We start from the raw sequence: 72,089 nt of genomic DNA, 5'->3' as shown, positions 1-72,089 counted from the left end.
TGTATCCATAAATCTCTAAATACAATCTAAACTTTATCTCATAGCCTACACTTAGGCATCTACATAGAAATAGACAAATTCGCTCCATTCACTTCTGACTTCATCATACTGAGATTGATTGTAATACTGTTTGTTTTTTGATACTGCAAACTGAATCATTAACAAAAATTTGAGGATCAATGAAAAATAACTTAATATTTTATAAAAAAAATATTTCATAAAGAAAATTCACATTTCTCTCCAATTGTGGATATTCATCTAAGACTATCTCTTTCATGTACCGCATCACACAATATCCACATTCAACACCACCATTTTGTTTAAGATTACCCTAATGAAATTGAAAATGTCATGCAAGAAGTCACAATCCAAATAATAAGAATTATTAATTGATGTCTAAATACATAGTCACAATACATACTGTCAATTGTTTAAAACCTGGTCCTTTTGAAATACCCCTTGATGCATTGTATATCTTGACCCCACTACATTGTAAAAATAGAAAATTAGTTTTTCAACTTATAATGAATTGAATGCATTCAAAATTAGCATAAGTTACGACTTACTTGGTCACAATAGTTTGTCAAGCATGATCTCGGTTCCTGTTACTCAAAGTCTTTTTTACATCATACATTGAGAACGGTAAATTGTGATTATTTGGCAACATATCCCCAAAATCCAATAGTAAATCTGAAAACAGAGCATCACTCATTCCATGCCTTGCTTTGGTATTGTACAGTTTCACGAGTGCACTCAATTTTGTGTAACGTTGACATCCCTTGTACAGCGGCTTCTCTGATTCCTCTAAAAATTTCATAAATTCTTCAGGGTTTTCTGTATAGTTATCATACGCTGCCTCACACATATGAGCGGTTTCAAAGTTGTCATAATCATTATTAATTGGCTCCTGGTTGACACTCCATTTTACTTTATCATCTTTGGCGGGCTCACCATGCCAAATCCAATTCACATAATTTTGACTAAAACCATGGAAATAAAGATGCTCTGAAATGGACTTCACCGATCCTTTTTTAAGATTGATACATTTGCAACAAGGACAATGAATATCATTGGGGTCAATATTGGGATTCTGTAAACAATATCTAATGAACTGTTCCACACCCTCCTCATACTGTTTGGACCTTCTATCCAAGTATATCCAAGATTTATCCATTTAAATCAAGCAAAATCTACAAACAAATAGGTCAACATTAAAAGATATTAAAGTGAATAAACAAAAGTTAAAACTACATGTAGTTCAAAATGTAAATCCCATGGAACTTTAATTTATAAATCCTAATGCAAGAATTAAGAAGAGACCATTCAAAAAGGTAGGTGTGTGGTATGAAGAAAATTTTATTAGCATTAATAAACTAACTTCTAATGGTATTGAGTTGTTTATAATATGGGTTGGTTAACAAAAGAGTCAATCAGTAGTTTCATAATTATGTTAAACAAATGGTGCGCATGACTCATGCTATGTGGATGACTAGATACGTTGGCTTAATTTCATTTTCCCAACTTTTTATTTATAGTTTAACGTTATTTTGTAGAAATTTGGGCTTGAACTTGATGTTAAGCTGATAAGATTGTTTTTTTTTGTTGTCATATACTAGATTGTCAAGGAGCATTCCTTTGCTTCTTGATTCCTTTGCTTCTCATTCAGATTCAGATGAATCTGGAGACAAAAAGATCAAGAGGAGAGACTTAAGGAAGAGAAGATAAGAATCATCGGATGATTATTCATCATCGTCTGAAGAGAATGAGAGGAAAGGCAAGCTAAAGCGAAAACAAAGAAAGAGAAGTGAAAAATAAGCGAAAGGAAAAAAGATCTGGTAACCATTTCTAGAACTTTGTCCTTTTTTCTTAAACTTATTATTATTATTATTATTTTGCACAATCGGTTTATATAGTTTTTGGGATGTAGAGTTATGGACTTAATTGATTTATTGTTTTTTTTATTGCTTTATTGCTGCTCAGCAGTGGCCGTTTCTGACAATGATAGTGAAAGAGACCTATTTCATCAAAACAATGAAGAGATTGTAAGGAAGGAATTAGGGTTGGATTGGATGCTAAGATCCACAGATAAGATGATAGAGAATAGCCATGAACATGATGTAAAGGAAGAAACTCAAAAGCATGAAACTGTTGAGGTGATTTCAGGACTTAGTCTAATGCCCTCCTTTTGCAAAGGTTTTAGAATTATTATTTTATCAACTCAACTGGTTTAAACTTTAATTGTATATCATACTTATGAAATTACTATTATTAACATATTATTGATACAATAATTACTAAATGTCAAGGTCTTTAGTAACGGAAGGTACGACATGGAAGCTAAGGCAGATGTCAAGAAAAGACCGAATTAATATAACATCAGATTCTACAAATGAGATTTCGAAGGGCATGATCTACGGGGGAAATGTTATGGGAAAAATATCCACTAAGTCAATGGATGGAATGCTTGTGAAGCAGCAAAGCACACCAGAGTAAACAAATGCTTTCTTAAGATATCAATAGAGAGTCAATCCTATTGTGACACATGTTAAACAAAATTAAAGCAATATAACATAGTTGAATCTGTGAACGGACAAGCAACATCTAATATCACAGCATTAATCAAGCCATTTACCCTAAGCACCACAATCCACCTTAATCCTTCATCTTATGCAAACTGTCATCTCTGAGACACTCTGTTTGAACCATGATGAACTCAGGAAAATTAATAAACAGTCCTACATCCATATTCATTGACTTGGACCTAACTAGTACCAACTCAATTGAACCCCATCTCATCTAAATTTCATTCTACTTGACTTTCTGTAGCCATATCCTTTTATGCAATTCAATATAAAAATTAGTTTTCATATAATTATGGGCAATGTGAAGAATTGTTTCTGATTCATGCAATAAACTTGGGATCCCAGGATTTAACCATCAAGATAAGACTATCTTTTAAGTCCTAACACCTCTAGAGAAAAACATCACAATAGAATAACAAGCTTTCAATTATTTTTTTTTGCCACGAATATAGGGAAAAGCACGAGATCAGAAAAATCGGGAAGATTGACAAGAGGATCTCGCCAACAAATTGCTAAGATCTTGAAGATTAACAAAAGAAGAGTTTCAATCTAGAAGAAAATAGATACAACACTAGTAAGAAATAGGATCTTACAGTGGAATCGAGCGGCGAGCACAACCCTAGCACTGTCGCGTCGCTGAAGAACACAACCCTAGCCGATGGTTGATGAAGAAGAAGGAAACCTAGCAGGTCGTGTTGATGAAGAAGGAAATCGTCGAACCTTGATGAAGAAGAGGAAATCGCCGCGTTAAACCCTAAACTTGTATGTCGCGTCGGGAAGAAAAAAGTCGGGAAGGAAAAAGTCGGGAAGAACGGGAAGCAATGAAGTGAGAAACATAATAAAACTAATTAAGGGTTTAGTACCGTGGAGATTAATTGGGTTGAAAAAATTAACCGATTTAACTCATGTTTCAATTGGTTCAAACTTATTACTTCATCACTTAAAATTATAAATTTTATTTTGACACTTATTACTTCATCGAATATATATTACGAAGTAAATCCTCGCTTAAAATTATATGTGAAACCCACTTTTTTTAATTTATGAAGTCTAAAATAATATTTACTATCCTAATTTTATTAACGAAGTATATTAGCATATATTACTTCATAATTAACAATTGCAGAAGTAACCAGTGGCGAAGTATATCATCAAAATTCACATAGTGATCCCTCTAAAATGAACCAACTCTATTTCCAATTATTTTTGACTAAGCTTGGATGATCTACCTGAGACGTTCGATGAGTGATGTGGGAGGTATGAGAAGTTTTCACGTGTACTAGGAAGTCAATAGATTCACTGAGATTGAGGTCTAAGTCAAGATTGATCTATAAGATCATCTTTGCTTGGCCTTGCTAAGAGTCGTCGCTCTTCTTGGGTGAGCCAAGCCGCCACTCTTCTCGGTCGAGCTGATTCATCGCTCTTCCCAATTGAGGTGATCCGTCACTCATCCCGGCCAGGTCGTCACTCATTCAACCCCTCTCCAGTCGGTCCTATACTAACAACTAGTCAACTCAACTGACTAACAACACGTGGGCTCCATGTGGGTTGTCAGAACACACCATCGTCAGAGCAAATGGAATAATATGATTGACATAGCATAATCCCACACGATATGCTATTATACACAATCAGAATGTGAGGCGATATGACTATTTGACATGATGATGTGACATCTTTTTTACTCAGTCTAATAGACATCTTATCTTCATTAATATTGGAAGACAAAGACAGCTCATGACATAATATAAAAGGAGCATAATATAAAAGGAGTCTGCTACTGCAGGCCAAGCTATGCTCTATGCTTGTTCGGAGACTTCGGCGCTTCTACTTCAAAACCCAAGTCCCACGGATCTATTGATAGATAATCCACTAAATAACCTCTTCCGGAACCACCAGAAGAGGGATTTAATACAAAAAAGTTGGAAGAGTGTAACAAACTACACTTTTTGTTTATAAAAATTAAATGCAGAACTTTAATTTTTGTTACCAAATACTTTTGTAGACAGTCGGCTCGAGCTCAGTGTTTGGATGACTTCTCGGTGCTAATCAGGCATAGTAAAGTCGTAGCAGGGCAGCAGCAGGAAACCAGAGTAATCGGAAAGCCAATCATACATGTAGAAGCTCATATAGAAGTTGATGATGAATGCTTGGTCGAGACACCCTTATAGAGAGCGTGGAAGGCGCCTTCCCTAGCCTTGAAGGCGCCTTCCATAAGCAAAAATCTATCCCAAATTCATTACTCCTTATCGCCAACGAGTTCTAAATTTTATCCATTGGGAAGCACCTTCCATAGCACCGAAGGTGTCTTCCATGAACAGTACTGAAGCCGCCTTCCAATGCTTAAAGGCGCCTTGGGTAGTGTTCACCTGAGGCCTTTTTACTCCTTTTGTCTTGCAAGTTAGGTTAGTCCAATACGACAATATCTAACATGCAAAACAAGGCTAGCACAATAATAATATGATTAATTCATAACTTAGGCCCTGTCCTCTATATCAGGATCTAGTCAGGATCTAAATTTAGGTTTCTAAAATAGGCCTAAATTGGAATGATGTCTACTGTTCCATCAATTGGGATGCGTCCTCACTTAGTCAGTCTCCTTTAGTAACTTACCTTTACTTACTATGTGTCAAGTTATCTCCTTGACGTCAATCTAATCCACCAGGTCGTCTTACCGAAATCACACATCCGAACTTTCTCCTACCAAAATCCCACACCTGGACTTCGCCACTCGGGAATAGCACATCTTGATTGAACTTCCTACCTTGTGTCAGGTCTTCTTTACCCATCAAGTTAGTCAACCCCACACACTCGGTAACAAGGTTAGATCATGATAACACCTAACTTAACTCACTTGTTATTCATCAAACTCTGAGTTAAATCGTTAGTGCAAATTGCACTAATTAAAATAAGATTTTTAATCAACAACTCTTACAAGATCGTAGAAAGAGGAGAGGGAAATATAGCTTAGAAGGAAGGTAGGGGTGTCTGACTTAATTACTCCGACGCTCAAGTCAATCTCCATTGAGGGAGAAAATGAAAAAGATGAACAATGTAGAGGAGTAGAGTGCATGCATCTGTATAATTATACTACCTCATATGCCCTGACAATCCATATAATGTACCATTTGTGATGGTAGCCCATGAAATATGGAACCCACCTTAGGGATCTAGTCCACTAAGAGGGGTCGAGTCTGGTTGGTGACAGAGCAAAGGAAAATATAATTCATTTTATGCTTGTGTCTATAATTTGTTAATACAAGAGGAAAATATAGATAAGTGATTTGACACTCACAAACTCTTATTCTAAAAAGGTAGATCCGCTACCTTAGCGGCCCCTCTAGTGCCGACCCCACGGATATGGAGGGAGGTTTATGCAAGTACACAGGCCATAGGCGCATGGCGGGGTAAACCCCAGGTCGTCAGTTCCTGAGAATCGACCCCTGGCCATTACGCCAGAGATACCATGCGCCCACCGTCTGCGCTACGCCCTGGGGGCCTCACAAACTCTTATTCTAGATTATATGATTCGTTATTAGATCTCTCCTATAATGTCGTTACACTTTCTTTTTTGAATACTTTTAGGGGTGAAGAAGTTTTTTACAAATTTAAGCTTACAATATCAACAAGGTTATATAATATTAGATAAAATAAAATATAATATTGCTTTCAATCTCAATTGTATTTACGTAAGTGGCCAGCAGTTGATATCAACATCTCGAATCAATCCCCTCTTTATAGATCTCTTATTCACAAGCGAGCCCCAGGGTATAGCTGAGTTGATTATCATATGACAGGTTTACAGAATTCAGCAAGAGTTGAATTCTAATAAAGATCGAAGAATTACCCTCCCATGTGATGACTAACTTCAATTTCTTGATTTACTCGCTACCAATGGTATGGGATAGTAGTAGGAGGGGGGCGCTAGGATGACAGATTCCATTTTTTACATAATTGTTCACAAGCGGAGCTAACATGGGCCCGTGTGAGTAGTTGCCACACTGGTAACAACATAATAAAACATGATTACATATGTTTTTACCCTAAGGCCTAAATTATCCATCTCCTTTCCCTCTCCGCAACAAGCCACCCAACTTCATCTCCTTCCGACCTTCCTCTCCGCAGTAAGCCAACAAGAAATGCCCTCCGTTTGGACCATCTCCTTCCCTCTTTGTAGCCAGCAAACAATCCTCCATCTCCTTCTCTCTTTGTAGAAAGCTAGTAAGCAACATTCTCCATCTAGACTATCTCCTTCCCTCTCCGCAACAAGCTAGCAAGCAATGCCCTCTGTCTCCTTCCCTCTCCGAAGCAAGCAATGCCCTCCGCACAGCAAGCCTTCGCACAACAAGCAAGGAATTCTACTCAAAAGTAACCCAATTTTTTTTTCCTATTCAGCAAAAAAAGATGCAAGGCTGCCATGCGACTGCTTGCATTGCCCGGTGAGGCAACCTCTCGAGCTACCGTTGCCCCACTAAGTAGCAACGTGACCATTACTTCGCTAGACAGTGATTTAGCTTCTAGATAGCGCTTAGATAGTGACGTGGCTGCTTGTAATGAGAATTATAAAAGATAAATTGATAATGAAGTTATTAAATAAAAATTTTAAAATATGAAAACTCAAAAACGAACAATTTTAAAATAATTATTTTGTGATGTTTTAATTATAAAATTTTATATTTTATTAATTATATTATATTATTACTTATACTGAAACAATCTAGTAGCTCCGCCCTTTCCTTATACTTGCCCTTGATTATAATAATGAAAATAATTGTGCTCTTTTGATTTTTCACCCATCTGGTGGCCCGGCCCATGTAAGACCATTTTAACAATGACCAAACCGATCGCCTCCGCCTCTGCCTATTTCGATTCTCATCGTTCGAAGAGAGCAGCGGAGTAGCTGAGCATGGATTTGGAAGGGATTGCCTCGATTGCTCTGCTTCCGTGCGGTTCCATCTCCGGTCACTTCATCACCTTGCCTCATTCTGTCTGCTACGGCCTTCAAGGGACGGGTGAGCCACACTAGCCATTTACATTAGAGCCTGCTTCCTTTCTCCATCTTTTTCTTTTTCACCCGGATTTAGGTTTTACAGAAGTTCTCTTTCTTTTAAATTAGTCAACTTTCATCATGTAATCTGAAAAGTAGCTACTTGTGTTGTTGTTTCTTCAATTAAAGAATTGTCCTGCGAGAGGGAGTGTAGCAGAGGTGAAGACTATCGCCTGATTAAGCTCTCAATAATTGACTTCGCCGTAAGCCCACCCATTTGACTGTTTGATTGTCGTGTGTGCCTTTCCTAATATTATTCTTCATACTACATGTAGCAGAACAAAAGAGAGAAGGTGGTTGTGGTGGAGTGCAGGGGACATGATGCTGCTCGCTTTAAAAATGTTGATCATGCCCATGGGTAACCTTTTTTCTTTGAAATGCTGATCTCCAAATTATCTGTCTATCAATAGAAACTAACTAGACCCTGCAAGATACCTTCTTCTATACTAGGCTAGATATGGGTATGTGAATAGACAAAGAACTTTATTCGTCTCTTAAATTAGATTGGAGGTCAAGTTGTGCTTACTTACTTCCTTTTAATAAATCTTGTCTAATAAAGCCAGACCTCAAACTAAATTATAATCTTATGGATTAGTAAAAATTATGTATTGTTGGTGCCTGTGAGTACTCTTAATCAACCTCTCATACATTCTTGATAGACACTGACATATTGCCCCAGAGCATAGCGTAGACGGTGGACGCATAACATTTCTGACGTAATGGCCAGGGGTTGATTCTCAAGAATTAACGACCTGGGGTTTACTCCACTATGTGTCTAATGCCTGTGTACCTCCCTCTATATCCATGGGGTTGGCGCTAGGAGGACCGTTAAGGCAACGGATCCACTTTTTTTTTTTTTTTGTTTTAGATAGACACACTCTTGAGTCAGACATGGAATTCTCTTAGATCGCTTATAGAAATTTTTAGAACTAGCCCTTTGGACACCTAGGACCATACTTGCAATACAACACTGTGAATGTTGGTTCTAAGTGTTGTGATTTTAAGTGCCTTTAATACCACTTATAGAGTTGAAGACACTCAAGCGCCTTGTTAGAAACCATATACTTATAGCTCCAGATCCCAAATTAGGTGCTTTTTGAATGCACAATTATATTCACCACCAGACTATGTTGTGGAATCTTCATCTCCTGTCGTCGAATAATATAAACACACAAGAAGAAGAATAGTAACTTAATGTGGTTAGCATAAGCTTACTTATTTGAGTCTATATTATATGAAAACAAAGGTACAATGAAAATTAGATGAGGAAGTGCCACTCCCTAAAATAGAGATCTCAATATCAATTCTACACTCCTTTTTTAATATTGATGGAGAAATATGAAAAATCTCACCTTCTTTGCTCATTACCGGTTAGACACTTAGTTCTATTTAACAACAAAGCTCTTCTATATAAGCAAGATGAGCGTCCACAATTTCCAAATGCACCTAAGCCATCTTCTAAGCTCCAAAATGCTCCATCACTAAGGGAACTATATGTAATAAATAAGGCAAAAACCCCATTAAACTCGTTGGAAAGTAACCGTAACATAGGGTACTATGCTCTCAAGCTTTAACTAGGCATGCTGGTCTCTGAAGCCTGAGCATTGTGAACTCTAGCATTGGTTGTGCAAGATGGCCAAATTGGCCCTACGTATTCATCGACCTTAATAATCTCCACCTTAGTGAGATGTCGATCCATTGCTCCATTTGATACTCTAAACTGATCAGCTAAGGCTACTTCTCTTGGTCTAATCCATCAGCTCATGCGCCAAAGCCATCATGTACATTTGTTACTTCACCTTTATTGAGCCAATGTGCAGCCATCTAGTTAATGGCATTACCCAACCATGGAAAGAGATCCTTAGCTGATCATTTTAGAGCCACCTGACTTCTTTGCATCTGGTCACCATCTCATATGTTTCGGGGAGATCTTTGAACAATAGAGATTACTTTGCATGGTTCCTGTCAAATGGATTTGTCTACCATAGGCATCTTAGAAACTCCACTAGTTGCCTGTAGTGGTACATCTTTGAATCTTTTTTCTATTGATTCAGTTAACTTATATTCTTCCTCATCTTTGGGATAAAGTCTACTTGCCTTAAAATATGTTGTGATTCTATTGGTAATTTGAGTTTGATTGTATTGATTGTTTGGATGTTCCCCTTTGACTCATCTCTTAAATATATGGTTTGCATTGAACGTGTCAATTTGTGTCCTCCTAGTGCAAACATACATTGCACAAGATGAGTCTAGGATAAAGAAGGAACATTCTTTTCTTTTGAAATTACAAGAATAAATATCTTCTTCCTAAAAAAAAAAAAAATGTGGAACCGCCACATCAGCGGCCCCCCTAGAGTCGGTCCCGCGGATATGGAGGGAGGTAAATGCAGGAACTCGATTGTATGCCTTGAGGCTTTGCCTTCTTTATAGACAATTCCTCTTATAGTGACTATATACCTTGCAATTGAAGGACTAAACATTTTCTAGAGATTTAGCTCTAATCTAGGTTTATGATGTGCTTACTCTTGTTATCCATTCCTAACTCTACTTTGTGTACTTGTGCACTTTCACTCCAATATGAAACATCCATTCTTTTCCTTCCTTAGAGTAACATATGCAACAGGTTCACTTGTCACCATGTCTCTCCTACTAATCAGGAGAGCCTTCACAAAACAATCAAACGATGGATTGCCTATGCTAAGTTCTGAATTTTAAGTTTTTTAAACAAGTTTAATCCCTTTTAAAAATTTTAATACTGATACAAATACTCACTCATGATCTTAGATGCATTGTTCTAAGATCTAACAACCTCATTTCTAGTATCACTTAGTGTGATAAAAAATGTCTATGGTGCTACTTGATGAGATTAGAGACTCTTTTAGTATGGTTTGCTAGATTTCTCTACCTTAAGCCATACATTTGTAGACCTAAATTCGGTTTTTCATAATGAGGAATCACCTCTACTGCAATGACTACATGGTAGAATCTTCATTTCTCACTACAAAATAACAAAAAAAAAAAAAAAAACAAAAGAAGAATACACTTAGTTTGATTGAAGTCTGCTCCATAAGGAAATTCTAAATTTATATAATATAAGAGAAGAAATATAATGAAAATTGGATATTCACATATTGTACAAGACATCTCTTATTCCTCAACTCCTTGCTCAATGCTATGGAGAAAATATAAACCTCACCTCTCAATTTCACAAACAACAAAAGCTCTATCTGAGAAGAAAACTATTTTTTCTACAACCAATATGTCTCATCCACCACTTCCAAATGCACCCAAGGCGCCCTCTAGGTCCTGAAATACTCCATTAATAAGGCAATTGTAGCTACTGAAAAAACTCACAAAAAATGCAACCTTGAAAATAAAAGTAGGTACTATGTATGTACCTTGGATACGATTGGGCATTCTTGACTCAGTAGCTCAGATGTTGTGTGCTTCAGTGTAAGCAAGAACACTAGGCCAAAGTGGCATAACATTCCCACCAAACTCCAACTTCCGAAACCATAGGAAAAAGGAGAGCTATGTTAAGCTCCAAAAGCAAGCATAATATTTTTTTTAGTAATCTCATGTAATGCTATTGAATTATAGTTGTAATGCTATTGAATTATAGTCGACCCCAATAGCCTATGCTTATGGCTTCTTGTTGTTGTATAAAGACACATGATAATGTTAGGATGTATACTAAAAGTCTAGCTTTTGGTATAAACATTTATCTAGAAATAAGAATCACATTGGTCAAATGTCTACATTTATGATAAATGTATTTGTTCAATTAATTTATATTGTAGATAACATGGTGTGTAGTGTCACACACAGAGGATCATGTTATCAACACCTTATAAATTATAAACAGTAGCTCACGACCAAGATGGAAAGGAACAAACCGTTGGAAGGTCGTAGTGTAATTAGGTATTAGTTTATCTTAACTATATAATTACACTAGTACAATTAGAGTGTATTGAGTAGGACCATTAGAGGTTGTTTCTTTTATACTGACTTTATAAAGGAACAAAGACCTCAGTTATTATGGAAGTGTGTGCTCTTAATCCTAATATAATAACAAGCACATATATTTGATATTTATTTTTTTAATTTATCAATGGGTGAGATTTAGTTCGATAAATCAATAAGCCCGATAAGTTGGGAAATGATATCACTTATAGTGTGTGTTGTTGATTATAGAAGGAACCTGTGCCTTAGAAATCTAGGTTGAGAATGTCCCTAAGAGGAGCTCATAAGGATTGTCATGTTAAACCCTGCAGGTGGACTTAGTCCGACATGATGTTAAGGTTGAGTGGTACTACTATTGGGCTAAGATATTAATTAAGTGAGTTGTCAGTAATTCATTTAATTAGTGGACATTCATTATCTTAAACACAGGGAGACTAACACACTCATAATAAGAAGGAGCCCAAAAATGTAATTTGGGATTGGTGCGGTAGTTCAATAATAGTTCTCTAGTGGAATGAATTATTATTGATAAAATTAAGTTGTGTGTTCGGGGCGAACACGGGATGCTTAATTTTATCGGGAGACCAAAATCAATTCCTCCTCTCGGTCCCTATCGTAGTCTCTTAATTATAGAGTACTACACCCACCTATACCCACCTTATATACCCACCTTCTTACCTATCCTATAGGGGCCGGCCAAGCTAGCTTGGAGACTAAGATAGGGTCAGCCATGGCTTGGTTCATGGGTGAATTCATGTGGCCGGCCCTATTAAAATAAAAAGGAATTTTAATTTTAAAAATTTTTCTTATGTGGATAACATGATTTAAAAGAGAGTTTAAAAATTTAAATCTTTCCTTTTATAAGATTCTACAAAAGATTAAGAGAAGAGCTAAATCTCTTTCCTTATTTGTAGATTAAAAGGTTGATTTTAATTTTGGTAAAAACTTTCCTTTTAATCATGTTCATGATTTAAAAGAAAGTTTAAAAATTAAAAATTCTCTTTTATTAGTTTCTATAAAAGATTAAGAAAAGATTTAATATCTTTCCTTATTTGTAGATTGAAAGGAGATTTTAATTTTTAGAGATAACTTTCCTTTTTGGAAATTATCCACATGTTTAAAAGAAAGATTTTAATTTATAAAATTTCCTTTTTATTAACCAATCATGAAGGGATAAAAATTATTGGAGAAATTTTTATAAATTTCTGGAAACAAATTAGGAAGTTTTAATTCTTGTTTTAATTAAAACTTTCCTTGTTTTGGGGAGAAAGTGGCCGGCTAAGAAAATTGGAAAAAGAAAATTGATTTTTAATTAATTAATTTTTCTTTTTCATGGCAAAAGAATTAAGGAAGTTTTTATTAAAATTTCCTTATTTGCCAAGACCAAGGATTATAAAAGAGGGGGTAGAGGTGCCTTAATGGCCAACGACTCTATTCTTTTTCTTCCTCTCTTTTCTTCCTAGGTGTGGCCGGCCCCTAGAGGTTCCCCTTCCCTTCTCTCTTCTCCTTCTTGTGGCCGAGACTTCATCCCTCTTGGAGACATAGAAGTGGCCGGATCTAGCTTGGAGAAAAGGAGAGAAAGGAGGTTTGTTTCTTGCATCCCTTGGAGCTTGGTTGGTGGAAAAAGTTCTTCATCCTTTGTAAGTTTTTGCTTGGCCGAAACTTGAAGGAAGGAAGAAGAAGGTACCTTGGTGGTTCTCATCTCGGAAGATCATTGCTCACACAATGTCCGAGGTTAGAAGAGGAATACGGTAGAAGATCAAGAGGTCATTGAAAGTTCACAAAGAAAGATATAACTAGTAATTATTTTCCGCATCATACTAGTTTTATTTCTTTGTAAAAATACCAAATACAAGAGGCATGTGATTCTAGGTTTCGAATTAGTTTTCGATGTTGTGTTCTTTTGTTTTCTTTTCGAACTTGTGCTTCGATTATTCTTTTTGGTTAACCTAGAGTTATTTAAGGAAATTAAATATTAACTTTCCTTAAAAGGCTTTGTCTAGGCGGTGGTGGTTGTTCCCATATCCAAGAAGGCCATGTGCCTCGCCATGCAGTCCTGGAAGCCAAATTGGAAATTAATATTTAATCAACTTTGTGACCTAGGTGATTTGGATCGAACGTGTTAAGTTCCGCAGGAGATCCAAATCTAAACCTAAAAGAACATATAAGTTAAACTTGGGATCAAACGTGTTAAGTCCCGCAGGCGATCCAAGTTTAATTTAAAAGAACACATGGTAGCTAGGAAAGGTTCAGATTTTGTACAAAAATCCAAGTTTAATTTAAAAGAACACATGGTAGCTAGGAAAGGTTCAGATTTTGTACAAAATTTTTGTACAGAGGAATCATTAGGTTTTCCGAATAGCAACCAACAGATAAGGACTTAGATTTTTAACTATAAAGTATTGAAGGATCATCTTTTAGGTTCCCTTGGTCGCATTTGGACCAATCTGGCTTGGTGATGCTATCACTGGTTGGCACTTGACATACAATTATCTTGTATAATCAGAACATCTTTATTTTTAACCTTCTGTTCATAATGATGACTTAATGATTGGAAAAGGATTGAATTGTATGTTCATTAATACTTTAAATTATCAAGCATTCTCATTGTTTTATGCTATGAATATGCTATCCTAATTAGCATTTTGTTTTCAATGCTTGCACTCTTTTATGAGGACAAAGAAGCAAGGTAAAGTTTCCTTCTTCAAAGTTACTTTCTTTCGTTTCCCATTCTTGATCTACATTAAGCTGCCGGTGAAGCTTGGTAGACAAATAATCATTGTGCAACTTTGTTCTATGTTGGTCAGAATGATATTTATCGCTTGACAATATTAACAGTATGGCAAGTTTATGCAAAAGATATTCATGAAATGGGCTGTTTGGCTACTAGCTGGTTAATGTTCCCCTTTGTCAATAATGGATTTATGATTTGTGAATGCTACAGGTGGGAAAATGATGTTGTTGATATGGTAGAGCAGAAGCACGGGAAACAAGAGATATTAGTATCATTTGAATGTGATACACTTAAGGCAGATAATGCTGCTGAAGAACACATCAAGACTTATATGCCTAATTTAGTTGGACTTGATGCTGTTGGTAGGCACTTGACTTGAATTTTGTATGGCATTCACTTTGGACCTTGAATATTGAATCCTAAGTGTTTCTAATTAGTAGAAAATATTGGATTGATGGTGAGACTAGAAGGTGGGGTGAATAACTAATCACTTTAAATCATTCGTTTGTCTCTACAATCACATTAGCATGCAACAAAATATCAACATATCAAAACATCAAAACATAAACACAAACAAGGAGCAATATTAACATTTAACCTTTATGTGGTTTGGAATCCCCGTTTCCTATGATTTATGACTCATCAATGAGTCACTCTTGAGATTCCTCTATAGTTCCTCCTCCTTGGATGCCTTTCAAAGGGTAGAAAAACCTCTTACAATCCGAGCTTATAATGGACAACACGATACAATAATAAGTAATAACAATTACAGCATAAAGAAGTAATTACAAGATGAAACTCTACCTTATGGCTTGCTTTTACTTGTTGCTATTTGCTTTCACTTGTATTGACACACTTGTAAGCTTTGTTGCCCTTCTTATAATCTTCTTGTTTGAACAGCCCACCTACTATTATGCCCAATTATTTGAATTCCAACTTACCCTAGTCTAACGACTACTTTGGCCCATGTTGATTGCACCATCTAGCTCAACGGATACTTCAATTGATTTTCCATCTAATGGACTTTTGATTAATCTACTATAGCTTGTAAACCATTTGATGGCAGATCAATGGTTTTGTTTTAGCTTTTTTGCTATGCCATCAACCTTAATCGATTGACCGATGATTAGTCAATTGATCTTGCCTTAGTCGATTGACCTATGATTAGAAATATTATGTTTGCCTAGTTGACTCAACCATTAGTTGACTGAATCCAACCTTTAGTCGACTTGATCATTAACTCTGATCAACTGTAAGGTCGAGTCCTCGTCTTAGTAAGAGACATTTGTTTCACTTTTTCCTCGCCAATACCAATTGGACTTTTTAACTACCAACATCTGTTGAAGTTTTCCACTATCAAAACTTGTTTATTAGACTTTACACTTACCAACACTTGCCAACACCTATTGAATTTCATCAATGCTAAGTGTCCAATCAACCTTAACTCACTTGATAAGATTCATTGATAAGTATCTAGTTAATTGTAGCTTATTTGACATATCAACCTAACATAAACACTTAATTCAATCACATTGCTTAAATATCAAACATCATAGTCTAATACGACCAAGATGGAGCATGATTGCATCAATAGAAAAAAGAAAGTTCAACAAACAAATAAGATCACCTAATTGCTAAATCTTTTCTATCAAGTTTCTTTATCCACAATTTCTTTTCCTCCATAAGCATTGCATCAGATCATTTTATATTTTTATGAAGTCAGTTTTTTTTTTTGAAGCAAAAAATTGGAAGAGAATACATGATTATTAACCCTACCCTATTATTAGTTTCTTTTGAAGTGTTGATTAAATATCCTATGCGGAGTTGCTAAAAATCTCACAGGCAGCCTTCTATACAAAAAATTATACTTTTGAATTTGAACATTTAATGTGATGATTACTTTTATTTCATTATTTTCCTTTCTGCAGTTAATGTTGGCCGGATGAGTATTTATGGCCTCGATTTTGAAGGGAGTGATGAATCAAGTAAGTAGGAGGAATGATGAATGTTTCCATGTTTCAGTGTATATATTTTCAAGACTTGCTGATGGAACACAAGTATCACAAATTTAAGAAACTACTATTTCTTCTCTTTGGAAACTAGTGTTGCATGTTAGGTCCTGAATCTTCTTCAAGCAACAGTTTGTGTTGAACAAAACATAAAATTCTTAGCTTTGGTATTTAGGCACTCACAATAGAAAGAGTGGATATCACTTATTTACCTTGACTTCCCTTTTTGGTATGTACAATCGAGGATTTGTGCATAAATCTGGGGCACTTCAAACTCTTTATGTGATGCGGGATTGCACCCCACTACACCTTTAACAAATTAAAACTTCAAATGTCATTTTATTTTATTGGTTTAGTTTTATAGATCTAATCTACTTTCAGATTTTTTTCCCCCAAAGTTTTCGTTTGGAATATTCAAATCAAAATAGTTTATTTTTGTTCTAAATTTCTTACCGAGACACATTATTGAGACACATTACTCGATCTTACAATTGGCTTACTTGAAATTATGCAATCACCGACCGCTAGGCAAGAATGTTGGTTCCCATAAGTAGGGGCCCTCCTACCTTACAATGTTATCATAATTATTGAGCGTTATGGTCCGATTAAGAGTTGAATAAATGCTCAGTTGTTTTTGAAAATGCATGGTCCGATTATCATGTGTGATCTACACATGGTATTCATTGATTTAGAAAAAACTTATGATAGAGTTTCAAGAGAAATTATATGGAGAATTTTAGAAAAGAGAGGTGTTAGCGTAACATTTATTGAATTAATTAAGGATATGTATGAGGATGTAATGACCAAAGTAAAGACTTCAGGCGGAGTAACTGAAGCATTTCCAATAAAGATAGGGTTACATCAGGGATCAGTCCTAAGTCCCTATCTTTTTACACTAATTATGGATGAACTCACTGCGCACATTCAAGACACAGTACCGTGGTACATGTTGTTTGCAGATGATATTATTTTGATAGATGAGACACGTGAAGGAGTAAATGCTAAGCTAGAATCTTGGAGGAAAACATTAGAAGGGAAAGGTTTTAAGCTTAGTAGATTAAAGGTTTTAAGCTTAGTAGATTAAAGACAGAATATATGGAATTTAAATTTAGCAATATTAGAAGTAATGAAATAATTGTTAAGATAGAAAAGGACGAGTTGCCCGGAACCGAGAGATTTAAATATTTAGGATCATTTTTATAAAATAATGGAGGGATTGAGAGAGACGTCTTACATATAATACAAGCAAGATGGGTGAAATGGAGGGGAGCGTCGGGTGTTTTATGTGACCGTAAAGTACCTCTTAAACTTAAAGGTAAGTTCTATAAAACCGCTGTTAGACCTGCTATGTTATATGGAGCTGAATGTTGGGCTATGACTCGAGCACATGAGCATAAGATGAGAGTTGCAGAGATGACGATGTTAAGGTGGATGTGTGGACATGCGAAGATGGACAAAATAAGGAATGAGAGCATTAGAGAGAAAGTCGGAGTTGCATCTATTGAGGACAAACTCCGAGAGACACGTTTAAGATGGTACGGACATGTACTTAGACGACCAATAGATGCTCCAGTTAGACAATGTGAAATTATGATAAACATGCATATCAAACAAGGAAGAGGAAGACCAAAAAAGACTTGGTTAGCAATAATAAAACAAGATAAAATTTATTTAAATATAGATGATGATATAATAGGAGATAGAGCTCAATGGCGTAAAAGGATTCATACAGCCGACCCCATCTAGTGGGAAAAGGCTTGGTTGTTGTTGTATGTGTGATCGACAAAAGCAATAACTTTAGGTGAGAAAAATATTACCAAAAGAGCATCTCTTAGTGTTCATCTTTGACACTTGACTATGATAAATGATCAAATGAGATGTTCTTTCATGAGTTCTTATGCCAAATATTCTACAAAGGACCTTTACACAAGGCCTCAATTATTATTCCTTATGTTGACATATTTTGAACTTGTGTCAACTAACTTATATGACAGTTGAAGACCTTGATGCTAAATTTGGATTAATTTGGTCTGCACAAATTTAACTTGGTTGACATACTATTGAAAATAAGATGTTTGTGTTGACCAACATCATAACTTGGTCAACACAAATGCCTATGTTGACCAAAGAAATATCTTAGGTCAACCTAAGTTTCTTTCATATATTCTAAGGGTGATTTAATGCTCATCTTAATATGTTTGGCCTTTCAATCACTAAAGATTAACTTAAAACTAAAAAGATAGCCTATCAAATATCCTCTAGGGCTTAGGATAAAACTCTCTTGGAAAAATTTTACTTACAATTTAAATCCTATCAATTTGATAATCTACTAAAAAATAAACCCAAAATTACATCAATCAATGTGACATGGAGTAAATTTTCAAGCTTGATGGCTAACATGAGTTCCAAGCTTCTCACAACCCCCATTGCAATCCATGAAGTTCATCATCCAACTTTAATCACTTTAAACTTTAATTTGCATGATATCTTGCACACTTCATGTTGAGATCATCACAATGGAAAGCAACATAATAGCACAATGGCACAACTTTTTTTTTTTTTTTTGCAAGATTTCCATGTGATATTAGATCAAACCATATCAATATAAAACTTTTAACAAAAAATTTCATGTTGAGATCACGATTGAAAGCAACATAGTGGCACCATGAGCAACATTTTTGTGAGATTTCCATGTGATATTAGATCAAACCATATCAATATAAAACTTGTAATGAAAAACTATCACACCTTTATTGGAGATGGACAAAGCTACATGCCCCCTCACCAATCATGCAACAGGAGCTCTCATTAGAGCATGAAAGTGCTATTGTTTGTTGGCGAGGGAGGGAGGAGATGGGTTGTCAACTCATTAAGGTAGTTGGTGTGATCATGGTCTAAGTGGTCAGTCTCAACCATGAATGAATTTAGATCGTTGGGGTTTTAAGTTAGTTTTACCTATTTATCTCATATGTGTGTTAAGTTGTGCATGGACTTGATAGGATGCACATGAAGCTCGCGGAGCTGGTGGCTTGATGAGATTGAGTGTAGATGATAACTTGGTGTGGCCAAGATGGCATGTTTAGTAGCTAGAAGGTCCTATGGAGTTTGGAGAAGGCTGTATAAGGCATCCAAGGGGCCGCGAGATAAGAGGTATTTAGTAGTGTTGGAGAAGTTTATAGAGCTTAACTTGGCGTGGCCAAGTTGGTTGGCTCGATAACTTGAGATCCACCAAAAATAGAGAAAGAAAGGTGGAATGAGATATCAAAGGGACTATAGAACAAGGATCATCAAGGTGACAATGTTGATAATAGACGGAAGGAGACAAACTACTTAGGTAAAGAGTGAAAGAACTAGTAGATGGAAATCCAAATGGTCTTGACAGATGAGAAGTTCCAAAGGAGTCGCAGTCGATGTGATCTTGGCAAACAAGGAAGTTCAAGAGGAATGAACTCTGAACTCCTGGGTGGAAGTCTAAGTGAATCTTTGTAGACAAGAAGTCTCGAAGGTGGAAATTCTAGTGGATGAGAAGTTTTGTAAGTGTAACTTATGGCAGATGAGAAGTGTTGAAGATGAAACTTCTAGCAAACAAGAAGTCTCAAATGGAACTCCTAGCAAGTTTGACTGATGCCGATAGGCATGGCTCAAGTGACTTGGATCGAGCAAAATTGATCTATAGAAGCAACAGGGAAATGATCGAGTGTGATTTACCTCTCTTCACATAACCTGGGGGCAGGCTGTGAGTGGTGCCTGGGACGAGTATAATCACATTTTGTTACAATTGATCTACAAGCTTGAGCTTGATCCCACCCTCTAGACACTTGGTGGTCGGTTATAAGATAAACCTGTGATTTACCTATCTTCACATAATTTGGGGATGGAATGTGAGAGGCGCTTGGGGTAAGCATAATCACCTTTTTACTACAATTGATCTACAACCTTGAGACTTATGTCCTTTACTAGTTTGTCAATTGCACTAGCAACATAAGTTTTGAATTGTTTTAGATCTTCCACTTTAGATTAGAGTGTTGGTGCTAATTATATATAAAGTTAGCTTGTGATGTGATCTAACGAAGTTAACTCAAGTGTGCAGGTGTAGATAACTTGATAAATGAGAAAGTCTTAGTGGGACTAAGAAACTGAAGACATGGTTGGGAACCAAGTAGAGGCTAAGTCTTAGTGGACCAAGTAACTAAAGTCATGATTGGGAACCAAAAAAAAAATAAAGTCCTAGCAGGGCTAGGTGGTGTAAGACATGGTTGGGAACTAGGCAAGTAAACTCTAGTTGGGAACTAAGTGGATCAAGTTTAAGTGGAGTCAGTTAGGAACTGAAACCTTGATGAACAAGTTCAAGGGGAGTCTGGGAGCTGAGTCTTGGCCAACTCAGACTAGATTGGTCAACTGAGAGCTGAACATCCAGCCAAGGTAGATGCGAGTAATGCCAAATTTTAATATCGTACTCATTACATGTTAAAATTTGCAAAAAGTTAGATCCACTACCTTAACAGTCTCCAAAGTGTTGGTCCCACAGATATAGAGGGAGGTAAATACAGGTACACAAGTATTAGACGTATAGTGGGGCAAATCTTAAGTTGTTAATTCCTGAGAATCAACCCTTGACCATTACGTTAGAGATGTTATGCATCCACCGTCTGTGTTATGTCCTAGGGGCACGTGTTAAAACTTGCAAGGAAGCATTTTTGATGGACTAGAAGGGAGTCCAAGCGACTAGCTAGGAATAAACCTTGACTAACGGAGTCGGGAGGTTCCAAGCCACTAGAGCAAGGAGCGGGGCAATCGTAGCTTCTGGGCAATTAGAGACGACTTCCAGGCGACCGATAATAATGAGATCCAACAATTTAGAGAAGCGATTAAGATCAGAATTTAACCTTGCTCCAGACAACCGAAAGTAGTCCAGTCGATCGGAGACCGCAGACGACATTATCTATCGAATAAAAGTTGCAGTCATGTCAGCATCTTCCAAGATACCAGAAGGTTCTAATCAACCGGAAGCATGTCACGTCAGCATCAACAACAGCTCTACATAAGGAGCTTTGAGGCAGAGAGTTTTAAAAAAAAAACAACTCTCTCTTGCTACTACTCTATTTGTGCTCGCTGTGCCCTACGTGTTCTACTATGACGACGTGCTGCAACTTTGCACCTTAACTTCAATAGGCAACCCAAGTGTAACTTTTATCTTTTTGTTGCTGTAAATTCTTATTGTATACTTTGGGCTTAATCAATTTTAGATTTTTTAAAGGTTTCTCCACCTCCCAAGACTTTCTGAAAATGAGAGACTTGAAAAGAATCATCCATCTTCGCTTGTCCCTGTGCTTAATTCTTGCCTGCTTTGTTTAATCAAAATCTAAGTGCACGCCTGTATGTGATCAAAATTTGATTAAGTATTGCAAATTTTTAGTGCTCAACATAATTATTGCATCTTGCATGCTCGTCTGGTTAAGTTTTGCATTCTATCTTAATAGTTATTTGCAAGATCACTGCTTATATTTTACTTGATCAAATTTGGGTTCAAGTTAGCGTCTTTCTTCCGCTATATTTTCTGATTGTTTTAAGTGGTGGAGGATAAAGTTGAATTTTATCTTTTTTAAGATGAATTTGACCTGCACATAATACTCATGGAATACGATAATAATATTTTAATATACAAAAAATTTATCTTACGATAGCAGCATTACAAATCACAAGACCTTTGAATAAAATAAGTTTCTGGAACTCTTCAAATATAAATATTGAATGCAATGCTTGCTTACTTTGAATTGAATGAATAAAATGACAAAGTGGAGACTTATTTATGCTTTATGAAGGGTTAGAAGAATATCTTGGTTTCATTAGATCTCATCCGTTTAGTTTGAATTTGATGATCTAGATTGCATCCCTTCAGTAATTGAGTTTATCTGATTCATCTATTTTGAAACTAATATCTCAGATCAAGTCTCATTTGGAACAGTACTATGTCTCTTCATTTGAATGCATCTAAGTCTTCCATTTTAAATTCAATGATTGAGATTGAATCATCCGAAGAGGCACTTATGTCCTCTCATTTAGATGGACTTGATTTATCGAACTTAATTTGACGATCCGAGTGATTTCTCATTTACACATTTATTGGTTCAAAATTATTTTTTTCAATAAAATGCTATTCAGCCATTGAATTATATATGCACCAAGGGTCTTCAACTCATCTTCTACAAGGTCCTATAGAATTTCTCTCTCTAATAATAGGATTTTAAACTCATCTTCCATAAGTAAACTCATCTTCCACATGCCCATAAGTTTTAAACTGTTTCTTCCCTAGTTTATTATTATTTTTTATTTTTTTCATTTTGCTAGGGAAACTAATGGCGAAGCCCAGCATTGGCTTACCCGGGTCCAGCTGATGATCAACCCCGGCCCAGAGGTCGGGCCGTCCTGGGCGATTGCCCAGGGCCCCAAGTTTAGGAGGGGCCCACACTGTTATATATATATATATATATATATATATTAATTGTTTTAAGAATTAAGTTTTAAAAATCTTCACTTGCACTGCTCTTCCGCGGCCGCACAAGCTCCCGGCTCAAGTTCTTGAAGAGGTCCACAACTTTTAAATGATTATATATATATATATATATATATATATATATATATATATATATATATATATATATTTGATATCCTGCGTGCCCGCACAGTGTACGACTGTGCGTGCGCGCAGGATATCAGTGATTTTAGTTTTTTTTTTTTCATTTTTTTTTTAATTTTTGAATTAAAAAAAATTATTTTTAAAAAATTTTATTTTTAGGGTTCAGCTTTGGGTTATAGTATCAAAATTATTTTTTTTAGATTTTATCTTTGGGGTTCAGACTTCCCAATTAGATTATAGTGTTTAGTTTTAAAAAAAAATTAAAATAAAATTAATTTAAGTATTTATTGAGTATTGTAATATGGTAAGGGGATATATTAATGTATTAAGAATTTATATAAGGAAATGTTAATTGTTTTAATTTAAAATATTAAAAAAAACAAAAAAAATAAAAAAAAAATAAAAAAACAAAAGATCTCTTGCGCGACGCGCACAGTCATGCACTGTGCACATCGGGCAGGGATCAGTAGTCTATATATATATATATATTGTTTTAAGAATTAGGCTTGCACTCTGTTCTTTGTTGCACCTGTTCTTCCACCGCCGCGCAAAGCTCAAGCTCTTTCAATTTCTGCCGATGATCTCCTCTTTCGTATTCTCTCTACTTCTCAGTTCTCTCTTAGATTTTTTGTTTGCTCTCCTTTCTACTAGTGACTCCGCAAGACTGTAGCGGCGTCACAGCGAGGCTGTGCCTTTGCCACTTCTCTACACGGCTGCACCAGCACCTCCGGCACGTTGCACCTAAAGGTTTTGAGCTTACGGTGCGGAGGTTTGCGAGTTGCAACGGTTGCGGGTTGCCATCTACTCATCTTTTTCATCCCGGTGTAATTATTCCAATTGATTTAAATTATAATTTTATTACGTTTATTTAAATTATAGTATTGAAAAAGAGATTTTAGAAAATTTTGAAATTAATAATATTATAGATGATTTTACATCTAGAGAAGTTAGAAAAAGTCATTATAAATAATTTTTACTTTATACAAAAAAATTAAGGGTCTATTTTGATTGTGTCGCCCCGGGCCTCCTGATTGTTAGGACCGGGGCTGCTGATGATTAGGCTGATTTTACTTGTTCACCCCTTGTATTTTGGATTATCAAAGGAAGAAAAAGGACTTTTAGCCCGGATGACATTTTTAGCCCGGGTGAACTACCATTCCTGGCTCTACAGTTAGGGCAATTATATTTTTATGAGAAAATAATAATAACACTGTGGTAGAGACAAAAACTAGAAGTAAATTGTGAGAACCGGTTGGCCTGAGAGGGTAGGGATCTTGGATCTGATTCCCTGCTTATTCATTAGTTGGGTGGGCTGGATCCCACCTGTTAAATAGATGGGGTATAGTCCATCTAATTAATAAATGAACAGGGTCTCTTTTAATCTAGAAAATTTTGGATCAGAGGATCTAGTCTCGTTCAGAGAAGAAGATATATAACCGAACTAGGTTTATGCTCTAATACTTGTTTTTTGAACATAACAAGTAAACTAAAACCTATTCTTCACCCAAAAGAAATGAATTTTTTTAGGGCAAAATCTAAAAGGGTGTCCATTTAAAAAAAAAAAGAAAGACATCTATCATATGTTTTTATAGTAGCTGATACAATATGTAAAAATAAATTAATTCAACTCGGTAAAATATTTATTATCAAAAAATTATTTACTAACTTGGTCGCAATTACAAAAATTATCAAAATTACTTCAACACGATGAAATTCAAAATAAAACTATTATAATAATTATTAATTGGTTGTTACAATATTGTAACTTCCATTAATTAATTGAAACATTATTGTGGTAGTAATTAATGACTATTACATTATTTTTACATAAATTTGACCATATTTAAGTGATTTTATTCAAGTTAAAATAATTCTGATTAATTTTTTTTGGTATAAAAGTATTCTATTTTTTTTTAATCAAATTGAATCATTTGTTTTTTTACACATTATTGTTGTTACACGTAGTAGTTACCATAGTTTGCTACAATAATATTGAAATAAAGGTATCTTCTACATAAGGGGTGGATTTAAAATTTTAAATTTGGGAGATTACATATTAAGTGATAAAAATAATTATCGTAAAAAGAAATTATACATCCTCCAACAACTTCCGAATTCTCAATTTATAACTGAAATCGAGGTCAAAAATTTCCTAGAAATCATCATCCCAGGTTGTATGGTGGTCGACGAGACAATGACAGCGAACAAGTTCGAATGTAACTCCGACGTGAAACAAGAGCCAATGCCCCTTCTCACGTTGCGATATTACTTCAAGATTTTGGTATCAAACTACTAATAGAAAGTTTAGGTTGCGGATTTTCTAAATATGTAATCAATTCTGAATTTTGACGATCGACGATGACACAATCGACAATGAAAGCAATAATAATAGTTTTGGAGTGAATTGGAGAATATCAAGATGTCTAACACAACGACAATTGTTTTGGAGTGAATTAGAAAAAAATCAAGATTTTAACTATCGGAGAGAAAATGCCTATATAGTAAATTAGAAAAGATTACAGTATTATAATAAACCAATAATATTATTATTAATAATGTTTGTATGTAATTAATGAACATTTTCCTTTTGTTAAATAAAATATTATTTAATTTTTTTTATTGTAACTAACAATCTCCTAAAATAGTCTTACTAGACTAATTTACATTATTAGTCTGTTTTTTCCTAAAATTATATATATATATAAATAATAAACTTAGGTGCTCAGCATCCATGATTGCATATCTTATTTAAAAGAAAAATTTTACAAATGTGTAACAGTGGATAGGTTTTTTCTAAAATTATATAGCATATATAATAAGTATGTGATTCCATTATATTAAAATACATTAAAAAACAAGATTATAATACAGTATTTTTTTGATAATTCTAATAATTAAGGAAACCTTTTTTTAAAATTTTGCCCATTTTTTATACACTCAACTAGGTAATAACCAATAAAAATTACTACTTATTAAACAATAAAAATAATAAAAAAAACAAATCTTTAATTTATTGCAAATACGACTGATCTTAAACATTTCTTAAATCTACCTTCAATTTATTTCATTTAATCATCACTTTTAATGTGAATTTATTTCCTTCTCCCTTTTAATTACTACAAAAAGGTATATATAATATTTCGTCGGTAAATAATTTTCCGTCGGTAAATAATAATATTACTGACGAAATTGTATATTCCGTCGGTAAACTTCCGACATATTCCGTCGGTAATATTATTATTTACCGATGAAATTATTATTCCGTCGATAAATCTGAACATTATCGACGGATAATAATATCCGTCGATAATTTTATCAGTAAGGCTGTATTTTTTTAGTGTAAAAATATAATCATCGTTAAATAAACATGCACAATATATTTTTTAAATAAAAAAATTAATTATTCACCCTACTTTGTTAAGTTAACTATAAATTACCCCGCTGCTATTTGTTAAGTTAACAAAAATATAACTTTACTAGCCAAGCGTGGCATGATCTTACACTATTATTAAAAAATATAGCTGTATTTTTTTTTTAATGTTATACAAGTTAATTTCTCCAAATGAAGCAAGACAGCAAAACGGTTCGATTCAATGCACCAAGTGTAAATGTGATTACCATTTGACATGCGCGAAATTTAAATTTTCCTTGAATTATCTATGGACTGTATTATATATTTAGTAGATTCTATAACGGACGAATAATTATATTTTTAATGATATATATACATATATATTCCATATTAGCAGTGTACGGGTCTCTCTATATAGTACGGACAATCTGTATCGTGAGATATAGCAATTTAGATTCCAGACATGGAACTTGCACCATGGCTGCTCCTTCTTCTCCTTGCCTCCGTCGCCTCTCCTTCTTCCGCGACCCGTTACATAATTCAAGTGGAGGAGCCGGTCGAGCCGCTGCTGACGGAATCGAGCCTGAAGAGCTGGCATGAGTCTTTCTTGCCGCCGGCTGTCGAGGAGTCTGGCGCCGATCGGCGGCTGCTGCACTCCTACAGCGACGTCTTCAACGGGTTCGCCGCCGTGCTAACAGAGGAGGAGCTGCGGGCGGTGGAGAAGAAGAAAGGCTTCGTCCGCACGTTCCCTGACCGCGTGCTGCGCGTGATGACCACCCACACGCCGGATTTCCTCGGACTCAAGGTCGGGAGGGGGCTGTGGGACGACTCGAAGCTAGGGAGCGGAGTCATCGTCGGAGTCCTCGACACCGGAGTGACTCCCGGACACCCTTCCTACGACGACGAGGGAGTGCCGCCTCCGCCCTCAAAGTGGAAGGGCTCGTGCGAGCTGGAGACCGGTTGCAACAACAAGCTCATCGGCGCCAGGTCGATGCTCTCGGGTGGGGGCCCTCCCATCGACGAGGGCGGCCATGGGACCCACACGTCTACCACCGCCGCAGGTAACTTCGTCCGCAACGCGAGTTACTTCGGTTTGGCCAAAGGCACTGCCGCTGGGATGGCCCCTCGGGCCCACCTCGCCATCTACCAAGTCTGCCTCGGCGACGGCAGCTGCAGTACCTCCGACATCCTCGCCGGGTTGGACGCGGCTGTCAAGGACGGTGTTGACATCCTCTCTCTCTCGCTCGGCGGCGCTTCCACCCCTCTCGACCAAGATCCGATCGCCATCAGTGCGTTCGCGGCGGCCAGGAAGGGCATCTTCGTCAGCTGCGCCGGCGGCAACAGTGGACCTAGCTACTACACCCTCTCCAACGAGGCGCCGTGGATCCTCACCGTGGCAGCCAGCAGCGTCGATCGAAGCTTCAGGGCTTCCGTGAAGCTTCCCGACGGGAAGGTGATCGCCGGAGAGTCTATTGACCAGCCGCGCAACTTCACTAAAAGATCTCTTCCCTTGTACTACTCTACCGACTCGCCGGCATGCCTGGATGCTCCCGCTGATAGCCACAGGGGCAGCGTCTGGGTCTGCGAGGCTGGCCGCGAAAGTGCCTCAGATGTTGCGGCGTACGTCAAGTCCCTCGGCGCCAGAGCTTTGATCTTCATTTCCTCGGAGGGCCAGGGTGCCACCATCCCGATCAGGAGGATGAACTTCCCCGGAGTAGTGCTCACCGCCCAAGAAGGCTCTGACCTCATATCGTATTTGAACTCCTCCTCCGACCCCTCCGCGTCGATCGTCTTCAGTAAGACAGTTCTCGGCGTATCCCCCGCCCCCGTCGTGGCTTACTTCTCCTCTCGTGGGCCGTCGCAGGCAACGCCGGGCATCATCAAGCCAGACATCTCCGGCCCGGGCCTTAACATCTTCGCGGCCTGGATTCCTTCTGAAGGCGGCAATAGTGACAGTCCGCACTACTTTATCAACTCCGGCACGTCCATGGCCACGCCTCACCTCAGCGGCATCGCGGCGATCTTAAAGGCCGCACACCCTACTTGGTCGCCGGCAGCTATCAAGTCGGCTATCGTCACCACGGCAAATGCCGACGTCTCTGACGAGTTACTCAAGCCGACTATCTATTTCACCAAGGGTGCAGGAAACGTCAACCCTAACAAAGCTACCGATCCTGGCCTTGTTTACGACATCACCGACGATGACTACATTTCCTACATTTGCGGCAAATTCGGAAAAGAAGGCGCTAGAAATATAGCGCGTGTACCCGTCGATTGCTCGAAGAGTGTGACGGAAGCGGAGCTCAACTACCCGTCGATTCTGCTATCCCCCAAAGGTAGGGCGGCGGTCAAAGTGAGCCGAACGGTAACAAATGTCGGACCGGCAAGATCGAGCTACAATGTGTCGCTGACAATATCGAAGTCTGCCGTGTCGGCTACTGTCACCCCCAAGACACTAACGTTCACCAAGCTGAACGAGAAGAAGTCGTTCAGCGTGAGCGCGAAATGGGCCACCGGCGCACCTCCCCGTACCGGCAATCCATTCGTTGAGGGGAAGTTGACTTGGACCTCCGATGATGGAAAGCATGTGGTGACGAGCCCATTGCTCGTCTCCGCCCTGGAGTGATGCAGCAACGCTAGCTCGAGCTTGTGATCTTCTTCCCTTTGTAGCAAACCTTAGAGGTTGTCTTCTTCCTTCTAAATATTGTTCCTGGTTATTAAGAAGCTGTGAATGAATAAGTTGGGTTGGAGACTTGAATAAATAGATACTTTTCCTTCCAAAAATTTTGTATTGATGGTGCCTTTGAGTACATTCTTGATAGACACTGACATGACCCCATAGGTCATCCGAGTTGGTATGTGGTGGGATGCTTGCCACATGAGGTTGTGGGGTTGACACTCGGGGTAGTCGGGGCGTAAATTCCCGGTCCCTGTGCAACTCACCCCACCTGTCACATGCTCGCTCAGGATGCTATGATTTACCTCCCTCGTGATGACCTTGGGTCGGATGCTGCGGGGGCGCTGGGGCGAACAATTTCACCTTTTGCCACTTGATAGACACTGACATATCACATCAACACTCTTGAGTAGGACATGGAATTCTCTTAGATCGCTTATAGGAATTTTTAGAACTAGCCCTTTGGACACCTAGCACCATACTTGCAATACAACACTGTGAATGTTGGTTCTAAGTGTTGTGATTTTAAGTGCCTTTAATACCAGTTATAGAGTCGAAGAAACTCAAGCGCCTTGTTAGAAGCCATATGCTTTTCCTTTAATACCACTATGTAGTGGAATCTTCATATAATATAAACACACAAGAAGAAGAATGCTAACTTGATGTGGTACGTTGTCATAAACTTACTTCACAGACTATTTGAGTCTATATTATACGAGAATGAAAATTAGATGAGGGAGAGTCACTCTAAAATAGAGATCTCAATATCAATTCTACACTACTCTTTTTAAAATTGATGGAGAAATATGAAAAATCTCACCTTCTTTGCTCATTACCGGTTAGACGCTTAGTTCTATTTAACAACAAAACTCTCCTGTATAAGCAAGATGAGCGTCCACACTCCACAATTTCCAAATGCACCTATGCCATCTTCTAAGCTCCAAAATGCTCCATCACTAAGAACTATGTGAAATAAGTAAGGCAAAACCCCCATTAAACTAGTCGGAAAGTAATCTTTAAAAGAGATAAAAGAGAATCATCAAAATTAATCAGATCAAATCAACAAATCAAATTAGCATTAGATTTATTTTAATAATTTTGTTATAATTATTAAAATAATTATGTTATTTATTAATTGGTAAATTAACCAAGTACTTTTTAAACATTATATATTGTATTGTCCTTAGGACAAATATCAATGAATAATAAGATTTATTATTATTCTCATATTCTATCTTTCCCTCCTCCTATTCTTCTTCTTATATGGTATCAGAGCCTTTGCTCTTCTTCTTCGTCGCGTTACCGCCACCATCTCTTATATCCTCGTATTATTGTCCTTTTCTCTTTTCTCAAGATAAAATTTTCTTTTGATTAATATCTCTCTCTCTCCACTTCCCCTTCTCTCTCTCTCTCTCTCTTTTTTTTAATTTTCTTGATCGCCCGTCGACCCCATCAAAGTAAGAACGCGGGGTTATCCGAGATGATAAGTAGTGGTTATGTTTACAGTTGAGAACACGGGGTCGAACCACAGGGATGTCAGGGCGTAAATCTCCGGATCCTGTATACCCCACCCCACCCTCCACTTGCCCTCTCGGTTACCATAATTTGCCTCCCTCGTGATGGCCTTGGGTTGGGTGCGACGGAAACGCTGGGGCGAGTGATTTCGCCTTTTGTAATTTTTTTTTTAATTTTCTCTCCTCTCTCACTATTTCATTTTTTGTTATTATTAAACTTTCTCTCCTCTCTCACAATTTCTCTCGTTGCACACGAAGAACAAAAGTTCTTTTTCTTCCGCTGCCTCCAAGATTTGTCGACGCCAGACCTCTAGCCACAACCTTTGGATAGCAAAGACAAAGGAAGAGTATCCTCCTTACACCGTCGCCTTTGGCCGTAGGTGCTGTCTCGCGGATGTTGCAACCTGGTCATCCCTGTTTCTTCGTTACCTTTGCTGCCGACCACAAGCTACAGGAGCATCTCCTTTGCAATCTCCAGAAGCCAACATCATCTACAGGACAAGTTATTTTACTTTAGATGTCAAATACTCAACAACGTCAAGGAGGCCGCGCCAAAAATAAAGTTCAGATCGATGTCAAATTTATCACATCATTTGTCATATTGAAAATCTATGTCCTAAAAAATTTGATTGGTCATATACTTGGGTAAAATACCAAATTTATCTCAGAAATGGACATTTTAGTATTCAATGTTCTAGTCGATTTGACTCAAATTTCATTGGTGGTCCTATAACTTCAAGACAATCATCTGTTTCACAAGTGTATCCTAAAGTCCTCTCATCCGTGCCTACTTGTGGTAAAACCCCAGAGTTTTAATCTACTGATTGGTATATTGATACTGGAGCAACTCATCATGTCATATTGGATTATAATATCCTTACAGAGCTAATGTCATATTATAGCTCAGATACGGTTCAAGTAGGGAATTGTTCAAGTTTTTAAATTGCTAATCTTAGAAACACATATGTTCATTTATCTAATCATACTTTTCATATGCGCAATGTCTTTCATGTTCCATCTATCACTAAAAATTTACTTTCTACACGTTAGTTTTGTCTTAATAATAATGTCTTTTTTGAGTTTCATCATAATCATTATCTTATAAAAGATAAAGGAACAAATACTATTGTGTTTTATGGAAGAATAAAAAATGACCTCTACTATCTTCAAAGTTCTTCAATCAAAGCTTTTGTTGGTGAACACACAAATAAATCAACTTGGCATGCTCAACTTGGTCATCCTTCCCTTCACATTGTTTAGTCAATCATCAATAGGTATGGTTTACCTATTTCCATTATCTCCTCTCTATCTCATTCATGAAGGGCCTACATAAAATCTAAAAGTCATAAACAACCTTTCTCTTCATCCTATAATATTTCTAATTTTTCTCTTGAAATAATTCATTCTGATGTTTGGGGCCCTGCACCGATTTTGTCTAGTCAAGATTTTCAATATTATGTTACCTTCATTGATCATTTTAGTAAATATACTTGGTTCTATTCTATGAGAAGGATATCTGATTTATTTGATATATTATGTAATTTTCAAATTCAAGTTAAACGATATTTTAATCGAAAAAATACTCTCTTTTCATTCTGATTGGGGAGGCGAATATCAAGTTCTCCATCGTCATCTTGTCTCTTGTGGAATTGTTCATCGAGTCTCTTGTCCTCACACTCCAGAACGAAATGACTCTGCTAAGAGAAAACATAGACATATAATGTATCGGTTCCGCATAAATTTTGGGATGAAGCTGTTAGCACTGTCGTATATCTCATAAATTGACTTCCTACTCCATTCCTCAATCATAAGTGTCATTTTGAAAAACTTTATAATCAAATTCCTAATTATACTTTCCTTCAAATTTTTGGTTACGCATGTTATCCATGGCTACACCCCTACTCTAAACACAAACTTGACTCTCGTTCACTACAATATGTTTTCCTTGGTTATAGTAATTTGTACTATGGTTATCGTTGCTTGCATATACCAATAGGACGAATTTATATTTCACGATATGTTACTTTTAATGAGTCTCTATTCCCTTTTTTAGTAGCTTCTTCAATCTCTCCTTCAAATACAAATGATATTTTCTTAATGCCACCTAATATTGTCAGAAGTGATGACATCTTAGGTCCCGCTCCGAAGCTCTCTAATAAGTCCCCTACACCATCCGAATCACCTTAGGTTGCTGCTCTAATCTTGGAAGCCTCGCCAATCGAAGATAATATACTCTCTAGTTCTGGATCCTTAGATAATGCAAGTCCATCATCTACATCACCGTGTCAGCCTACTTCCTCGTCGCCATCAACAAGTGATTCAGATGATAATTCTCCTCGTCGCATGCTTCCTATTAGTGGCATTTATGAACGTTGCCCACCAAATGTAACTCAATATCTCCTTCCGCGAGCTCTAATGGTCTCTTTAAAATCTATTGAACCAACTTGTTTTACACAAGCAAGCAAGAATCTAAATTGGCATAGTGCAATGACTACAGAATTTGATGCACTTATTTGCAATGGAACATAGAGTCTAGTTCTGTGCACTCCATCAATGAATGTTGTGGACTCTAAATGGGTATCCCGTCTTAAGCATCGAGCTGATGGTTCTCTTGAATGGCACAAAGCTCGACTTGTAGCCAAAGAATTTAGTCAACAACCATGTATTGACTTCAATGACACTTTTAGCCCAGTCATCAAAATTACATCTATCAGACTATTATTATCGATAGTTGTTAGTTCTAATTGGCATGTATGTCAATTGGGCATTTCAAATATATTTCTCCATGATCATCTTGAGGAAACTGTATTTATAGAGCAACCACCTGAGTTTATTCATCCACAATTTCCGTCTCATGTTTGTCAACTTAAGAAATCCTTATATGGTCTTCAACAAGCTCCTCGTGCATGATTTCATCGACTATCTAATTGGTTACAAGCTCAAGGATTTTCTGGATCAAAGACTGACTCATCTCTATTTCACAAATATAATGATGGATTTATGATATTTTTTCTTATTTATGTGGATGACATCCTGATAGCCAACAATGATCACAAGAGTATCAAAACTTTATTAAGTCTTCTTAATCAAGAATTTCCTACTCGAGATTTGGGTATCTCATTTTTTTTCTTGGTATTGAGTTTATTCCACATAACTGACATAAGGATGAATATCTTTTCTCTCAGAGCAAATATATTACTGGACTTCTCCAAAGAGCCAAAATGGATGGAGCACGTCTGGTCTCTACACCAATTGCTATAAACAACTCTCTAACTTCATCCTCTCCTGCTCTGTTTGATCTATAAATTTATCAAAGTATTGTTGGAGCCTTACAATATATCACTATCACAAGCCCTGATATTACTTTTGTAGTAAATTGTGTTTATCAATTCATGCATGCTCCAACTAAATAAAATTTGGATAATGTAAAAAGAATATTTTGGTATCTCAAAGGTACGATTCTATATGGTCTTCTTTTATATCGTCAATCGTCTCGAGATTTGCATGTCTATAGTGATGCGGATTAGGCAAGTTCTCCTGAATATAGACACTCTACTAGTGGATATGCAATATTTCTTAGACGAAATCTTATCTCATGGAATTCGAAAAAGCAACCTACGGTATCTCGCTCAAGCACTAAGACAGAATATAAAACTATAGCAAATACAACATCTGAAATTATTTGGCTTCAATCACTTCTCTCTGAACTTCATCTTATATCAAATATTGTACAAAAAATTTGGTATGACAATATTGGAGCAATATATTTCACAACAAATCCAATCTTTCACGCTCGTACAAAATATGTGAAAATTGATTTTCATTTTGTTCATGAACGTGTGACAATTGAACAGTTATTCGTCTCTTATATTTCTGTTGAAGATCAAATCACTGATATCTTTAATAAGTCATTATCCAAACCGCCTTTCAATAAGTTAACAAGCAAATTCAACATCAAAGATCTCCCGTTAAGTTTATCGCGGGGGGAAGGGGGGGGGGTAAAAGAGATAAAAGAGATAAAAGAGATAAAAGAGAATCACCAGAATTGACTAGATCAAATCACCAAATCAAATCAAATTAGTATTAGAATTATTCTAATAATTCTATTATAATTATTAGAATAATTTTGTTATTTATTAATTGGTCAATTGACCAATACTTCTTAATCATTATATATTGTACTGTCTTTAGAATAAATATCAATGAATAATAAGATGCCCTCCTAACTCCGCCCATGATGACCGGTCATGGCCGGTCCCAAACCCGGATAAAGGAGGAGGGTTGCGTTAGGCTACCAGCCAGCGTCAAACTATGGCAAATATTCAATGAATGAATCCATTAAACTATTGTGCTAATGCTAGGTTGTTCCCCAGAAGGAACGCGTTGCAGGGTCCGACTGTAACGTCTCGGCAAGGACCGCTACATCTCCAGAACTCGGGTGTAGTGATAAATATGCAAGAGTTCGCGTTACAGAGTCCGACTGTAACGTCTCAGCAAGGATCGCTACATCTCCATGAGAACTTGGGTGTAGTGTTAAATAGGCAAAAGTTCTCACACCATAGATTAGATAAGAACAAATATGATAAGAAAACTAATAATCTAATATTTGGAACATGGAATATAGGAACTCTCACTGGTAAATCAATGGAGATAGTAGATATGATGATTAGGAGAAAAATTAGTATTTTGTGTGTACAAGAGACAAAATGGATAGGCGAGAAGGCAAAGATGATAGAGAACTCGAGTTTTAAGTTGTGGTACACTGGAAAGAGTAAAGTAAGAAATGGAGTGGGTATCATTGTAGATAATTTGTTAAAGGATGAAGTTGTAGGAGTAGTTAGAAAAGGGGATAGAATTATAGCCCTTAAGATAATAGTGGCGAAAGAAACTATGAACATAATTAGCGTATATGCACCACAAGTGGGATTAGATGAAGCTACCAAATCAAGGTTTTGGGAGGACTTAGATGAAATATTACAAAATATTCCACCAAATGAAATGATTTTAATAGGAGGTGATCTAAATGGGCATGTTGGAGTGAAAAATAAGGAATATGAGAGAGTATATGGAAGTTATGGGTTTGGAACGAGGAATGAGGAAGGGAAAACTATATTAGATTTTGCGATAGGATATGACCTTATATTAGCTAATATGTTTTTTAAGAAAAGAGAAGAACACTTAGTCACATTCAAAAGTGAGAATAATAAATCGCAAATTGACTTTCTTATGATTAGGAAGAAGGATAGAAAGATTTGTAAAAATTGCAAAGTCATCCCAGGAGAAATCTTAACTACCCAACATAGGGTAGTAGTGTTGGATATACGCCTCAAACATAGTATCAATAGAAGAAAATATATACAATTCCTACAATTAAGTCGTGGAAGTTAAAGGATGGGAAACAAAATATATTTAAGGAGAAGGTAGAAGTACAAGCATTAGGTGAAATATACGATGACTCTAATACAACATGGGATAAGATGGTATCAAAGTTGAAAATAGTAGCTAAGAGTGTACTTGGTGAATCAAAGGGACATGCACCACTAAGTAAAGAATCTTGGTGGTGGAATGAGAAAGTACAAGAGAAAATGAAGGAAAAATGAATAGCTTATAAGGAATTATATATTTGTAAGAACGAGGAAAACTTAAAAAAATATACAATAGCCAAGAAAGAAGATAAGAAAGTAGTGAGTGAAGCAAAAAATGAAACTTTTAAACGGTTATATCAAAAATTGGATACAAAAGAAGGGGAAAGAGATATTTATAGAATAGCTAAAGTGAGAGAAAGGAAAACAAGAGATCTTAGCCAAATAAAATATATTAAAGATGAATGTAATAGGGTATTAGTAAATGATGGAGAAATAAAATAGTGGTTGAAGAGGTATTTTCATCAACTTTTTAATGAATGTTTAGGTGATCAACTTAACTTAGGTAATTTAATTAGGTCAAATGAGCATAGAAATTTTAATTTTTATCGTAGAATTCAAAGTTCAGAAGTAAACAAACTTTAAATGAGATGCACAATGGAAAAACTGTTGGACCAGATGATATTCCGATAGAGGTATGGAAGTGCTTAAGGAAACAAGGTATTGAATGGATTACAAAATTATTTAACATGATATTGAAAATAAAAAAAATGTCTGATCAATGGAGAATAAGTACTCTAGTTCCTTTATATAAGAACAAGGGAGACATACAAAATTGTACAAACTATAGGGGTATTAAACTAATGAGTCATACTATGAAACTTTGGGAAAAAGTAATAGAAAAAAGATTAAGGAAGGAGACCACAGTGACAGAAAATCAATTTGGGTTCATGCTTGGAAGGTCGACAATAGAAGCTATACATCTCCTTAGACAATTAATTGAAAAATATCGGGAGCAAAAACAAGATCTACACATGATATTCATTGACTTAGAAAAAGCTTATGATAGAGTCCCAAGAGAAATTATATGGAGAATTTTAGAAAAGAGAGGTGTTAGCGTAACATATATTGAACTAATTAAGGATATGTATGAGGATGTAACGACCAGAGTAAAGACTTCAGGCGGAGTAACTGAAGCATTTCCAATAAAGATAGGGTTACATCAGGGACCAACCCTAAGTTCCTATCTTTTTACACTAATTATGGACGAACTCACTGCGCACATTCAAGACACAGTACCGTGTTGCATGTTGTTTGCAGATGATATTATTTTGGTAGATGAGACACGTGAAGGAGTAAATGCTAAGCTAGAATCTTGGAGGGAAACACTAGAAGGGAAAGGTTTTAAGCTTAGTAGATTAAAGACAGAATATATGGAATTTAAATTTAGCAATATTAGAAGTAATGAAACAATTGTTAAGATAAGAGAGGACGAGTTGCCCGGAACCGAGAGATTTAAATATTTAGGATCATTTTTACAAAATGATGGAGGAATTGAGAGAGACGTCTTACATAGAATACAAGCAGGATGGGTGAAATGGAGGGAAGCGTCGGGTGTTTTATGTGACCGTAAAGTACCTCTTAAACTTAAAGGTAAGTTCTATAAAACCGTTGTTAGACCTGCTATGTTATATGGAGCTGAATGTTGGGCTATGACTCGAGCACATGAGCATAAGATGAGAGTTGTAGAGATGAGGATGTTAAGGTGGATGTGTGGACATACGAAGATGGACAAAATAAGGAATGAGAGCATTAGAGAGAAAGTCGGAGTTGCATCTATTGAGGACAAACTCCGAGAGACACGTTTAAGATGGTACGGACATGTACTTAGACGACCAATAAATGTTCCAGTTAGGCGATGTGAAACTATGATAAACATGCATATCAAACGAGGAAGAGGAAGACCAAAAAAGACTTGGTTAGCAACAATAAAACAAGATAAAATTTATTTAAATATAGATGATGATATAATAGGAGATAGAGCTCAATGGCGTAAAAGGATTCATACAGCCGACCCCACCTAGTGGGAAAAGGCTTGGAAAAAAGAAAAAGAAAGAATAAGATGCCCTCCTCCTATTCTTCTTCTAATAACCCTAACATAGGGTCCTATGCTCTCAAGCTTTAACTAGGCATGCTGGTCTTTGAAGCCTAAGCATTGTGAACTCTAGCATTGGTTGTGCAAGATGGCCAAATTGGCCCTACATATTCATCCACTTTAATAATCTCCACCTTAGTGAGATGTCGCTCCATTGCTCCATTTGATACTCTAAAACGATCAGCTAAAGCAAATTCTCTTGGTCTATCCATCAGCTCATTCACCAAAGTCATCTGATGTACATTTGTTACTTCACCTAATTTATTGAGCCAATGTGCAGCCATCTAGTTAATGACATTACCCAACCATGGAAAGAGATCCTTTTGATCTCTTCCGATTGACGAGATCGAGTGTAGATGATAACTTGGCGTGGCCAAGATGACATGCTTAGCAACTTGAAGGTCCTATGGAGTTTGGAGAAGGCTGTATAAGGCATCCAAAGGGTCGTGAGATAAGAGGTATTTAGTAGTGTTGGAGAAGTTTATGGAGCTTAACTTGGCGTGGCCAAGTTGATTGGCTCAATAACTTGAGATCCACCAAAAATTAGAGAAAGAAAGGTGGAATGAGCCCAGTCACCCCTCCTGCCCAGCTTAACCATGATTTACCTCCTCTGGATATCTGTGGGGCTGGACCCAGGGGGCCGCTAAGGTGGCGGTTCTACCTTTTTGCAACAAAAAAAGGTGGAATGAGATATCAAAGGGACTATAGAACAAGGATCATCAAGGTGACAATGTTGATGATAGACAAAAGGAGACGAACTATATAGGTAAAGTGAAAGAACTAGTAGGTGGAAATTCAAATGGTTTTGATAGATGAGAAGTTCCAGAGGAGTAAACTCCTGCCAGATCTAAGTCCATGTGATCTTGGCAAATAAGGAAGTTCAAGAGGAATGAACTCCCAACTCCTAGGTGGAAGTCTAAATGAATCTTTGTAGACGAGAAGTTACGAAGATGAAAATTCTAGCAGATGAAAATTCTAGCAGATGAGAAGTTACGACCCATTAGCCTTTGGTCGACTTAACCTATCATGACTTCCACTTTGTTTGGCATCTAAATGACTCATGAATCATGACCTATAGGGACTTCAACAATACCAAGCATTTAATTCTGAACTTTCTATCAACGGTCTAAATTAGTCTTCATTGACATGATAAAACTACCCTTACCTGTCTAACATTTAAACCTACCTGACTTGTTAGGACTTTCCTCATGCGCCTAACATCCAATCCTCTTTCATCTGTTAAGATTTCTCTCCTATGCCTAACCTCTAATACTTCATTACCTATTAGGACATTTTTTTTATCAATAATGATTGAACTTTTCCTAAATCAAATGGTCAATCATCCTTAGTAGGATTTTTTTTTAACTTGGTTCCCTTCTTATCAAATTTCCTTTGTTCAATCAACTTTGACTCACACAAACATCTAATCCAATTCATACCATGATCAACCTTGACTTGGGCCAATTGCCCTCACAAAAACCTCAGGTACACTAAGCCTTCCAAGCTTGTTCTTATATAGGTCATCTTTTGTCATTGAATGCAAATCCAATTCATTTAGACTGCATCAAGTCATGAGCTTTATGAGAGTTCACAACATTTGTTTTTTTTATAGTTCGGGTTTTCAACTTTTATTGAAAGTGAACAATTCGGCTCCACAACCACCCATTAGCTAAATGAGTCAAGAACAACCTTCAGAATTGAATTCCTTAAAAGTATTTTTAAAACAAGCTCAAATCTCTGGGAATGAACTGGATCAGATCTCCCATCAAATTAGGAACACAATTGTTTTGTTTCTTTGCTGATAAAAACAGATGGCATGTCTTTCTTTCTCTTTCACAAGAAAAATGCTCAAGCAATCGACTGTAGGAGTGCGAGAAGAGCGGCTGCGGTGGCGGCGATGGCGAGTAGAGGGAATGCCGGGGCGTGGCAGCTACGGGGAGCGGCGGAGAGGTCGTCGTTGTGGGAGGAGGGCGGCGGGGAGGGCGGCGGGAGCGGCTGGGAGACGATGGCGAGGCGCATGCCGCCGTAGCAGAATCCGCGGCTGCAGATGAAGTAGTAATCGCCGGTGTGGTTGAGCTGGAAGGCGTAGCTCCGGCCTTTGCTGTAGTTGGAGATGGAGCTGGAGGCGTCGCAGTTGTTGTACCCGGCCTCGTCCACCTGGACCACGTCCGCCATTCCCGGCTGGTAGTAGAACACTGCGAATTCCACCATCAATTCCTTCCTCTTCCACTTCAACCCCAGAAAAACAGAGAAGGAAAAGAAAAGGAAAAATGAATCGATTGTGGGACGGACCGAGCCAGTCTCCGACATGGAAGGGCTTGTGCTTGTCGACCCAGGCGGTGTAGTTGACGTTGGGGTTCCACGCCTGGCTGTCGCCGACGGTGAACCTGTCGGCCGACGCCAACCAGCTGCTGAGGGAGAGGAATAATAAGAACGGGAGGAGCAGCTTCCTGGCCATGATCTGATTCCTCTGATGATCTGAAGAAGAGTTCAGGTTTAATCGGAGTTTGGGGAGAGAGATGGATCGGTGGGGGCGGAATGGTAGGAAGAAGAAACAGAGCAGTGATGGGCACATGCTGCCGCGCCGCGCCCACTGAGTAATGAAGAACGCGGAGAGAGAGAAATCACGGCGAAGAACACGCGGAAGGAGAGCCGCTGGCTGGGCCCGCAAACAGCAAATGATACCTATATTTTGATATTTTGTCCTCCCCTAATTTTAACATTTTGATGAGCTGGATAAATGTTGGGAAAGTATAAGAGCATCTATAATAATATTATTATTATTTAAATATTTATTATCCTCATTTTAACGTTATCAATTAAATATCTCACTCCCCAATTATTTTAAATTTCATAATCAAATATCCAATAATCATTATACCTTATTAGATCCACTTGCATGTCATCTATCATGAAATCACCGAGTATATAAAATTATACCCGTTGATCTCTATTCATCTCTCAAAATATTTCTCACAATGAGACATATTTGAGAAAGGGGTTGGAGAAATATTTTTTCCAAATATCCTCCTCTGGAGATGCCCTAAGGACTCATCTCTTAATTAAAAACAAAAGTTAAAAAAAAAAATGCTTCTTTTTAGATTGATCATGAGCACTTTTTTTTATAATATATTTGTTTTTTTAATTAAAAGAACGTCTATTTCATCAACTCTTTTATAAAATAATAACTACCGATTGTTCGCTATTATTATCTTCTATCATATTTATTATATAAATATGATAAATTTGTATTATAATAATCATAATTTTATAGTTATAATATTATTAAATAAAATAAGTCTAGATTACAGTAATTATGAAATCATTATTATAATATAAATATTAAGTGAATATATTAAGTCAGTGTCGTAGCCGTTACAATTTTATAACTATCATAATGTAAATGTTAGTTTATGTTGTATTAAATATGATTTATAACTGTCACAATATGAATTATAGTAATTATGAAATCATAATTATATCTTGTGAATTTTATTAAATAGGTAAAGTCTACTTAATTAGATTAAGAGTTTACATTTAAATTGAGGGTAAAAAAATCAAAATTAACAGGCAAACACCTACTTTTATAGGTGATGAGATCTTCTATCTTGAAAATATCATGTCCCCGTGTCTTAGCATCGATCGGACGGCTATGACATTTTTATGATATATTCTATTTCCTTGAGATGTGATTTAATTTGTCCGATTAATATTGGGACACGGGGGCATGATATTTTCGGGATAAGGATGTCATCTCCTTTTTATAGGCGTTGATGGAGTGTGATGCTTTTTTTATTAAAAAAAAAAAACAGAAAGAAAAAGACAGGCGCCACCTTGACGTTTCTAAAAGTAAAAGTAGGTTTTTTTTTTTTTAATTTCTATCTAACAGCATTTAAATGAGATGATAGCCTAAAGCAATGTTTTAAAAAGCGCCAAGTGTGACGAAACGCCGAGTCCCACTTTCAAGTTTTATAAGTTTAAGCGAGTTTAGGACAATTTTAAATGTAAAAAAGTATTTTTTATTTTTAAATAAAATTTAATTATTTTAAACAAATAAATAGATCAAATAATACTTAAACATGATAAATTTAATGTTCATGTATAAATTTCTCACATATTTAGAAAAATAAAAATCACAAAGTTTATAATATCCGTTAATTTCAATTTTCATAATAAAAAAATATAAAAAACTAGATATTATCTAATTCTTTGTTTGATTCTAATTCGATCTCCTCAATTTTTTCTCGATAGCAGGCAGATAGAGGGTTTATAACAGATTATGATTTTTTTCTCAAGAGTTGAAAGACGTTGTGTCTCTTCGTTTTCTCTAAATTTTTTTTTCCTTATATTCTTTAAAAATTTACAAATCAATTAAAATTATAAATAAAAAATCATGCTTAAGTATTATTAAACGTCGAGCGCGTTTAATCATGCTTAATTTGGTCAAATATATTTTGACCATTTTTCTCCGTTTTCACCTAAAGCGAAGTTTTTTTTTCTCACTTCACTCTTAAACAGCGCTTAATGACACTTTTTAGAACACGGGTTTAAAGTGACTTGCATTTTTTGTTTTCGTTAGATGAATTAATTTTAGAATGGGTCACCATTGATAATGATGTCAATTAAAGATTAAATTTTTTGGAAAGGTGGATAAATCAATTAGACAGCTAACTAATAAAATTTTTATTTATTAGATAATCAATTAATACTTTTTAAGTTTGTATTTAACTTATTCTAATTAATTTAAAAAATGATCTATCTGATTTTATAAACTTTTTTTTATTAATTATTAGAATAAATTAAAAAGCATTCAGGGTGGACAGTAGTTTAATATTTTTTTAGATCTAACCAACTATTTTTTTTTTTTTTTTAAAAAAAAGACTTTGCATGAGAAATCAAGAAAGTACATGCTGCTGTACTATTATCCGGGCCAATCGATTGATATATTGAAAAAGTTACATGAAAATTATTATAGTCCACGATCTATAATAAATTAGTAGAAGATAACAGAAGCAGTCATTAAAACTTTTTTTTTGTCAGCCTTTATATTTTAATTTTGTAACGGTTACAGAGCAGACAACGCATGCGGTTGGATGGCAGATGCTGAAAGCATCTCCTGAAGAAAGACAAGGAGACCAAAAAAAAAACAGAGAATGGAAGAGGGCCTTTCTGTGGAATTCGATTGCATTCCATTCCATTTCTCCTTGGGCACCGAAATTCGATAGAGCGTTGTCTAAAGTAAATTGTATCTTTTAACTACGGTTAATTTAAAATTAAGATTAATGGGAAGTAGTGGGAGAGACAAAGGAAAGGAAAGAAAAGGAATTTAAAATTAAAATTAATTGGAAGTAGTGGGAGAGAAGGAAAAGAAAGGAAAGGACGTTTTCTCAAATACTTTCACTTCCTTTTCTTACTTTGTTTCGGAACAAGAGTGAAGAAACTCATTGGGCCTTGAGCGTATAAACTTTGACTCATCATGATGAATCGGAAATTCACTTCCGCATTAATATTGAAACACAAGGTTCAGTCAGGGAGATGAAAATGGCCTAACACAAAGTAACGCTTGTGAGAAGATGTCGAAGTTGTTTTGAGTCTGCGACGTGGCTCAGTAGGAAAAAAGAGATGAGCTTGCTGTGGGACTGATGACAGTCCTCTTGTTGCAGTCGCTCCACCTAGGGGTTCATAAAGACTGAACACGAACCCAATCGCTAAGAGGCACTTTGGTTAGAAGACTTGAGTTCAAGGGAAGGATAGAAGAGAAGTGAGTTCAAAACGAATGTACATAAGAATCATAATAAGAAGCGGATACCCAAAGAGCTGCCCGCTGCCCTTATGAGATATGTTGTTCATTCTCTCCTGCTACGGGAGTTCATGGTCCGAGTGAGGGTCACGAGTCCATTCATAATGGGGTGGCACGTATTAAGATTATGTTTATGTGCCGTAGCAAGAGTCAAATAAAAGAATGGGACGAAGCGCTCAACCAATGCATGTCAATCAATATAAATCAATCAACATGTTATGAAATTCTCAATATGGGACTAAGTCTAATTCATAATGGACTAAAGTCTCATTCATAATAGAACTTTTATTCTCTTCCACTTGTTCTCCATTCACATATATCTAACAATTGTTACATGTAATTCAATTGGTTAAAATTGAAAAGGAAAGACGAGATAACTTTGAAGGCTCCCGGGAACATAACAAGGTGGGGGAGGAGGGCGGCGGGGAGGGCGGCGGGGAGGGCGGCGGGAGCGGCTGGGAGACGATGGCGAGGCGCATGCCGCCGTAGCAGAATCCGCGGCTGCAGATGAAGTAGTAATCGCCGGTGTGGTTGAGCTGGAAGGCGTAGCTCCGGCCTTTGCTGTAGTTGGAGATGGAGCTGGAGGCGTCGCAGTTGTTGTACCCGGCCTCGTCCACCTGGACCACGTCCGCCATTCCCGGCTGGTAGTAGAACACTGCGAATTCCACCATCAATTCCTTCCTCTTCCACTTCAACCCCAGAAAAACAGAGAAGGAAAAGAAAAGGAAAAATGAATCGATTGTGGGACGGACCGAGCCAGTCTCCGACATGGAAGGGCTTGTGCTTGTCGACCCAGGCGGTGTAGTTGACGTTGGGGTTCCACGCCTGGCTGTCGCCGACGGTGAACCTGTCGGCCGACGCCAACCAGCTGCTGAGGGAGAGGAATAATAAGAACGGGAGGAGCAGCTTCCTGGCCATGATCTGATTCCTCTGATGATCTGAAGAAGAGTTCAGGTTTAATCGGAGTTTGGGGAGAGAGATGGATCGGTGGGGGCGGAATGGTAGGAAGAAGAAACAGAGCAGTGATGGGCACATGCTGCCGCGCCGCGCCCACTGAGTAATGAAGAACGCGGAGAGAGAGAAATCACGGCGAAGAACACGCGGAAGGAGAGCCGCTGGCTGGGCCCGCAAACAGCAAATGATACCTATATTTTGATATTTTGTCCTCCCCTAATTTTAACATTTTGATGAGCTGGATAAATGTTGGGAAAGTATAAGGATAAGCCTTTTTTTTTAATAATATATTTGTTTTTTTTTTTAAATTAAAAGAACGCCTACTTCATCAGCTCTTTTATAAAATAATAACTACCGTCAAGTATAAGGTTATAAGGTTGTTGGCTATTATTATCTCTTACCATATTTATTATATAAATATCGTAAACTTGTATTATAATAGTCATAGTTTTATAGTTATAATATTATTAAATAAAATAAGTCTCTATTATAATAACTATAAAATTATTATTATAATATGAATGTTAAGTAAATATATTAAGTGAATTATAATTGTCATAATTATGAAATCATAATTACTGCCATATGAATATTATTAAATAGGTAAAGATTAGATTAGAGCTTATATTTAAATTGATAGTAAAATAAAAATAAAAAATAGCAACCAAACCCCTACTTTTATGGGACCGGATCCTTTGGTCCCCTTGTCTTAGTCCGCTCCTAAACCATCTGTTAACAGGTAGGGGTTCATTGCCCCCATCAATATAAAGATTAGACCATAAATTAATCCAGTTTTTACGGACTAGAGGATCCGCCCCCTATTTCTATATAGGTGTGCTCCTGAACTATCTGTTAACAGGTGGAGGTTCATTGCCCCCATCAATATAAAGATTAGACCATAAATTAATCTAGTTTTTATGGACCAGAGGATCCGCCCCCTATTTCTATAGGTGTTGATGGAGTGCGATGCTTTAAAAAAAAAAAAAAAAAAAAAAAAAAAAAAAAAAAAAAAAACACTGACTTGCATTTTTTGTTTTGGTTAGATGAATTGATTTTAGAATGGGTCGCCATTGATAATGATGTCAATTAAAGATTAAATTTATTGGAACGGTGGATAAATCAATTAGATAGCTAACTAATAAAATTTTTATTTATTAGATAATCAATTAATATTTTTTAAGTTTGTATTTAGTTTATGCTAATTAATTTTAAAAATGATCTATTTTGATTTTATAAAAATTTTTTATTGATTATTAAGATAAATTAAAAAATATTCACAGTAGATAATAGTTCAGTATTTTTATCTAACCAACTATTTAAAAAAAAAAAAAAACTTTACATGAGAAATCAAGAAAGTACATGCTGCTGTACTATTGTCGGGAAATCGATTGATATTTTGAAAACGTTACATGAAAATTATTATGGTCCACGATCTAAAATAAATTAGTGAAAGATAATAAAGAGGATAGTTAATACAGTGGATCTTCATTTAATGAAAAGTAACAGAAGTAGCCAATAAACTTTTTTTTTTTTTGTTTTTGTCAGCCTTTATATTTTAATTTTGTAACGTTTACAGAGCAGACAACGCATGCGGTTGGATGGCAGAGGCTGACAGTGACAGCATCTCCTGAAGAAAGACAAAAAAAAACAGAGAATGGAAGAGGGCCTTTCTGTGGAATTCGATTGCATTCCATTCCATTTCTCCTTGGCACTGAAATTCGATAGAGCGTTGTCTAATGTAACTACGGTTAATTTAAAATTAAGATTAATGGGAAGTAGTGGGAGAGACAAAGGAAAGGAAAGAAAAAGAATTTAAAATTAAAATATGTTGGAAGTAGTGGGAGAGAAGGAAAAGAAAGGAAAGGACGTTTTCTCAAATACTCACTTCCTTTTCTTACTTTGTTTCGTCGGTACAAGAGTGAAGAAACTCATTGGACCTTGAGCGTATAAACTTTGACTCATCATGATGAATCGGAAATTCACTTCCGCATTAATATTGAAACACAAGGTTCAGTCAGGGAGATGAAAATGGCCTAACACAAAGTAACGCTTGTGAGAAGATGTCGAAGTTGTTTTGAGTCTGCGACGTGGCTCAGTAGGAAAAAAGAGATGAGCTTGCTGTGGGACTGATGACAGTCCTCTTGTTGCAGTCGCTCCACCTTGGGGTTCATAAAGACTGAACACGAACCCAATCGCTAAGAGGCACTTTGGTTAGAAGACTTGAGTTCAAGGGAAGGATAGAAGAGAAGTGAGTTCAAAACGAATGTATATAAGAATCATAATAAGAAGCGGATACCCGATGAGAAGCCCGCTGCCTTTATGAGAGATGTTGTTCATTCTCTACTAGCAAGAGTCGAATAAAAGAATGGGGCGAAAAGCGCTCAATCAATGCATGTCAATCAATATAAACCAATCAACATGTCATGAAACTCACAATATGAAATTAAAATCTCATTCATAATGGAGCTTCTATTCTCTTCCACCTCTTCTCCATTCACACATATCTAACAATTGTTACATGTAATTCAATTGGTTAAAATTGAAAAGGAAAGACATGATAACTTTGAACACTCTCGGGAACATAACAAGGTGGGGGAGGGTCGCCTTTGAATTGGGCTAGTATGGAGTCATGTAGCAATTTTGACAGAAATTGTTACATAGCCTCTTACACAAAACAAAAAAAAACTTAGAACATATAATAACTCTAGAGCCTCCCAAAAATACAACAGGGTTCATTTATGAAATTTTGGTAGTTTATTCTATGTGAAAGTGTAGGACAAAAATGCTACATGGCCTTTTATAACTTAAAACTAAACCTAATAGCAAATGAATCCAGTGACTCTTAGGGAACACAACAAAAGGTTTATTTCTAAGTTTGAGTAATTTGGGTTCATGGACCAAACTACTATATGACCTCTTGCAACTCAAACAATAGAATTAACACCATAGAAAGACTCCCGTGTTGGACCCATGTGACAGCTAGAGGGGGTGAATAGTTATAATATGAAATTAAACAATCTTAAATTCAAGAGTAATTTTGGTTAGTTGTTAGTTGTACAACCTAAACATAATATGCACAATAAGAATAAGCATATAACATGACTATTTTACATTGTTTAAAACTCTCAAGTTCTTACTCCACATCTTATGACTTATAAGGAGAGTCACCCCTTGAATTCCACTATCTTTTCTTTTTCTCGAAAACAGAGAAACCTCTTACAAGAGCTCTTACAATGGGAACTAATAAAAACAAATAAATCTTGTGTAAATTAAACAATAATAGGACTAAAAACAATGAGAGCAATGTAGATGTGAAGCACTTTCTTTGGCTTTTTTTTTCAAGCCTTCCATCAGCCATGACAAGCTCCCCTTGTCACTTTATTCAATTTATAGTCTTCTAGTTATCTTCAAACAAACTTCAATTTGTTATTTTGCACTAGTCCAATCAATTGCAGTCAACTATTTTTGTGATTGTGTAAGCTTCTACTATACCACAAGTGACTCAACCTCATTTTAGTCAACTGACTTGCTTAATCACATAAGTCATCTAATAGTTGTTATCTTCCTTTGCCAAATCAATGGTCTGATTCTGACTTCTATCAAAGATTTACTCAACTTTACAATCAACTGAAATCTCTTCAATCAACTACTTAAGTTGCCTCCCAAATAAAGAGCAACTGATCTTCACAAGGCAAGTCTTCAATTCATGCCTAGTTGATTGAAGTTACGTTTGATCAACTCTATTCCAAAAAAAAAAAAAGCCTTTTGTTTGCAAGTGGAACATCTTTGGTTGAGTCATCATATAAGTCAATTGGTATCAATCTCTAATTGATTGGATCATCAATATAAGCAAACTATGATTAAAACCTTTCCTAAATTAAAATATACCTAGAAACCCAAAGTATAGATCACTTGTAGACTCTCACCACTCACTTAGAGTTTACCAACCAAGAAACCTCACCTCCGGATTTTCCTCATTTGCTAAGTGTAAGTCCTCATTTATCGAGAGGTCTCACTTTTAAGTCTTCCTTGTCTACCAAAGGCTCACTTTCGGGTCTTCCTCAGTTGCCAAGAGACTTTACTTTTGATCTTCCTCATTTCCTAAGAGGCCTTAGCACAAGGCCTTCATCGCCTACTATAAGTCTTGCTTCCAAAATTTTATGTTTCTCAAAAGACCTTACTTCTCGATCTTCCTCATATTCTTGATATCCAGTCAACTTTAACCTATTATGATTTATAATCACCTATTAAATCTTTATATATAGCAATTTTTTGAGTAAAAAATATTATATGGACTTAGACCAATCATAATTAGAAAATAAAAATATAGAATGAATGAAGATGTTCCAAAGAGCATAATTGAATACTTATTTGTGAAATTTGACCACTATAAGCTTACGTATATATTTTGATCAAAACTACTATATCAACTGCCAGAACTAAAAGAAAAAAATAATGACAATCGGGAGGGTCCAAAACTATAATTTATTTTGAGATTTCTATAGGTTTAGGTCCATTTAACAATTTTATCCAAAACTTCTAGCTTAGATAGTCTTTTAGGACTTCATCAATTGAACAATTGCACAAGCTTCAAAGAACATTAACCCTTAAACCTGAAGAAAGAATGAGACAAGTGTTAAATTTCTAAAACTCCTTGTGATGAACAAAAATTCTAAAATCATTTAATAATTTTTCAATAAGCTTTAGTTGACTATTCACAATGTCAAGAAGATTGTGGAACTTAAACTAGCTGAGAGCCTAAGAAAATCCCATTGAGTGGTGGATCGAATAGAAGCCTCAAAGAAACATAATAAGCAACGCGCGCGTAGTGAGATGATGATGATGATGTCTGTGAGTTCACTGTTTCCCTCATCTCTTGCATGCGCTATTGTTGTTGGGCAAACCTCCCCCAGGTGATGGTTTCACCTTTTCCCACATATAATGTTTGTAAGTTTGGACAATGGGTTATGTTGGACTAGTGAGACCTTTGGTGGGAAAAACAAATAGTACCCTAGAATATTTCTTATTTTTAAAATATCCTTATTCCAGTATTTAGTTAAAATTTCTATACACGGAATGGAATGCTTTTATATTAAAATACTTTTTATCAATTTAATCAAAATTACTCAAACTTCTTCAAAACCACTTCAACTTAATCAAAACCATTTTAAAATTATTGTAACAATACTTTATGTATAGTTAATCAAGTGCATATTAAAGTAAATCGATTTATTATACATAGAGTATGAACATATTTTTTATAAAATTACCCAAACTTATTCAAAATCACTTTAACTTACCTACTACAATAGCTTAAACTGATTTTAACCAAATTAAAATAATTTTGATCGAGTCTATTTAATTCAAAAAATATTTTAATATAACAGACTTCTTATATATTAATTTTAATCAAATTGGAATAATTTTACTCTATATTATAGCAAGCTATAGCTGCTGCAACAGAAAAAAAAATATATAAGAATGAAAATATGTTAAAATGCTTTTCTAATGCTTTTTTAGAAAAGAAAATGATAATAAAGAACACTTACAATTAATTTTATTTCAAGTGTAATATTTTGTACATTATAAGTAGGCCAACCATGATTCAAAATCAACGGTTCTAACCATCATCAGTTTGATGGTTCCAAAAATATCGATCCTTAATCTTAACCTTTTAAGGTGATTATGATTTACGATTTGGAATCATCGGTTAAAATTTGGTTCATGATTCACAATAGTTCAAGATTATTATTATTATTATTATTATTATTATTATTATTAAAATATTTTTAAAATTATAAATTAAAAAAATGCATATATAAAAGGGTGTCACTTATTTAAGTATCCCTTATGAATCAAAAGTCAATATAGTTCGCTTACCTTTCTTCCTTTATTTGATTAGGAGATTAGGAAGTAGTGTTGTTACTCATTTTCATTTTTCGTTTCCGTAGTATTAGTTTTTTTGGTGTCAGTAGTATTAGTTTTTTTGGTGTCAGATTCTTCTACCTCGTCATGTGAAAAGTTACATTCCTTGTATTTTCTTTTTTTTTGTAAGTCTCATCTAATTATCAAGTAAATTTTTGTACTTTCAAAGAATTAGGAGACAAAGTAGATCGCCTTTCATTCAAATATACTATCTTTGAAACTAAATATTTGTTTTACAGCAACGATCGGCACTAAACAAGTTAAAATTTCTTTTACTATAATAGAGATATGAGAAAATTTCGAGTCTTTTGCAAACACCACTATATAATATTGAAATCTACTTCATTATCTATTTCATTAAAAACAAAAAAAGTCTTCAAGTTTCTGGCTGAATTTGAGGATTCTCGTGTAGGTTTTATTTGTTCTATTAGTAAAAATTATGTGTTTATAAGTTGAAAATTATTACTACTAATATTTTATATTTCAGACACATTAATTTCTAATCTATATTTTAAACTATAATCTTTATAAATATCATATAAATTATTTCTAGCTTTTTATAAATATTAACAAGATTAGGATGAGAATAATCTTTAAATATAATTAAAATATCATAATACATAATTAATATTTCATGTAGGAGTAAACATCTAATTTGAGTTTAGATTAGTATTTATGTTTACGATCCATCGTAGATAAATTTAAAACATCACGTACACATGATATAAAAAAATAAATTATCAATAATATGCTGACATATAAATTTAAGTTCAATAATATTTACAATATCAAAACTAGTATTATCAAATAATATTAAAAATATTTTAGAAGCTAATTCATATTTTTTTAAAATTAAGTATAATAATTAGAAAATAGTGTGAGTAATCTATGCTTCATCAAAGATTCGATATGTGACCCCAGGCTACGGTACAACAGCAAAGCTCCATATAGTCTCTTAAGTATTCATGGTTCGATTCCAAACTATGGTACGTCATAACACATTTTCCTACATTGAGATGACAAACACTTCTGAATTTACATTGATAATCGGAGGAAAATTTTCATAAGGCGGAGCTAGTCATCCCAGGATTAATCAATTTGAAGGACTAGATACCTGTGCTAGCTTAAAATAACTTGATATGCTAATAAATATTTTTGAATTGTCCAAAAATTATCAATTCAATAATAAATTACACTCATATAATAAGTTTGTCAGTGATCATTTAAAATATCATAACATAAAAAATATTTTATTATTTGATTTTTAAATTCTTCAATTAAATCTTTTTTCTTGCCTTACCCATTTTTAATTCTACGAGTAATTAGTGTAATTCGATAAACACATTTAGCCGATAGGTTAAATACTTATAGATTCAAAAAAAATTTATATCCAGTCAATGTAACAATCACACCTCCAGCTTTTCGTCTTCATAATTTTCAGTCTGGATCAATGCTTATAGATTAAAAAAAAAATCTACATCAATAAATCTAACTAATAATTCTTTTAATTTATTATCAAAATATTTAAATAACTTGAATGGATAACTTCACTAGTAGTTGAAAATTAAGACAGTTGTATTTAAAAATATTCAACTCTGAATGTTGTTGGGTGTTTCATTTTGACATGTCATTTTAATAACTCATAATCGTCGCCAAATTAAAATTTATAGGAGACTTTATAAAACTTACATTTTACACGTAATTCTACATATAGAAAATTAATTTCTTCAAAATGTTTAATAAAAATAAATGATTTTAAAAATAGAGTATCTCGAATCTTAAAAATTTTAAGACTTACTTTATATCTCGATGGGCAAAATTCTTCATCGATAAATTGAATATTATCGAGATCCATATTCCGAGCAACTATTATTTTACCCTTACGAGACCAAGATAAATCACTTTCCATTAGAATTGAAGTTGAAAACAATTCAGATTTCAAAATTACAGACAAGAGTATAAAGATGTGTGAAAACGAAAATTAACAATCACTAAGTCATAACCTTAGATAAAAACCATTCAAAAACAAATATATAAATGGTCAAAACCGCCGGCTAACAATCAAATTCAAAACAAAAGAAAGAAAGAAAAAAAATTAAACTAGCTATTCACGATTAATTTGAAACTGAAATCGTAACCGGTCAGTCCCTAAACAGGTCGATTACAATGCCAGCCCATTTAGCAGGTTCAAACCAGTTACTGATCCATTGACCCAGTTACAAATCCAGGCTGATTCCAAATCTAGACTGTGGTCAGGTCTAATTATAAGACTCAGTAAATTAAAAAATAAAAAGAAAAGTTCCAAAAACCGTAGACATGAGTCATTACCCTGTGCATGGGTGATTCATGTCCTGTTCAGTCTCATTAACTGAACAAAATGGCATAATTATTTTTCATCCTTTAGAAGACGGTACAAAGATTGTAAGTTTATAATAATTACAATTCATTCGGATGTCAATATCCATCGCAAAGCTGTGGTAATCCCACTTAGTTGGGATGCAAATATTTACATATCAAATATCTTCCTCCTATAACTTTCAGGCACCAGATGGAAGGAAAATGATCCATAATATGATCTCGTACAGTCCATCCTCGAGGCCGCCACTAAGAATCGCTTCATATCAGACTTTCTGAGCAAAAACCACACAACTTTTCACAAATTGCTATCGCGGTCTTCGTCAGAATTGTCTACAGGAACTTCATGTCGTGGCCTATTATATTTTTCACGGAGTTGCTTTATAGGAATGAAGTCGCCTGCTGTGTCGATTCCGTAGAACAGGAAGGAAGCATATGGATGATCAAATCTGTCCTGCAAGTCAATGGACCCCAGTAAAGTAAACCAGAAGGCTAACAAGTATCGTTGCCAGTAAAGGGACTTGCATTTACCTTGTTTGGCTGTTCATTGGCTACAAGATTCTCTTCCGAAACTGCAGCAAAAAAGACAAAAAGATACTATCATAACAGATACAACAAATCTGTTTGTAATACAAACGTATCTCGCTCTAATTCACTCATGTCTATCACACAGGTCACACAGTTCATGTATAAAGAGTGACAAGGCATAACAAGAATGAACTAAAGTTACTCCGGCAATTCACCTTTTTCAAATTAATAGCAAACTATTTCTAAAGCAAAGTAGAGAACTTGTTTCGTCTAGGTACATTAGCTTCTATGAGAAAAAAAAGAATCCTAAATTTTGCAGGAGTTACCAATCTTTTAAGGACGTATTCTTTTAAAAGATTAGGAAGCATATGTTGGAGCATAAGGTCGTATATTTTCACCCAAGTAAACCAAGTGGATGACAATTTTCGGTATTCATGGAATGACTACCTAACTCAATTGAGTTTGGGGTATCCCAAGGACATTAAATTTGTTTAGAGTAAGAATAGAACAATAGATAGTTGTGACGGGTGTTGGACAAATAATGAGTATTGTGTCTGCAAAATGCATGGGTACTGAACATTAGATGCCTTAAGCGGGGTAACCAAGCCAACCATTGCTATCCCTACAAGAACTAACATTTTCATAAGTAATTAGTAGAGCGCAAATCACTACACAAGTTCCTAAGTTTAGACAAATTTAATTGAATGCGATAGAAATTGTGGTACAAATTTGAGCTAGATAATTACATCAATTTTCTCTCATGATGCCACACTAGCGACTTATCTCCTAAAGAATGAATACTTACCATATGCAACAAGAAGGTTCGGATCTGCATGTACATCAACCAAGATCTGCATTAGAAAAAAAACAATGTAATTAAGGAAAAATCAGGTATATGCTAAAAGTCATTACATCTACTCCTCCAAAAACATAATATTTGAGGATATAAGTGTAGGACCGTTGGGCCGGCTAGGAGGGGGTTGTTGGATAGTTCTGTAGAATAAAACAAACAACCCTTCCTCGAACTCTTTAAGCTAATACTTGCATAAATAAACTAAGCAGTAAATTAAAAGCATAAAGAAAAGCGAGGCAAAAGTATTTACTTGGTTACAACCGATGTGGTTGTTAATCCAAGGAAGATTAAGCTCAAATAAAAATCTCCTTCAGGCGGAGAAGCCTCGTACAGCAATGTAGCGCAGAAAACAGAAGCTTAGACTAAAAGAGAGCGTGCAAGCACTGGATTTACAATCAGTGAGTTCTCAGTTCATTGACAGCTTCTGGACCAAGGCTATATTTATAGTCTTGGTCGGGGCGCCTGGAAGGGTTCCGGGCGCCCTGGGGGGATAAAACTTTATCCCCCAACGTCCAGAACGCGAAAGACGCGTTCTGGTCAAACTTCACGTTCCGGGCGCCCCGGACTGTTCCGGGCGCCCCGGAGCAAAAAGTCAACTCTGGTTGACTTTTGCGTCCGAGACCTCTGCTCCGTTTTAGTCCCGCCTCGGTCCGGGTCTTCTGCTCCGGATCCGCTTACTTGGGTGATCTCTGCCATCCGGAAAAGGGCTCACCCGAACCCAACTTCCGGTCTTCTCAAGCGGGGTTCCCTCCGGCTTCTCGTCCCTCGGAATCGCTGCCGCGTGTCGTCATTCTCGCTAGCTGCGTCTCTTGCTCCCCGAGCAATCTTCCGCTCCGGCTTTCGTCCCTCGGAACCACCGCGCGCTTCCTTCTCGTCCGCCGGTGTACTTTTCCGCAGCACCTCGTCCCTCGGACTACCGTCCTTCTCGCTAGCTGCGTCTTCCGCTCGACTACCTGTGTTCCTAAGCTCCTGCACACTTAGACACAAGGTTAGAAACAACGCAGGACCTAACTTAACTTGTTGATCACACCAAAACAACTTTGGGATTCCAACAATAAGTGCTCAAACAAATGATGTGGTGAATGATGAAAATTTAAGGACCTTGGAATAGTATAATTTGCTTGAGGGAAGCAAGGTTATTTTCACTCTTGGCATAATGGAAGTGATACTAAGTACAATTTCACCCAAAAGTGTAAATCAAAATAATGCTATGAGATAAATGCTTCTTTTTTGAACTTGAAGAGGGCACGTCCAAGGCCCCTTTATCAAACAAACAGAACAAACAAACAAACAAAAAGACGGTTTTTCTTATGAAGTTCAAAAAGGTCTTTGCCCTTGATGGAATATTCAACCAAGAATCTCACTGGCAGCCAAATCTTGACCAAAATGTATGTGCGCGACCAAATTTTGTCCTTTTGACAAAACATATGGTACAAGGGATCCTATTTTAACTTTTGCAAATATGGTCGACACTATTCCAATGTCAAAAAATTATATGCAAGTGTTAGAAATATCATTAAGAGTGCATAATAATGCCGATATATAAGAATAAAAGTCAATAACCACCACGTGTTTCATGAAACCTGAATTAGAGCCATAAAGGTTTCTGATGACTTCAGTATGCATAATTTTAATGTTTTTAATTTTTTTTGCACTACATATGTACAAAATTATGTTTTCATCAAAGCGTTCTATGTGACTAAGATATTAATTGCTTTTCACATATAATTGCCAATGTACTTTGATTTTTCATATATTTTATATTTTCATGAGAAAGACAATTCATATATTCCACTATTGGTTATAGTTTTTGCCTAAATTTTTTTAACTTAATTTCATGTATATTTATGTGCATTTTAATTGCTTAAGAATAATGCATGTACTATGTAAATTTTTGGGAAAAAATGATCTTACTAGTGTACGGCTATTGCAATCATTATGTATTTTTAACAAAATTTTAGTAGAATATATTAAAAAAATAGTAAAAAATAAATAAATGAATTATTTTCTTAAATTAATCAAAATATAATTTTATTTAATCAAAAGTGTCATGCTGAACCCTAGCCTTTTTTAGGCTCAAATGAAAGATGAGAGAATACACACACGATTGCTCAATCTCTTCCAAAGTAACAAAAGTCAAAAACACAACAAAAAAATCTTCAGTGATGTTAAACATTAAATTTATCCTATTTAAATTTTTTGCATTAAATTATTTTAAAAACTTGTTAAGTAACTAATTGCGCTAAATCAAATTAATATTTTAAGTTTTAGGGTCAAGTGGAAGTGGACATGGTGATTATTATCAAGTGGGAACAAACCACACTATTTGGATTTAATTTTTGTCTATTTAAACCTCAACCAAATTTATATATAGATGATAATTCGCTTTAATTGTATTTAATTAAATTAGTGATATTTTTTATAAGGTTATGAAGTATTTGATTTCCATCTTTTCTCTCTCCTCATACTCCTACCTTAATCAAATTAATACTTTAAGTTTTAGGGTCAAGTGGAAGTGGACATGGTGATTATGATCAAGTGGGAACAAACCATACTATTTGGATTTAATTTGTCTATTTAAACCTCAACCAAATTTATATATAGATGATAGTTCGCTTTAATTGTATTTAATTAAATTAGTGATATTTTTTATAAGGTTATGAAGTATTTGATTTCCATCTTTTGTCTCTCCACACACTCCTACCCTAATCCCTCTCACCCATTGCCACAACGCCAACCCACTACCTACAACCCACCATGCTCATATTCCTCTCAGATACCTTCTCCCTCTGATCTCTCTCTCCTCTTCCTCTCTCTTCCTCTTTGTTCTTGATGTGCATCACCACTCCCATGTCCATGTTGAAGCATCACGTGTGGCGATCAACGTGCAGGATGATAACTTCTACCTATGTCAACCAATATGGCTCAAGACTTCAGACTGTTGAACTACTTTTCTTTGTGTCCTTTAATGGAAAGAGAGAAAATTTTAAAACTATATTCCTATAAGAAAGGAAAAATATAAATAAAAAATCATTTTTAAGCTCTAATTTATACTTCATTCCATGTGAAAGTGAGTTTCCGCCTAAATAAGATAAAAGCAACATAGTGAAAAGGTAGGGAAAGATTTCTCCACTCTTTCTCTTTCTCCCATCAAAGGAAATGGAGGGAAAGTGTAGCTAGTAAAATCTTTCTCACCTTATTTCCTTCTTGATTTTCTTCTCATTGGGAAACACAGCATTAGGCATGCAATATAGGTCAAGTTAGCTCCTCAGAGTTGGCAAATCGTGTGTAACAACAGTTGTAAATTTGCCACAACAAAAGGCATTTCAAAAAATATTATGCTAAAATAAAATTTCTATTCCTCAATTCAGTAATCTATTGCAACACATAGCAACAATTAATCTTATGATAATGAAATATAAAAAAAATAGAAAGTGAAGATATCTTAGAACTTTATTGGAATGATAAGATCAAATGGCAATGACAAATATTAATGGCTACTAGTGAATTTGCAATTATGGGGAATAAATCCAATTTAAATATGATTATTAATAATATCCATCATCCAGCAATATTATAAAGTCAATATGACGCCCCCAGGGTGTAGCGCAGATGATGGACGCATGACATCTCTGATATAATGGCCCGGAGTCGATTCTCAAGAACTGACGACCTAGGGTTTACCCCACCATGTGCCTAACGTCTGTGTGTATCTACATTTACCTCCCTCTATATTCGTGGGGCGGCACTAGGGGGGCCGTTAATATAGTGGATCTACATTTTTTTTTCTAATAAAGTCAATATGGCACTTGTTTATTTATAATTTAGTATGTTTAAAAAGAGCTTCTAATTCTTGGTTGGAATGGCATCAGAGAAAAACTATTGAACACAAAATCCAAAGGTAGGCGCCATTGAGTTTCTAATGCTTGATAGGGTATTCTAAAATGGGGGAACTGAACTCAAAATTCTTGGTTACAAGGGGCCTGATCTGGTTATCTGAATCTTTTCTTTTCCTACGATAGCGTGCAGGCAATACCAGGGTAAGGGAATAATTCAAATGATCAAGTCATCTCTTACACGGACAGAACTTTAGCATATGTTGAAGGAATATAATTATATAAACACTAGAAGACTTCTTGACTAAATATACTTGGTATGACAGAAGCAATCACATCTAACATGATATAGAAAGATATGAGCCTGACAATGTCTTGGTTGAACTTGTAATAGGAGCTGAACTGGTTGATATGACCTAATGGATTGTCAATTCCTTAGCTAATTTAGAATTGCCAGTTGATTTAAATAATCATTTCAACAAGATGAGCCAAGTCTAGGTCATCAAATATATATATATTCCAACTTTATCTGCAGACACTTTTAGTTAGGTTCACCACCAAAATAAACCTAACCTGATAAAAAGGTTGATTAGGCCCTTTGATCAATTTGTCAACATTGGCAACCTCCATCCATGAATTTGATTCACAACATACAGGATCCATGCCACAAATTACTGCTAGATAACCTGAAATAAATCAAATTAAAAGAATGACCTGTATCAAACAACATATTATTTACAAACAAGAAAAGCTAATGCAATGTGATCTCTAAGGAAAAGTGTCGAAGAACATATGATAACTCAGTTGTCAGATATTCAGCTATTCTAGTGGGCATAAAACAAGCAGCATAGTCCCACTTAGTTCTTTTCAAATACCCAGATCGCTAAGTTAAAATAAACCACTTTATCCCAAAATACTAATAACCCAAAAGATTTACCAAAATTGGAATCTTCCTAACTCCTATATGAATCACTGACTCTGTAAATAAACCACTAGAAATCTTGTCAAAAGAACACGCAATTTTTTATTTTTTATTGCCAAAATAATAATAATAATAATAATAATAATAATAATAATAAAAAATAAATAAATAAATAAATAAATAAGTAAAAAACACACAATTGAAGAAGCTTCATTTAGAATTAGTATAAATATAAAAAATAATAATAATAATAATTAAAATCAACAACCATACCAACCATATTCCTATCATGCAATATTATATACCAATAATAATCAAATTAAATTAATTATTTTTTTATTAGAATGATGACTATTTTATTTGATCTCCCTCTACAAAACACACCTTCCATTATATGGAAGATTTACTTTTTTAACTATAGATTTTAACCATGTCTATGTCAATTCTGGTCCATTTTCTCTCATTTTGTTATCTATTAGAGTTGCACCTAATAGCTCTTAAATACATCTTACTATATATTTTCTAGTAACTTAACACCACACATCCATCATAACATTTTAATCTCTATTAAATCAAATTTTAGGATGTACTACTTCTTAACAGCCCAACATTCCGATCCATAAAGTATGGTGGGTACCTTAATCTTATACATTAAAAAAAAAAATCTTTTAGCTTATGGGGACATGATGTTCACATAATACAATTGATATTTCTCCATTTCAACCATCTATTATTTTCTATATTAATGATATCTTCATCAATATTCTCATTGTTGAATAGTTTCATCAATATTCAGTGACTAGAATCTATATAAACTCCAAAACAATTTTAGTTACAGTTTTGAGTCTATTCACCCCACCAAGGCTTATTTATCCCCAAACCTCTTGATGTGGCCGAGCAAACTTGGAGAGCCCATAATTTATGGCCCAGGATGAACCACAGGATGAGTCTACCAGCCAAATCGAAGCTCATTCTGGCTCCGAACATTTTTATCCTTTTTTGTTATTATTGTTATTATTTTTCAGGTCTAAAGTTTATGGGTATTTTCATCTTTCGCAGGGTTGGGGTTTGAGTCTATTTAAACGTTTGTTTAGTTGTTTTTTTTGGGATGGTTTTGAATCTATAATATTTTCATCCGCCATTTGGGCTTCAAGTTTTTGATGTCTATTTCCTGGTATTCTTCTGTCGCATTAATAAGTTTTAGAAGATTATTTTCGATATTCGTGTGCAAATCAACGGAATTGATAGCTTCTGCTACATCAGTTATATTAGAGCCAAGTTTATCTTGTAGAATCATGCCACCGAGAATACAGCAAGGCGTCAACAACGCTTTTGATCGTGATATAGAGCAGTGGTTTCGAGAGATGATTGATAGACGGTTAACCTGGTTGTGGAGAGGATGGCGGCGATGTTGGGAACCTTGAATAGAGGAACTCTTTTCCAATGCAATAACAATCACCAGACAAGCTCGGAGGAGGAAGAAAACATTTTTGACGAGGCAGCTCCCTATAGGCGTCCCAGAGAATATGATAATTTTGCTTCCGACTTCGGTCTCCGACCGCAAGATAAGTCCGTCCGCATGTCCACCTCCAAAACTGAGGCGGAAGGACTACGAGGAGGATCCTACTTTGCAAGCACGGTAAGGTCCGGACGGAATCCAACCTCGACGAACGAACTCTTCGTCAGCAACAGCGGAGTTGACATCCTAACAATTATGTCTTCATTGGTGTCTTGGGATTGTCGAATTCGTCTTCTCGTGGTCGCTCCACTACTTCATCGCCGACATCCTTGGAAGCCATATTTGATGACCTTGCATATTCCACTACAAAGACCTCATCAACTATGCCTCTCTATGATAATCCGATATATGATAACGATATATTTGACAGGGCTCCGTGCATGAAGAACTCGTCATCGGCAAAGTATGAGGATGTTTTTTCTTCCATCTTGTCAGGATTCAATCATGTTTCGACACCTCTGTTTGCGGATCTTCTTCAAAAGCAAATGCCAGAGTCTAAGAAGATGAGATTTTTAGATGATTTCCAAACTAAAGGCTTTGGTTATTATGGATTAGGAACGGAACCCATAACTTTCACTATGTCAATTGGTATTTTCCCCCGAAGATTTATAAGATGAATTGTCTCACTTACGTGATATCAAATATCATATTGATTTGGAGCCAAGAGTGAGAGGCCAAACAAACAGAATAAGCTCATGTGAGCATGAGGAATTGTTTGTACCATTGTTTCATTTCCACGATGATCCTTTTGATGGCGATGTAGCCAACAATTTGTGGGTGAATTTTCTCTTCCTTAGGAAGAATGATGCAGGATGACAAAGCAAACTTGTAGAGCCTATAATTTATGAGCAGGGATGAACCACGGGATGGTCTACCAGCCGAATCAAAGCTCATTTTGCCTACGAACATTTTTGTCCTTTTTTGTTATTATTTTTATTATTTTTTGAGTCTAGGGTTTAGGGGTATTTTCATCTTTCACAGGATTAGGGTTTGAGTCTATTTAAACATATGTTTAGTTGTTTTTTTTTTGGATAGTTTTAAATCAATAATATTTTTTGCAACGGTTTGCGCCATTCTTTTCCCAAAGCTTCGAGTTTTGGATACCTATTTCCTTGTATTCTTTTGTCGAATCAATAGGTTTTGAAAGATTACTTCCGGTTTTCATGCACGAATCAACGGAATCGTTTACCGCTATATCCTTCCGCTACATCACCTCTCAAACACTTCACAAGCGTTAGATTTCAAGTTTTATGAATTCTAGGAAGTATTGTTGGTACAAATTGATATTGCTAGAGGAGAATGTAGGATTAAAGGTAAGTAAAATTCAAGATTGAATTTTTTTTCCTTCTCATGGTTAACAACCTTCATTAGTTACATTAGTTAGTATTACAATTTTTTTCCCTAAACAAGTGGTTTAGTAGTTGGATTTTTGGCGCTGTACTTTGTTAAAATACACTTAGTATCATAGAAATTTAAGGTTGAAATCTTGATTCTTAGAAGTGAAGTTACAAGTCATTGTATCTTGATCTTTTACTATAAAAGTACTTTAATCAATTACAATTAGTATCAAGTAAGCTCATGGACTAAGCATTGATATTACCTCTTGAGGGAGAGAAATTAAAACCATTCTAAAAATGTCAAAAATTTTAGTATTTTTTATGTATGTCAGAGGGAGAAATGAGAAGGTCAAGTTAGGAATAGAAGTCAAGGTTAGCCGAAAGTTAGAATTAACCCAAGAAAATGGAGTTAAATGTTCTTCTAGAACTCATGTTGAAAATTAGAACCTTCTTAAATTGATAATTCAAATGTTCTTCTATAACTCAAGTTGAAAATTAGAACTTTCTTAAATTGAAACTCAACTGTTCTTCTAAAACTCGAGTTGAAAAGTAGATTAAAATGTTTTTGGAATATATTAAAATTATTGCTAAACATGAAAATCAGTTTTTAATATGACCTAACTTAAACGAGTTATCAAATATCAAAAAGGGGAAAATTATGGTGCAATCATATTCTTAAGCATGTAAATTTGATGCCCGAGGAAAGTTAAAAATTAGTATTATATTGTGATTACTGATATAATGTGTAAAGCATGCAGATGCAAGGTATTTGACATATATTGTAGATTCAATAAAAGAAGTCTAAGTAGATTGAGGATTGAATACTTGGAAGTTTAAGCAAGTTAAGGTCAGGGTGACTAGATGCTTAACACATTAAACTCCCATCAAGTTAAGGATGACTTGGTGGATGAGAAAATCCCAAAGACAATGCCTCATGGCACATAAGACCACGAGGTAAGGCTTCTTGGCACATGAAGCTTGATATGGGAATCCTTTTGGTAGGTATCTTTGAGTGAATTTAAGAGTCAAGTGCACTTGTAAAAAATAATTATCGATGGAATCAGACTTAGCTTTGGACTCTATCTGTGGACTGAGTTGATTGTCCAGTCGATTGTGGTTTTTGGACCAGTCAGATCAATTAAGAAATACACAATATGTTTCTGTGCATCTCGCGTCTCTGTTTGCAGGACAATCAAATAACTAATATAACAAGTGCTCAATCAATTTAAGCCAGACCCTTTTCCATGAAATAATTATTCTGAAGTTATCCATAAACCAGATGGAACATAAACCTACAAGTGCTCAATCAATTTATTGACTACAATGTTCCTGACATTGCATTCCATGTATCCATAGAAACTAACCAAATACTTTTTCTCTGAAAGAAATATGCTTGCATTGTAGAATAAACAGAAATGCTAGTGAGAGGATAAATACTAACCAAACTTTTTATGTCGTACTTTCTGTCCAAGACGAAATGCATATTGTATGTTCTCAAAAGCAAGGGCTTTTGCTGATGCAGCTAGAGTTTCAGCCTACAATGAGAATTATAGATGCAAGTAAGGCTCCTAGGACAAGCATGCATGAATGTGCAGGTGTAGAATTAGAAGAGTTTAGAAATAAGAACCAAAATAGCAAGTGAAGGAACACCTACATACCTCAAATTTTGATATCTCATCACGTAACTCAGAAGCAGCAGAATAATTTTCATTCTCAACAGCTTTCTGAAGTTCAGCACTGAACATTATAAACAAATATCAAAAATAATGTAATTTTAAAAAATAGCTACCAATGTGAATCACTTTGACAACTTAAACACAGGATGAAAAAGTCAAGGTATAACTCTATGGCACACCAAATAGAGCTGCAAAGCAATATATGATACAACGCAACACATCAAAATTAATTTATTCTATTTAACCATGCCAGTCAGCACCAGCAAACCATCACATCCTACTCACCAACTGGCACACAAATGGGTCAAGACAAGCGGAACGAGGGTTTTCTTTAACTTATGAACGTTCTACAAACATCTTCTAGAAACAAGAGAACTCGGAATAGTTTCACCTCTATGACAGCTGAAATAGCTCTGCGCTACTCGCAAACACCAATGAAGGGGCTTCTTCAAGCTCTAGGACAACACACTACAAGCTCTAGGAATAAACGATGCAATTCAAAAGGAACGTGACTACTCAAAACAACTTTGTTAGGATCGCACAATTTTTGATATAATTCCTAAAGGTTTTCTTTAGCCCATAAATAGATCTACAAGTAGTGCACAAGCTCCGAGAGTATTTTCTTTAGCTAGTGAATAACTCCAAAGGGTCCAATCCTACCTATCACATGTATTCTTTTACCTTTTTCTGTTATCTCCTTTATCTCTTCCCAGCAATTCACCACTGGTACCATGTGATAGCACTACAACACAGTACAGAAACTTCCCACTCCATCCGACCACCTCAACTCTAGCTCAGGAAAAAAAAAGGTCAGTCGGTGCACGAAGCTCCCACCAACTCTAGCTAAAAACAAAAGATATTTCTAGTTGTTAAATGTGCCTGGTGCATTTAAAGCCACTAAACTACTCTATATGGAGAAAACCATAGAAACTCACCGAAGTTGTAAGAGATATATGGCTTTGTCTTGAGCTTCACTCTTTGATGAACCCCGTTTGGCATCCCTTTTTTTAGTTATTTCTGCTTCAACCTATTACAAGTAGGAAATCAGCATCTTGACCTTAAATGTAATTTACATCAAAACATATAAGAGCTATCTACCTCATCAAGTTTGTTCCTTAATTGCTGAGCTGCTTCATATTGTTCCATGTTTAAGGCATACTGCAAACATACATTCCCAAAGAAAGTAGGAGAGATCTTTCAAAGAGAGAATGAAATAGAAATGACATGTTATGGTTGATCTTCAACGAAACACAAGTGAAAATGGAAATGACAAAGTATTAAAGATCAGCCTGGCACACAAGAATCCAGACAATGCATGGTATATGAACGATCAATCAGTGAAAGTTATATGACGAAGGAAAAGCAGTTGCTTCCATGGCAAGTGACACCAGAGAACGAATACCCAGTTTGCAAAGGACAAAACACAAAAGTTGTTACACTCTTAAATGATGTAATGGCTGCATTTCATCAAATAATGTAAAACTCTCTTTAAGGTATTGTGATGCTCAACTACCTTAAGATATCAGACAACATAATGAGAATTGCAGGAAGAAAAGTAACAACAAAGTATACCTGGATCTGAGTTTCCAAGTCCAACTGGAAGAAGAAAATGACAATATCCTCATTGGCAGCCTCACTGAGCTCTATATTGACATCCATTCCTTTATCGTTGCCCATGAATGGCCATGTGGCTTTGATCCTGGAACTCATTCTTCCACTGTTGGATTTGGCAGGGTATAACCTCAGTAGGTCCTGACGCCATAGAGATGGCCCTGGAATCATAGAGTTGATTTGATTCTTACAAAGGACTCGTACATCACTATGAGCCATAATGAGAGCTCCATAACTCCCCCCATTTGCATAGGTTGTCAAGCTGTTGCTTATGCAAACACCTGGCATCTTTTGGGTGGCTCCTTATTACTATCTTCCAAAGTTTTACTAACAAATCTGAGATCCTCAAACAAGATGATGTAAGTTCCTGTTCATTACATCCACAGAACAATGATGAACAATAACATAACATGGAAACTGCAACATGTTAAATACAAAAAAGGTAACACAACTTAATTGTTATGTGGGAACAAATTAATTTTCATCTAATATTTCCAATTGTTGTAGTCATGACAGTAAATAAAGAGTTCCATAAGCCCACACTAGCATAAAAAAGTTTGTGGTCTGAATGATTAGCCATCGCATTAAGACAATATACAAAGTGAAATGAATAATTAAATTCTACATTGACAGGGTATAAGCTCAATAGATGCTGACAAATTCCTCTAATATTTTGCCAAAGCATTATCTAATTCTTTATTTCTACGCAAGTAGACCACAATAAATTTGTTAACATAATTTAAAAAATTGACCTAGACAGTTGCCTAACTGCTTTTGGCCAGGGACCACTTCGCCAAGGTGGTAGGTAGGCCCTAGTAAGCAGATGTTTTAGGTGGACCATGCAATCCACCTGAGTGGTTCATCTAGGCTTGGGGGAAAGTGTATTATTTTTTTTTAAGTTTTAGATCCAAAAATCATCACAAAATCTTTTAATTTCATGTTCAACATCCCCATCACCCGTGCATACTATTTCTAGCAACATTAGAAGTCTCTCTCCACCCAATATTGGCCATTTTCATCCATTTTGAGGATATTTTTTTGTCATATTTTCTTTTGTCTTCTCTAGAATTGTTCTTTCATTTCCTTCATCTTATATTTAAAAAAAAAAAATCAGTATTTACTTTCAGCGCTAGAATTTTTTTCTAGATTTATGTCTATTTTTCTCTTGTTTGACCATTATACTCTTCAAGATCCTCCTCACAATAAGGTACCTCAATCCTCTTCTTCATCATTTTTTTGTACTTTTTTAATCTTATCTTCTTAAGCAACTAGTATTTTTTACCTATTACTTTGAATCCATTTAAAAATCTTTTATAATTCTAAAATTAAGTGTATGACTCTATTTTAATAATATTTTTAATGTTGGCAACCTAGGCCCCTCCCTTGCCGGCCTACCACCTAGGTGCTAAGCAATGGGCTGACCGCCTACTACCCAATAACTATCTTATTTCTTAATTGATTCTAAGACCACTGAAGTTGGAGGAGATTAGGAAAATAATAAACTTTAAGTTATGATCTCCTCTTTGGAATAAACCTAAATGATTGTATCATTTGTAAATTTTGATACTAAAGGATTGGATTGGTCTCTAGTTTACTAATAGGAAAGATTCTTAACTTTATTCTTTGCCCTTAAGAAAATTATCTAGAAAAAGGATGGGAAATAAGATAGACAAAAGGCGTGAGAGAGGATTTTTCTTGTTTTAAACATAATTTTTTATATGAATAATGTATTCATGTAACTTATCATAAAAATAATATAACATTATTTTATATTCTTAAAGATAGTATCCTATCATCCAACATGCAAATTTATTTTCTCTAATTCATTCTTACATCATTTAATGCATATATTTATTAGAGTGAGTCAAGAGCTAGTAATTTTTATTATACAAATAAAAAATAAGAATATATTTTCAAAATATAAAATAACGCTATAATTTTTTTTAAAAAAAACACTTGAATACATTATCAATATAAGAACAGCTTTTTACCGAACCTAGTAGATAAGTTTCTAAAATACCCAAATCACGTATCATAGTTTCAAAATTACCAAATCACGTACCCACTTCCCATTTTACCTTCTTCCTCAAATCAATTCGACTGAAAAAAAAATTGATTATTTTTCCGTTCGAATTGATTTCTTTTTGTGTGTTTGAAAAAAATCATCAGTCAGTTTCGGCCAAAACCGGTTGATGGACTTAGAGATCTTAAAATGACATGAAATCAGTTTCTATTTGTTCGTCTAGTTCTCCTGATTGTAAAAATGCTATCAAATATCAATTTGACTCAATATATTGAGAGCAATGATTTTTAAACACGAATGTCTCTGAAAAACTAATTCGTGTTTAAAAAATCACTGCTCTTAATATATGCGGTCAAATTGATGTTTGATAGCATTGTTATAATCAAGAGAACTAGACGTTCGTCTAGTTCTCCTGATTGTAAAAATACTATTAAACATCAATTTGACCGAACATATTGAGAGCAATGATTTTTTAAACATGAATATGTCTGAAAATATAATTTGTATTCAAAAAATCACTTCTCTCAATATATTAGGTCAAATTAATATTTGAGGACATGGATATAATCATAAGAACTAGAAGAACTCATAGGATCTAGTTTCACTTCATTCCAAGTTCTCTAAGTCATCAACTAATTTTGGCCGAATAAACCTACATTGATTTTATTTAAGCTCATTTAGCTATAGTTTCAAAAAAATTACTACTCTCAATATATTGCGTCAAATTGATATTTGATAGTAATTTTACAATCAAGAGAACTAGATAAACACATAGGAACTGGTTTCATATCATTCCACGGTCTCTAGGTCCATCAGCCGATTTCGGATGGAACTGGCTGATGGACTTAGAGAACTTTGAATGATATGAAACCATATCCTATGTATTCATCTAGTCTTCCTGATTGTAAAAATACTATCAAATATCTATTTGAAGAAATATATTGAGAGCAGTTATTTTTTGAACAATAATATGTCCGAAAAATTAATTCATGTTCAAAAAATCACTACTCGATATATCGGATCAAATTGATGTTTGATAGCATTTTTACAATCAGGAGAACTAGACGAATATATAGGAACTGATTTCATATCATTTTGAGGTCATTAGATCCATCAACCGATTTTGGTCGAAACTAGCTGATGAATTTTCCAAACAGAATGAAATCGATTTGACTGGAAAAAAAATCAGTCGACTGATTTGTTTTTCCAATCGAATTGATTTGAGGACGAGGGTAAAACAGTAAGTGGATACGTGATTTGGTAATTTTGAAACTATGATACGTGATTTGAATAGTTTGGAAACTTATCTATTGGGTTCGGTAAAAAGCTGATATAAGAAAGTTACAAAGAAAAGGTTTAAACAAAAAAACCTCTCCCACCCCTTCAGTCTAACCTATTTATTGCTGGCCTTTTTGAGGGGCAAGTAATAAAGCTAAGCAACTTTCATATTAGCAAACTAAAGTCCAGTCCAGTCCAGTCCAGTCCTTTAGTATTGGGATTCATAGATGATGCAATCATAGTTCAGGCCAAAGAGGAGGTCATAACGGAAAAGCTTACTATTTCCCTAATCTTCTCCAATTTTTGTGGTCTTAGAATCAACCAACAAATAGATCTATTCTGGTCTACTTGGAACAATGCTTTGGAAAGACATTAGAAGAATTTGAGTATCTACTGAGGCTATACCCTGCCGAATAATTACTATCTAAACTCTTCGTAAACAATCGAATTATCCTAAATAGGAGATCTTATCAAAATCAACTGACTCTCCTACCGATGTGAACCGGCTCCGGCTTTTCCAGCGTTGACTGGCGAGGCGGCGGCGGCCCGGTGGCAGAATGCTCGTTCGCCTTCTGCTTGCTCGCTTGCTGCTCGAGAGAAAGGAAAGGACGGCTCCGAGCTTGCCTCAGTTTGGGATAATTTGAGGTGGGTCCCACCTGAGAATATTAAAAAAAATTTAAAAAAACAAATGTAGTCCACAAATTAGAGAACTCATTAAAAATAAATTAATATTAAAAAGATTTATGGCTAAATTATAATTTAAAATTTTAAAAAAAAAAGATAATATTTAAAAATATATATTATAAATTTTAAAAATTATTATATGAATTAAAAGTTATAAATTATGAATTTGTAAAATCATAAAATATAATTTTTATAAGACTGAAAGAAAAAATAAATTTTTTAAAAAAATGAGATGTAAAAAAAAAAAAATAATCTGGTGCACAAAGCTCCTGTTATACTGGGTCTTGGGGAAGGATCCATTGTACGTAGCTTTATCCTACTTTTTGTAAGAAGTTATTTTCAAGATTCGAATTTTATATGGTAATAATTTTATCATTGTAATTTTACCGTTGCATCAAATGAGATGTAAATTTTAGAAAAATATAAATTTTAGGCCCAGCATAATATTAGTTTTATGTGATTATTTTGATCAAAATCATTAGTCAACTTATTTTAATCACATCTAGTAGATGAAAAAATTTTACCTGATGATGTAGTAATTTTGACTTGAACCATTTTATATTGATTCGGCCAATTGGAAAACATATTGACACTTTAATTTTCTCGAAAATATATCTATCTTTTTAAATTTAAAATTTTACTCAAAATAAGAGGGTTTAAATATTTTGACATGATATTTAGAACTAACATTACTTTGATTGTATTGTAAAAAAAAATACGATTTATGTTTTTTTATAATTCTTTTATCTAGCTTTTGAACCGATTAATTTTTCTATTCTGATTTTACTGAAGCCCAAGTAGCGAGCAGCTATATGAATATCCTACCATTACACCATAGCCGAGGGCATAATTTATATTTCTTTAATCAATAGATATGAACCTTTAATGCCAAATATTATTATAGAAAAATTGTGAAAAATAAAATAGTCTCAAAAATCTCTAGATAAGTATATATTTTCTAATTGGCACCATATGTTCAACTTATATTAAGTAATCCTAAGATGATCAATCCGGTCCTATAAAAGTTTTTCACTGACCACTAAGATAAATTAGGAAGCACTTACAGCGGGCGGGCGCTATTAGCCCAGCGTTCTTACGTCAACCGTTTAGTAAAGAAAATTCATCCATTAATTCGCCGAAGCTGAGACTTGATTAATTCTTAGATGTTTGGGAAACTGAGAATGCACCATTACACAGGGCCTCTTGATAAGTATACATTGGACCAAAATGTGAAGTCGTCACCTTAGCAACCCCCTCTAAGACGGTCTCATACTCTCTGGAATGAGGTAAATCAAGAAAGGTATTTATCCTAACGCAATGGCTCCGGATAAGTATACATGAATGGATCACTAATAATGGATGTTCAAGACATATATTATAAGAGCAAATTTACCATCTTAAGATATAATTGTTGAGGTACCACATCCTTTAGAAATAATAGTAAACTAATCAAGGATTATGGACTATAGACTGATAGCTTGTTGCAGTGTTGTGTACAAGATCATCTCTAAAATCTTGGCGAGTAGGCTGCATGAGGTGATTGTTAGTGCAGTTGGTACTAATAATTGAACTTTAGTTTTGATGAATGACAAATGGTTAAATTAGATTTTGTATGATCTAATACCTTTACCAAGTGTACAAAAATTAATGGGTATAAAGGATCTAACACTAAGCTGAAGCTTAGTTAGGTCTGAGGACTGATAACTATCACAAAGTTTAGATAGATCAAGGTGTGATCCGATATCTGGTAGAAAGTCCAACTGGATCTACGAGACCTGACAACTGGTTGAAGTCCAGTTGGGTTTGCAGACCTGACAACTGGTAGGAAGACCTAGTGGGTCATCAAGAGGCAAATCAAGTGACTGCAAATGGTAAGTAAAGATAAGTCATTGGAGGAAAATAATCGAGTGAGAATGAGTCTTACCCTCTGTTTGGGAGCAGGTGAGGGAAGGGGAGGGAAGGGTAAGTAAAGGGTAGAAAATTTTTTAACCTTGTTTGGGAGGGGGTGAGGGAAAAGGAGGAAAGGTAAGGAAAGGTAAACGTTAACCTTCCTTACCTATGAAATAGAAGATTTCCTTACACCCCAATTTGGGGTGTAAGGAAGGGTAAGAGGGATTAAGAAAACTTTTATTCCAATTTTATCCTTATTCATTATATTAATTACCAAGTATTATTTTAGGTTTCTTATATTCCTTTTGTTTTAGCGTTGGTTCATCTTCCTCATTCCATTGCCGCTACTACACAACTTCTCGCACTCCACGACATTGGTGTCGATCGACGTCGGACCTTGCAGCATATCTCTCCAAAGACAGGTAACCCTAATCTTTTATTTTTTCTGTCTTCTTCTTCTTCTTCTATTCTCTACTGTGTCTTCTTCTTCGTCGTCGTCTTCTTCTTCTTTTTCTTCTATTCTCTACTATGTGTCTTCTTCTTCGTCGTCTTCTTCTTCTTCTTCTTCTTCTTTTACTTCTATTCTCTACTGCGTCGTCTTCTTCTTCTTCTTTTTCTTCGTCGTCGTCGTGATCTTCTTTTTCTTTTATTCTCTACTGTGTAGCACTGTTTTTTTTCTGCTACCCTAACTTTATGCTCAATGATATTAAGCATAAAGTTCGAGTGTTGTATTAAGGATAAGCACTATATTTCTTAGCATTATAACATTAAGGATAGTAACATCAACAATCGTAACACAGTGAGTTCTATTACATGGACTGTTTAAATATAGTGCACTGTTTCAACACTATATTAGTACTATATG

General features: G+C 35.5%; 5 protein-coding genes across 8 annotated transcripts; 2 read left to right on the top strand and 3 right to left on the bottom strand.

The window, feature by feature from the left end:
• The first annotated feature begins 7,440 nt into the window (after nucleotides 1–7,440).
• On the top strand, nucleotides 7,441–16,425 carry LOC122021892. Of its 2 annotated transcripts, none has more exons than XM_042580063.1 (5): nucleotides 7,441–7,594; nucleotides 7,759–7,832; nucleotides 7,908–7,987; nucleotides 14,537–14,688; nucleotides 16,255–16,425. In XM_042580063.1, the coding sequence occupies exons 1-5, from the start codon at nucleotides 7,489–7,491 to the stop codon at nucleotides 16,317–16,319; spliced, it is 477 nt and encodes a 158-aa protein (XP_042435997.1). In that variant the 5' UTR covers nucleotides 7,441–7,488; the 3' UTR covers nucleotides 16,320–16,425. The 2 variants fall into 2 exon arrangements, with proteins under 2 accessions (XP_042435997.1, XP_042435996.1); XM_042580062.1 differs by having other exon boundaries at nucleotides 7,905–7,987.
• A 10,362-nt stretch (nucleotides 16,426–26,787) lies between these two features.
• LOC122019625 (subtilisin-like protease 4) lies at nucleotides 26,788–28,950 on the top strand. The gene has a single exon (XM_042577078.1). The coding sequence runs from the start codon at nucleotides 26,788–26,790 to the stop codon at nucleotides 28,948–28,950; it is 2,163 nt and encodes a 720-aa protein (XP_042433012.1).
• Nucleotides 28,951–39,707: 10,757 nt separating this feature from the next.
• Nucleotides 39,708–40,640, bottom strand: LOC122020316 (lamin-like protein). The gene is made up of 2 exons (XM_042578193.1): nucleotides 40,326–40,640; nucleotides 39,708–40,228 (listed from the first exon to the last, which is right to left on the bottom strand). Exons 1-2 carry the CDS (start codon nucleotides 40,606–40,608, stop codon nucleotides 39,882–39,884), a joined length of 630 nt encoding a protein of 209 aa, XP_042434127.1. The 5' UTR covers nucleotides 40,609–40,640; the 3' UTR covers nucleotides 39,708–39,881.
• Nucleotides 40,641–44,100: 3,460 nt separating this feature from the next.
• On the bottom strand, nucleotides 44,101–44,901 carry LOC122020504 (lamin-like protein). Its single transcript, XM_042578460.1, has 2 exons — nucleotides 44,586–44,901; nucleotides 44,101–44,488 (listed from the first exon to the last, which is right to left on the bottom strand). Exons 1-2 carry the CDS (start codon nucleotides 44,866–44,868, stop codon nucleotides 44,175–44,177), a joined length of 597 nt encoding a protein of 198 aa, XP_042434394.1. The 5' UTR covers nucleotides 44,869–44,901; the 3' UTR covers nucleotides 44,101–44,174.
• Nucleotides 44,902–53,081: 8,180 nt separating this feature from the next.
• Nucleotides 53,082–69,281, bottom strand: LOC122020308 (clp protease adapter protein ClpF, chloroplastic-like). Of its 3 annotated transcripts, none has more exons than XM_042578179.1 (10): nucleotides 69,144–69,281; nucleotides 65,311–65,716; nucleotides 64,837–64,896; nucleotides 64,674–64,765; nucleotides 63,721–63,799; nucleotides 63,504–63,597; nucleotides 58,858–58,970; nucleotides 54,401–54,446; nucleotides 53,599–53,639; nucleotides 53,082–53,521 (listed from the first exon to the last, which is right to left on the bottom strand). In XM_042578179.1, the coding sequence occupies exons 2-10, from the start codon at nucleotides 65,635–65,637 to the stop codon at nucleotides 53,366–53,368; spliced, it is 1,008 nt and encodes a 335-aa protein (XP_042434113.1). In that variant the 5' UTR covers nucleotides 65,638–65,716; nucleotides 69,144–69,281; the 3' UTR covers nucleotides 53,082–53,365. The 3 variants fall into 3 exon arrangements, with proteins under 3 accessions (XP_042434113.1, XP_042434114.1, XP_042434115.1); XM_042578180.1 differs by having other exon boundaries at nucleotides 65,311–65,685; XM_042578181.1 differs by having other exon boundaries at nucleotides 53,447–53,516.
• Nucleotides 69,282–72,089: the final 2,808 nt, after the last annotated feature.

The sequence above is a fragment of the Zingiber officinale genome, chromosome 9A (assembly GCF_018446385.1).
Source record: "Zingiber officinale cultivar Zhangliang chromosome 9A, Zo_v1.1, whole genome shotgun sequence".
Lineage (NCBI taxonomy): Eukaryota > Viridiplantae > Streptophyta > Magnoliopsida > Zingiberales > Zingiberaceae > Zingiber > Zingiber officinale.
This window is presented reverse-complemented; position numbering and strand designations above follow the sequence as displayed.

Bases quoted from the DNA above. Each gene is read 5' to 3' on its own strand.
- LOC122021892 (XM_042580062.1), top strand. From the start codon at position 7,489: ATGGATTTGGAAGGGATTGCCTCGATTGCTCTGCTTCCGTGCGGTTCC. The intron at 7,833-7,904 runs GTAAGCCCACCC...TACTACATGTAG, and splicing joins TCTCAATAATTGACTTCGCC to CAGAACAAAAGAGAGAAGGT. The intron at 14,689-16,254 runs GTAGGCACTTGA...TCCTTTCTGCAG, and splicing joins AGTTGGACTTGATGCTGTTG to TTAATGTTGGCCGGATGAGT.
- LOC122019625 (XM_042577078.1), top strand. From the start codon at position 26,788: ATGGAACTTGCACCATGGCTGCTCCTTCTTCTCCTTGCCTCCGTCGCC.
- LOC122020316 (XM_042578193.1), bottom strand. From the start codon at position 40,608: ATGTGCCCATCACTGCTCTGTTTCTTCTTCCTACCATTCCGCCCCCAC. The intron at 40,229-40,325 runs GTCCGTCCCACA...TGGAATTCGCAG, and splicing joins CCATGTCGGAGACTGGCTCG to TGTTCTACTACCAGCCGGGA.
- LOC122020504 (XM_042578460.1), bottom strand. From the start codon at position 44,868: ATGTGCCCATCACTGCTCTGTTTCTTCTTCCTACCATTCCGCCCCCAC. The intron at 44,489-44,585 runs GTCCGTCCCACA...TGGAATTCGCAG, and splicing joins CCATGTCGGAGACTGGCTCG to TGTTCTACTACCAGCCGGGA.
- LOC122020308 (XM_042578179.1), bottom strand. From the start codon at position 65,637: ATGCCAGGTGTTTGCATAAGCAACAGCTTGACAACCTATGCAAATGGG. The intron at 64,897-65,310 runs GTATACTTTGTT...GTATGTTTGCAG, and splicing joins ACTTGGAAACTCAGATCCAG to TATGCCTTAAACATGGAACA. The intron at 58,971-63,503 runs GTTAGTATTTAT...GATTTATTTCAG, and splicing joins AGTACGACATAAAAAGTTTG to GTTATCTAGCAGTAATTTGT.